Source organism: Metopolophium dirhodum, chromosome 1 (assembly GCF_019925205.1).
Source record: "Metopolophium dirhodum isolate CAU chromosome 1, ASM1992520v1, whole genome shotgun sequence".
Taxonomy (NCBI): Eukaryota; Metazoa; Arthropoda; class Insecta; order Hemiptera; family Aphididae; genus Metopolophium; species Metopolophium dirhodum.
Window position 1 is genome coordinate 4,014,956 of NC_083560.1, and position 72,089 is coordinate 4,087,044.

A 72,089-nucleotide genomic window follows, 5' to 3' on the forward strand; every position below is an offset into this window, starting at 1 on the left:
GGCTTTCGGGGACATAGTAATATGCCTCAGACCAGGCCAAGGGACCGTTTTTTTAGAGAGCTGCGGTACAGGGAAACGTATCGTTTATAATTTTTCTGATCGTGTTCCGGAAATTGTCGACGCATTAAACCTATATATTTGAAAAGCCAGAAAAATTTTCCATAAGTCGATCTTAGATTGAAAGTCTACACGGCTTTCGGTGACATAGTAATATGCGTCAGACCGGGCCAGGGGACCGTTATTTTATAGATCTGCGGTACAGGGAAACGTATCGTTTATAATTTTTCTGACCGTGTGCCGGAAATTGTCGACGCATTAAACCTATATATTTGGAAAGCCAGGAAAATATTCTATAAGTCGATCATAGTTAAAAAGTGTGCACGGCTTTCGGGTACATAGTAATATGCCTCAGACCAGGCCAGGGGACCGTTTTTCTGTAGAGCCGTGGTACAGCAAACCTGCCATTTATAATTTTTCCGACCGTGTTCCGGAAGGTTATGACGCATTAAGCCTATATATTCGGAAAATAAGCAAGTTCCCTTTAAGACGTTCATAGTTCAAAAGTGTACACGGCTTTCGGGGACATAGTAATATGCCTCAGACCAGTCCAGGGGACCGTTATTTTATAGATCTGCGGTACAGGGAAACGTATCGTTTATAATTTTTCTGACCGTGTGCCGGAAATTGTCGACGCATTAAACCTATATATTTGGAAAGCCAGAAAAATTCTCTATATGTCGATCATAGTTAAAAAGTGTACACGGCTTTCGTTTACATAGTAATATGCCGCAGACCATCCCAGGGGACCGTTTTTTTTGTAGAGCCGCGATACAGGCAAACGTGCCATTTATAATTTTTCCGACCGTGTTCCGGAAAATGGCGACGCACCAAACCTATATATTCGAAAAGCCAGGAAAATTCTCCATATGTCGTTCATAATTCAAAAGTGTACACGGCTTTCGGAGACATAGTAATATGCCTCAGACCAGGCCAGAGGACCGTTTTTTCGTAGATCCTCTTGTACAGACAAACGTGCCATTTATAATTATTCCAACCGTGTTCCGGAAGGTTGTGACGCATTAAGCCTATATATTCGAAAAATAAGCAAGTTCTCTATAAGACGTTCATAGTTCAAAAGTGTTCACGGCTTTCGGGTACATAGTAATATACCCCAGACCAGGCAAGGGGACCGTTTTTTTGTAGAGCCGCGATACAGGCAAACGTGCTATTTATAAATTTTACGACCGTGTTCCGGAAAATGGCGACGCATCAAACCTATATATTTGGAAAGCCATGAAAATTCTCCATAAGTCGTTCATGTTCAAAAGTGTCCATGGCTTTCGGGTACATAGTAATATGCCTCGGACCAGGCCAGGGGACCGTTTTTTTTGTAGAGCTGCGGTACAGGCAAAAGTATCGTCCATACTTTTTGCCGATCGTGTGCCGGAAGATGGCGACACATTAAACATATATATTTGGAAAGCCAGGAAAATTCTCCATAAGTTGTTCATAGTTCAGGAGTGTACACGGCCTTCGGGGACATAGTAATATGCCTCAGACCAGGCCAGGGGACCGTTATTTTATAGATCTGCGGTACAGGGAAACGTATCGTTTATAATTTTTCTGACCGTGTGCCGGAAATTGTCGACGCATTAAAACTATATAATTGGAAAGCCAGAAAAATTCTCTATAAGTCGATCATAGGTAAAAAGTGTACACGGCTTTCGTTTACATAGTAATATGCCGCAGACCAAGGCCAGGGGACCGTTTTTTTTGTAGAGCCGCGATACAGGCAAACGTGCCATTTATAATTATTCCAACCGTGTTCCGGAAGGTTGTGACGCATTAAGCCTATATATTCGGAAAATAAGCAAGTTCTCTATAAGACGTTCATAGTTCAAAAGTGTTCACGGCTTTCGGGTACATAGTAATATACCCCAGACCAGGGAAGAGGACAGTTTTTTTGTAGAACCGCGATACAGGCAAACGTGCTATTTATAAATTTTCCGACCGTGTTCCGGAAAATGGCGACGCATCAAACCTATATATTTGGAAAGCCAGGAAAATTCTCCATAAGTCGTTCATGTTCAAAATTGTTCATGGCTTTCGGGTACATAGTAATATGCCTCGGACCAGGCCAGGGGACCGTTTTTTTTGTAGAGCTGCGGTACAGGCAAAAGTATCGTCCATACTTTTTGCCGATCGTTTGCCGGAAGGTGGCGACATATTAAACATATATATTTAGAAAACCAGGAAAATTCTCCATAAGTCTTTCATGTTCAAAAGTTTACACGGCTTTCGGGTACATAGTAATATGCCTCAGACCAGGCCAGGGGACCGTTTTTTTGTAGAGCCGCGGTACAGGCAAACGTATTGTTTATCATTTTTCCGACCGTGTTCTGGAAGGTGGCGACACATTAAACATATATATTCGGAAAGCTAAGAAAGTTCTCCATAAGTCGTTCATAGTTCAGAAGTGTACACGGCTTTCGGGTACATAGTAATATGCCTCAGACCAGTCCAGGGGACCGTTATTTTATAGATCTGCGGTACAGGGAAACGTATCGTTTATAATTTTTCTGACCGTGTGCCGGAAATTGTCGACGCATTAAACCTATATATTTGGAAAGCCAGAAAAATTCTCTATAAGTCGATCATAGTTAAAAAGTGTACACGGCTTTCGTTTACATAGTAATATGCCTCAGACCAGGCCAGGGGACCGTTATTTTATAGATCTGCGGTACAGGGAAACGTTTTATTTATAATTTTTCTGACCGTGTGCCGGAAATTGTCGACGCACTAAACCTATATTTTCGAAAAGCCAGGAAAATTCTCCATATGTCGTTCATAATTCAAAAGTGTACACGGCTTTCGGAGACATAGTTATATGCCTCAGACCAGGCCAGGCGACCGTTTTTTCGTAGATCCTCTTGTACAGACAAACGTGCCATTTATAATTATTCCAACCGTGTTCCGGAAGGTTGTGACGCATTAAGCCTATATATTCGGAAAATAAGCAAGTTCTCCATAAGTCGTTCATAGTTTAAAAGTGTACTCGGCTTTCGGAGACATAGTAATATGCCTCAGACCATGCCAGGGGACCATTTTTTTATAGAGCTGCGGTACAGGGAAACGTGTCGTCTATCATTTTTCCGACCATGTTCCGGAAGGTAGCGACGCATTAAACATATATATTCAGAAAGTAAAGAAAATTCTCCATAAGTTGTTCATAGTTCAGGAGTGTACACGGCCTTCGGGGACATAGTAATATGCCTCAGACCAGGCCAGGGAACCGTTATTTTATAGATCTGCGGTACAGGGAAACGTATCGTTTATAATTTTTCTGACCGTGTGCCGGAAATTGTCGACGCATTAAACCTATATATTTGGAAAGCCAGAAAAATTTTCTATAAGTTGATCATAGTTAAAAAGTGTACATGGCTTTCGGGGTACATATTAATATGCCTCATACCAGGCCAGGGGACCGTTTTTTCGTAGATCCACGGATAAGGCAAACGTGCCATTTATAATTTTTCCGACCGTGTTCCGGAAGGTGGCAACGCATCAAACCTATATATTTGGAAAGCCAGGAAAATACTCTATAAGTCGATCATAGTTAAAAAGTGTGCACGGCTTTCGGGTACATAGTAATATGCCTCAGACCAGGCCAGGGGACCGTTTTTCTGTAGAGCCGTGGTACAGCAAACCTGCCATTTATAATTTTTCCGACCGTGTTCCGGAAGGTGGCGACGCACTAAATCTATATATTTAGAAAGCCAGGAAAATTCTCTATTTGTCGATCATAGTTCAAAAGTGTACACGGTTTTCGGGTACATAGTAATAGGCCTCAGACCAGGCCAGGGGACCGTTTTTTCGTAGATCCGCTGATAAGGCAAACGTATTGTCCATACTTTTTGCCGATCGTGTGCAAAAAAGTGGTGACACATTAAACCTATATATTTGGAATGCCAGGAAAATTCTCCATAAGTCGTTCATGTTCAAAAGTGTTCACGGCTTTCGGGTACATAGTAATATGCCTCACACCAGGCCAGGGGACCGTTTTTTTGTAGAGCCGCAGTACAGGCAAACGTATCGTCCATACTTTTTGCCGATCGTGTGCCGGAAAGTGGCGACGCATTAAACCTATATATTTGGAAAGCCAGGAAATTTCTCCATAAGTCAATCATAGTTCGAAAGTGTACACGGCTTTCGGGTACATAGTAATATGCCTCATACCAGGCCAGGGGACCTTTTTTTCGTAGATCCGCGGATAAGGCAAACGTGCCATTTATAATTTTTCCGACCGTGTTCCGGAAAGTGGCGACGCATTTAATCTATATATTTGGAAATCCAGGAAAATTCTCTATATGTCGATCATAGTTCAAAAGGGTACACGGTTTTCGGGTACATAGTAATAGGCCTCAGACCAGGCCATGGGATCGTTTTTTTTGTAGAGCCGAATTACAGGCAAACGTATCGTCCATACTTTTTCCCGATCGTGTGCCGGAAAGTGGTGTTGCATTAAACCTATATATTTGGAAAGCCAGAATTTTTCTCTATAAGCCGATCATAGTTCAATAGTGTACAAGGCTATCGGTGGCATAGTAATATGCGTCAGACCAGGCCAGGGGACCGTTTTTTTGTAGAGCCGTGGTACAGGCAAACGTGCCATTTATAATTTTCCGACCGTTTTCCGGAAGGTGGCGACGCACTAAATCTATATATTTAGAAAGCCAGGAAAATTCTCTATAAGTCGATCATAGTTCAAAAGTGTACACGGCTTTCGGGTACATAGTCATATGCCTCATACCAGGCCAGGGGACCGTTTTTTCGTAGATCCGCGGATAAGGCAAACGTGCAATTTATGATTTTTCCGACCGTGTTCCGGAAGGTGGCGACGCACTAAATCTATATATTTAGAAAGCCAGGAAAATTCTCTATAAGTCGATCATAGTTCAAAAGTGTACACGGCTTTCGGGTACATAGTAATAGGCCTCAGACCAGGCCATGGGACCGTTTTTTTGTAGAGCCGAATTACAGGCAAACGTATCGTCCATACTTTTTCCCGATCGTGTGCCGGAAAGTGGTGACGCATTAAACCTATATATTTGGAAAGCCAGAATATTTCTCTATAAGCCGATCATAGTGCAATAGTGTACAAGACTTTCGGTGGCATAGTAATATGCGTCAGACCAGGCCAGGGGACCGTTTTTTCGTAGATCTGCGGATAAGGCAAACGTATCGTCCATACTTTTTCCCGATCGTGTGCCGGAAAGTGGTGACGCATTAAACCTATATATTTGGAAAGCCAGAATTTTTCTCTATAAGCCGATCATAGTTCAATAGTGTACAAGGCTTTCGGTGGCATAGTAATATGCGTCAGACCAGGCCAGGGGACCGTTTTTTCGTAGATCTGCGGATAAGGCAAACGTATCGTCCATACTTTTTCCCGATCGTGTGCCGGAAAGTGGTGACGCATTAAACCTATATATTTGGAAAGCCAGAATTTTTCTCTATAAGCCGATCATAGTTCAATAGTGTACAAGGCTATCGGTGGCATAGTAATATGCGTCAGACCAGGCAAGGGGACCGTTTTTTTTGTAGAGCCGTGGTACAGGCAAACGTGCCATTTATAATTTTTCCGACCGTGTTCCGGAAGGTGGCGACGCATCAAACCTATATATTTAGAAAGCCAGAAAAATTCTCCATAAGTCGTTCATAGTTAAAAAGTGTGCACGGCTTTCGAGTACATAGTAATATACCTCAGACCAGGCCAGGGGACCGTTTTTTTGTAGAGCTGCAGTACAGGCAAATGTATCGTCCATACTTTTTGCCGATCGTGTGCAAAAAAGTGGTGACACATTAAACCTATATATTTGGAAAGCCAGGAAAATTCTCTATAAGTCGATCATAGTTAAAAAGTGTGTACGGCTTTCGGGTACATAGTAATATGCCTGAGACCAGGCCAGGCGACCGTTTTTTTTGTAGAGCTGTGGTACTGGCAAACCTGCCATTTATAATTTTTCCGACCGTGTTCCGGAAGGTGGCTACGCACTAAATCTATATATTTAGAAAGCCAGGAAAATTCTCTATAAGTCGATCATAGTTCGAAAGTGTACACGGCTTTCGGGTACATAGTAATATGCCTCATACCAGGCCAGGGGACCGTTTTTTCGTAGATCCGCGGATAAGGCAAACGTGCCATTTATAATTTTTCCGACCGTGTTCCAGAAAGTGGCGACGCATTTAATCTATATATTTGGAAAGCCAGGAAAATTCTCTATATGTCGATCATAGTTCAAAAGGGTACACGGTTTTCGGGGTACATAGTAATAGGCCTCAGACCAGGCCATGGGATCGTTTTTTTGTAGAGCCGAATTACAGGCAAACGTATCGTCCATACTTTTTGCCGATCGTGTGCCGGAAAGTGGTGACGCATTAAACCTATATATTTGGAAAGCCAGAATTTTTCTCTATAAGCCGATCATAGTTCAATAGTGTACAAGGCTTTCGGTGGCATAGTAATATGCGTCAGACCAGGCCAGGGGACCGTTTTTTTGTAGAGCCGTGGTACAGGCAAACGTGCCATTTATAATTTTTCCGACCGTTTTCCGGAAGGTGGCGACGCACTAAATCTATATATTTAGAAAGCCAGGAAAATTCTCTATAAGTCGATCATAGTTCAAAAGTGTACACGGCTTTCGGGTACATAGTCATATGCCTCATACCAGGCCAGGGGACCGTTTTTTCGTAGATCCGCGGATAAGGCAAACGTGCAATTTATAATTTTTCCGACCGTGTTCCGGAAGGTGGCGACGCACTAAATCTATATATTTAGAAAGCCAGGAAAATTCTCTATAAATCGGTCATAGTTCAAAAGTGTACACGGCTTTCGGGTACATAGTAATAGGCCTCAGACCAGGCCATGGGACCGTTTTTTTGTAGAGCCGAATTACAGGCAAACGTATCGTCCATACTTTTTCCCGATCGTGTGCCGGAAAGTGGTGACGCATTAAACCTATATATTTGGAAAGCCAGAATTTTTCTCTATAAGCCAATCATTGTTCAATAGTGTACAAGGCTTTCGGTGGCATAGTAATATGCGTCAGACCAGGCCAGGGGACCGTTTTTTCGTAGATCCGCGGATAAGGCAAACGTGTCATTTATAATTTTTCCGACCGTGTTCCGGAAGGTGGCGACGCATCAAACCTATATATTTAGAAAGCCAGAAAAATTATCCATAAGTCGTTCATAGTTAAAAAGTGTGCACGGCTTTCGAGTACATAGTAATATACCTCAGACCAGGCCAGGGGACCGTTTTTTTGTAGAGCTGCAGTACAGGCAAACGTATCGTCCATACTTTTTCCCGATCGTGTGCCGGAAAGTGGTGACGCATTAAACCTATATATTTGGAAAGCCAGAATTTTTCTCTATAAGCCGATCATAGTTCAATAGTGTACAAGGCTATCGGTGGCATAGTAATATGCGTCAGACCAGGCAAGGGGACCGTTTTTTTGTAGAGCCGTGGTACAGGCAAACGTGCCATTTATAATTTTTCCGACCGTGTTCCGGAAGGTGGTGACGCACTAAATCTATATATTTAGAAAGCCAGAAAAATGCTCTATAAGTCGATCATAATTCAAAAGTGTACACGGCTTTCGGGTACATAGTAATATGCCTCATACCAGGCCAGGGGACCGTTTTTTCATAGATCCGCGGATAAGGCAAACGTGCAATTTATAATTTTTCCGACCGTGTTCCGGAAGGTGGCGACGCACTAAATCTATATATTTAGAAAGCCAGGAAAATTCTCTATAAGTCGATCATAGTTCAAAAGTGTCCACGGCTTTCGGGTACATAGTAATAGGCCTCAGACCAGGCCATGGGACCGTTTTTTTGTAGAGCCGAATTACAGGCAAACGTATCGTCCATACTTTTTCCCGATCGTGTGCCGGAAAGTGGTGACGCATTAAACCTATATATTTGGAAAGCCAGAATTTTTCTCTATAAGCCGATCATAGTTCAATAGTGTACAAGGCTTTCGGTGGCATAGTAATATGCGTCAGACCAGGCCAGGGGACCGTTTTTTCGTAGATCTGCGGATAAGGCAAACGTATCGTCCATACTTTTTCCCGATCGTGTGCCGGAAAGTGGTGACGCATTAAACCTATATATTTGGAAAGCCAGAATTTTTCTCTATAAGCCGATCATAGTTCAATAGTGTACAAGGCTTTCGGTGGCATAGTAATATGCGTCAGACCAGGCCAGGGGACCGTTTTTTCGTAGATCTGCGGATAAGGCAAACATATCGTCCATACTTTTTCCCGATCGTGTGCCGGAAAGTGGTGACGCATTAAACCTATATATTTGGAAAGCCAGAATTTTTCTCTATAAGCCGATCATAGTTCAATAGTGTACAAGGCTTTCGGTGGCATAGTAATATGCGTCAGACCAGGCCAGGGGACCTTTTTTTTGTAGAGTCGTGGTACAGGCAAACGTGCCATTTATAATTTTTCCGACCGTGTTCCGGAAGGTGGCGACGCATCAAACCTATATATTTAGAAAGCCAGAAAAATTCTCCATAAGTCGTTCATAGTTAAAAAGTGTGCACGGCTTTCAAGTACATAGTAATATACCTCAGACCAGGCCAGGGGACCGTTTTTTTGTAGAGCTGCAGTACGGGCAAATGTATCGTCCATACTTTTTGCCGATCGTGTGAAAAAAAGTGGTGACACATTAAACCTATATATTTGGAAAGCCAGGAAAATTCTCTATAAGTCGATCATAGTTAAAAAGTTTGTACGGCTTTCGGGTACATAGTAATATGCCTGAGACCAGGCCAGGCGACCGTTTTTTTGTAGAGCTGTGGTACTGGCAAACCTGCCATTTATAATTTTTCCGACCGTGTTCCGGAAGGTGGCGACGCACTAAATCTATATATTTAGAAAGCCAGGAAAATTCTCTATAAGTCGATCATAGTTCGAAAGTGTACACGGCTTTCGGGTACATAGTAATATGCCTCATACCAGGCCAGGGGACCGTTTTTTTGTAGATCCGCGGATAAGGCAAACGTGCCATTTATAATTTTTCCGACCGTGTTCCGGAAGGTGGCGACGCACTAAATCTATATATTTAGAAAGCCAGGAAAATTCTCTATAAGTCGATCATAGTTCAAAAGTGTACACGGCTTTCGGGTACATAGTAATAGGCCTCAGACCAGGCCATGGGACCGTTTTTTTGTAGAGCCGAATTACAGGCAAACGTATCGTCCATACTTTTTCCCGATCGTGTGCCGGAAAGTGGTGACGCATTAAACCTATATATTTGGAAAGCCAGAATTTTTCTCTATAAGCCGATCATAGTTCAATAGTGTACAAGGCTTTCGGTGGCATAGTAATATGCGTCAGACCAGGCCAGGGGACCGTTTTTTCGTAGATCTGCGGATAAGGCAAACGTATCGTCCATACTTTTTCCCGATCGTGTGCCGGAAAGTGGTGACGCATTAAACCTATATATTTGGAAAGCCAGAATTTTTCTCTATAAGCCGATCATAGTTCAATAGTATACAAGGCTTTCGGTGGCATAGTAATATGCGTCAGACCAGGCCAGGGGACCTTTTTTTTGTAGAGTCGTGGTACAGGCAAACGTGCCATTTATAATTTTTCCGACCGTGTTTCGGAAGGTGGCGACGCATCAAACCTATATATTTAGAAAGCCAGAAAAATTCTCCATAAGTGGTTCATAGGTTAAAAGTGTGCACGGCTTTCGAGTATATAGTAATATACCTCAGACCAGGCCAGGGGACCGTTTTTTTGTAGAGCTGCAGTACAGGCAAATGTATCGTCCATACTTTTTGCCGATCGTGTGCAAAAAAGTGGTGACACATTAAGCCTATATATTTGGAAAGCCAGGAAAATTCTCTATAAGTCGATCATAGTTAAAAAGTGTGTACGGCTTTCGGGTACATAGTAATATGCCTGAGACCAGGCCAGGCGACCGTTTTTTTGTAGAGCTGTGGTACTGGCAAACCTGCCATTTATAATTTTTCCGACCGTGTTCCGGAAGGTGGCGACGCACTAAATCTATATATTTAGAAAGCCAGGAAAATTCTCTATAAGTCGATCATAGTTCGAAAGTGTACACGGCTTTCGGGTACATAGTAATATGCCTCATACCAGGCCAGGGGACCGTTTTTTTGTAGATCCGCGGATAAGGCAAACGTGCCATTTATAATTTTTCCGACCGTGTTCCGGAAGGTGGCGACGCACTAAATCTATATATTTAGAAAGCCAGGAAAATTCTCTATAAGTCGATCATAGTTCAAAAGTGTACACGGCTTTCGGGTACATAGTAATAGGCCTCAGACCAGGCCATGGGACCGTTTTTTTGTAGAGCCGAATTACAGGCAAACGTATCGTCCATACTTTTTCCCGATCGTGTGCCGGAAAGTGGTGACGCATTAAACCTATATATTTGGAAAGCCAGAATTTTTCTCTATAAGCCGATCATAGTTCAATAGTATACAAGGCTTTCGGTGGCATAGTTATATGCGTCAGACCAGGCCAGGGGACCTTTTTTTTGTAGAGTCGTGGTACAGGCAAACGTGCCATTTATAATTTTTCCGACCGTGTTCCGGAAGGTGGCGACGCATCAAACCTATATATTTAGAAAGCCAGAAAAATTCTCCATAAGTCGTTCATAGGTTAAAAGTGTGCACGGATTTCGAGTATATAGTAATATACCTCAGACCAGGCCAGGGGACCGTTTTTTTGTAGAGCTGCAGTACAGGCAAATGTATCGTCCATACTTTTTGCCGATCGTGTGCAAAAAAGTGGTGACACATTAAACCTATATATTTGGAAAGCCAGGAAAAATCTCTATAAGTCGATCATAGTTAAAAAGTGTGTACGGCTTTCGGGTACATAGTAATATGCCTGAGACCAGGCCAGGCGACCGTTTTTTTGTAGAGCTGTGGTACTGGCAAACCTGCCATTTATAATTTTTCCGACCGTGTTCCGGAAAGTGGCGACGCACTAAATCTATATATTTAGAAAGCCAGGAAAATTCTCTATAAGTCGATCATAGTTCAAAAGTGTACACGGCTTTCGGGTACATAGTAATATGCCTCATACCAGGCCAGGGGACCGTTTTTTCGTAGATCCGCGGATAAGGCAAACGTGCCATTTTTAATTTTTCCGACCGTGTTCCGGAAAGTGGCGATGCATTTAATCTATATATTTGGAAAGCCAGGAAAATTCTCTATATGTCGATCATAGTTCAAAAGGGTACACGGTTTTCGGGTACATAGTAATAGGCCTCAGACCAGGCCATGGGATCGTTTTTTTGTAGAGCCGAATTACAGGCAAACGTATCGTCCATTCTTTTTGCCGATCGTGTGCCGGAAAGTGGCGACGCATTAAACCTATATATTTGGAAAGCCAGGAAAATTCTCTATAAGCCGATCATAGTTCAATAGTGTACAAGGCTTTCGGTGGCATAGTAATATGCGTCAGACCAGGCCAGGGGACCTTTTTTTTGTAGAGCCGTGGTACAGGCAAACGTGCCATTTATAATTTATCCGACCGTGTTCCGGAAGGTGGCGACGCATCAAACCTATATATTTGGAAAGCCAGAAAAATTCTCCATAAGTCGTTCATAGTTCAAAAGTGTACACGGCTTTCGGGTACATAGTAATATGTCTCAGACCAGGCCAGGGGACCGTTTTTTCGTAGATCCGCGGATAAGGCAAACGTATCGTCCATACTTTTTCCCGATCGTGTGCCGGAAAGTGGTGACGCATTAAACCTATATATTTGGAAAGCCAGAATTTTTCTCTATAAGCCGATCATAGTTCAATAGTGTACAAGGCTTTCGGTGGCATAGTAATATGCGTCAGACCAGGCCAGGGGACCGTTTTTTCGTAGATCCGCGGATAAGGCAAACGTATCGTCCATACTTTTTCCCGATCGTGTGCCGGAAAGTGGTGACGCATTAAACCTATATATTTGGAAAGCCAGAATTTTTCTCTATAAGCCGATCATAGTTCAATAGTGTACAAGGCTATCGGTGGCATAGTAATATGCGTCAGACCAGGCCAGGGGACCGTTTTTTCGTAGATCCGCGGATAAGGCAAACGTGCCATTTATAATTTTTCCGACCGTGTTCCGGAAGGTGGCGACGCACTAAATCTATATATTTAGAAAGCCAGGAAAATTCTCTATAAGTCGATCATAGTTCAAAAGTGTACACGGCTTTCGGGTAAATAGTAATATGCCTCAGACCAGGCCAGGGGACCGTTTTTTCGTAGATCCGCGGATAAGGCAAACGTATCGTCCATACTTTTTCCCGATCGTGTGCCGGAAAGTGGTGACGCATTAAACCTATATATTTGGAAAGCCAGAATTTTTCTCTATAAGCCGATCATAGTTCAATAGTGTACAAGGCTATCGGTGGCATAGTAATATGCGTCAGACCAGGCCAGGGGACCGTTTTTTCGTAGATCTGCGGGTAAGGCAAACGTATCGTCCATACTTTTTTCCGATCGTGTGCCGGAAAGTGGTGACGCATTAAACCTATATATTTGGAAAGCCAGAATTTTTCTCTATAAGCCGATCATAGTTCAATAGTATACAAGGCTTTCGGTGGCATAGTAATATGCGTCAGACCAGGCCAGGGGACCTTTTTTTTGTAGAGTCGTGGTACAGGCAAACGTGCCATTTATAATTTTTCCGACCGTGTTTCGGAAGGTGGCGACGCATCAAACCTATATATTTAGAAAGCCAGAAAAATTCTCCATAAGTGGTTCATAGGTTAAAAGTGTGCACGGCTTTCGAGTATATAGTAATATACCTCAGACCAGGCCAGGGGACCGTTTTTTTGTAGAGCTGCAGTACAGGCAAATGTATCGTCCATACTTTTTGCCGATCGTGTGCAAAAAAGTGGTGACACATTAAGCCTATATATTTGGAAAGCCAGGAAAATTCTCTATAAGTCGATCATAGTTAAAAAGTGTGTACGGCTTTCGGGTACATAGTAATATGCCTGAGACCAGGCCAGGCGACCGTTTTTTTGTAGAGCTGTGGTACTGGCAAACCTGCCATTTATAATTTTTCCGACCGTGTTCCGGAAGGTGGCGACGCACTAAATCTATATATTTAGAAAGCCAGGAAAATTCTCTATAAGTCGATCATAGTTCGAAAGTGTACACGGCTTTCGGGTACATAGTAATATGCCTCATACCAGGCCAGGGGACCGTTTTTTTGTAGATCCGCGGATAAGGCAAACGTGCCATTTATAATTTTTCCGACCGTGTTCCGGAAGGTGGCGACGCACTAAATCTATATATTTAGAAAGCCAGGAAAATTCTCTATAAGTCGATCATAGTTCAAAAGTGTACACGGCTTTCGGGTACATAGTAATAGGCCTCAGACCAGGCCATGGGACCGTTTTTTTGTAGAGCCGAATTACAGGCAAACGTATCGTCCATACTTTTTCCCGATCGTGTGCCGGAAAGTGGTGACGCATTAAACCTATATATTTGGAAAGCCAGAATTTTTCTCTATAAGCCGATCATAGTTCAATAGTATACAAGGCTTTCGGTGGCATAGTTATATGCGTCAGACCAGGCCAGGGGACCTTTTTTTTGTAGAGTCGTGGTACAGGCAAACGTGCCATTTATAATTTTTCCGACCGTGTTCCGGAAGGTGGCGACGCATCAAACCTATATATTTAGAAAGCCAGAAAAATTCTCCATAAGTCGTTCATAGGTTAAAAGTGTGCACGGATTTCGAGTATATAGTAATATACCTCAGACCAGGCCAGGGGACCGTTTTTTTGTAGAGCTGCAGTACAGGCAAATGTATCGTCCATACTTTTTGCCGATCGTGTGCAAAAAAGTGGTGACACATTAAACCTATATATTTGGAAAGCCAGGAAAAATCTCTATAAGTCGATCATAGTTAAAAAGTGTGTACGGCTTTCGGGTACATAGTAATATGCCTGAGACCAGGCCAGGCGACCGTTTTTTTGTAGAGCTGTGGTACTGGCAAACCTGCCATTTATAATTTTTCCGACCGTGTTCCGGAAAGTGGCGACGCACTAAATCTATATATTTAGAAAGCCAGGAAAATTCTCTATAAGTCGATCATAGTTCAAAAGTGTACACGGCTTTCGGGTACATAGTAATATGCCTCATACCAGGCCAGGGGACCGTTTTTTCGTAGATCCGCGGATAAGGCAAACGTGCCATTTTTAATTTTTCCGACCGTGTTCCGGAAAGTGGCGATGCATTTAATCTATATATTTGGAAAGCCAGGAAAATTCTCTATATGTCGATCATAGTTCAAAAGGGTACACGGTTTTCGGGTACATAGTAATAGGCCTCAGACCAGGCCATGGGATCGTTTTTTTGTAGAGCCGAATTACAGGCAAACGTATCGTCCATTCTTTTTGCCGATCGTGTGCCGGAAAGTGGCGACGCATTAAACCTATATATTTGGAAAGCCAGGAAAATTCTCTATAAGCCGATCATAGTTCAATAGTGTACAAGGCTTTCGGTGGCATAGTAATATGCGTCAGACCAGGCCAGGGGACCTTTTTTTTGTAGAGCCGTGGTACAGGCAAACGTGCCATTTATAATTTATCCGACCGTGTTCCGGAAGGTGGCGACGCATCAAACCTATATATTTGGAAAGCCAGAAAAATTCTCCATAAGTCGTTCATAGTTCAAAAGTGTACACGGCTTTCGGGTACATAGTAATATGTCTCAGACCAGGCCAGGGGACCGTTTTTTCGTAGATCCGCGGATAAGGCAAACGTATCGTCCATACTTTTTCCCGATCGTGTGCCGGAAAGTGGTGACGCATTAAACCTATATATTTGGAAAGCCAGAATTTTTCTCTATAAGCCGATCATAGTTCAATAGTGTACAAGGCTTTCGGTGGCATAGTAATATGCGTCAGACCAGGCCAGGGGACCGTTTTTTCGTAGATCCGCGGATAAGGCAAACGTATCGTCCATACTTTTTCCCGATCGTGTGCCGGAAAGTGGTGACGCATTAAACCTATATATTTGGAAAGCCAGAATTTTTCTCTATAAGCCGATCATAGTTCAATAGTGTACAAGGCTATCGGTGGCATAGTAATATGCGTCAGACCAGGCCAGGGGACCGTTTTTTCGTAGATCCGCGGATAAGGCAAACGTGCCATTTATAATTTTTCCGACCGTGTTCCGGAAGGTGGCGACGCACTAAATCTATATATTTAGAAAGCCAGGAAAATTCTCTATAAGTCGATCATAGTTCAAAAGTGTACACGGCTTTCGGGTAAATAGTAATATGCCTCAGACCAGGCCAGGGGACCGTTTTTTCGTAGATCCGCGGATAAGGCAAACGTATCGTCCATACTTTTTCCCGATCGTGTGCCGGAAAGTGGTGACGCATTAAACCTATATATTTGGAAAGCCAGAATTTTTCTCTATAAGCCGATCATAGTTCAATAGTGTACAAGGCTATCGGTGGCATAGTAATATGCGTCAGACCAGGCCAGGGGACCGTTTTTTCGTAGATCTGCGGGTAAGGCAAACGTATCGTCCATACTTTTTTCCGATCGTGTGCCGGAAAGTGGTGACGCATTAAACCTATATATTTGGAAAGCCAGAATTTTTCTCTATAAGCCGATCATAGTTCAATAGTATACAAGGCTTTCGGTGGCATAGTAATATGCGTCAGACCAGGCCAGGGGACCTTTTTTTTGTAGAGTCGTGGTACAGGCAAACGTGCCATTTATAATTTTTCCGACCGTGTTTCGGAAGGTGGCGACGCATCAAACCTATATATTTAGAAAGCCAGAAAAATTCTCCATAAGTGGTTCATAGGTTAAAAGTGTGCACGGCTTTCGAGTATATAGTAATATACCTCAGACCAGGCCAGGGGACCGTTTTTTTGTAGAGCTGCAGTACAGGCAAATGTATCGTCCATACTTTTTGCCGATCGTGTGCAAAAAAGTGGTGACACATTAAGCCTATATATTTGGAAAGCCAGGAAAATTCTCTATAAGTCGATCATAGTTAAAAAGTGTGTACGGCTTTCGGGTACATAGTAATATGCCTGAGACCAGGCCAGGCGACCGTTTTTTTGTAGAGCTGTGGTACTGGCAAACCTGCCATTTATAATTTTTCCGACCGTGTTCCGGAAGGTGGCGACGCACTAAATCTATATATTTAGAAAGCCAGGAAAATTCTCTATAAGTCGATCATAGTTCGAAAGTGTACACGGCTTTCGAGTACATAGTAATATGCCTCATACCAGGCCAGGGGACCGTTTTTTTGTAGATCCGCGGATAAGGCAAACGTGCCATTTATAATTTTTCCGACCGTGTTCCGGAAGGTGGCGACGCACTAAATCTATATATTTAGAAAGCCAGGAAAATTCTCTATAAGTCGATCATAGTTCAAAAGTGTACACGGCTTTCGGGTACATAGTAATAGGCCTCAGACCAGGCCATGGGACCGTTTTTTTGTAGAGCCGAATTACAGGCAAACGTATCGTCCATACTTTTTCCCGATCGTGTGCCGGAAAGTGGTGACGCATTAAACCTATATATTTGGAAAGCCAGAATTTTTCTCTATAAGCCGATCATAGTTCAATAGTATACAAGGCTTTCGGTGGCATAGTTATATGCGTCAGACCAGGCCAGGGGACCTTTTTTTTGTAGAGTCGTGGTACAGGCAAACGTGCCATTTATAATTTTTCCGACCGTGTTCCGGAAGGTGGCGACGCATCAAACCTATATATTTAGAAAGCCAGAAAAATTCTCCATAAGTCGTTCATAGGTTAAAAGTGTGCACGGATTTCGAGTATATAGTAATATACCTCAGACCAGGCCAGGGGACCGTTTTTTTGTAGAGCTGCAGTACAGGCAAATGTATCGTCCATACTTTTTGCCGATCGTGTGCAAAAAAGTGGTGACACATTAAACCTATATATTTGGAAAGCCAGGAAAAATCTCTATAAGTCGATCATAGTTAAAAAGTGTGTACGGCTTTCGGGTACATAGTAATATGCCTGAGACCAGGCCAGGCGACCGTTTTTTTGTAGAGCTGTGGTACTGGCAAACCTGCCATTTATAATTTTTCCGACCGTGTTCCGGAAAGTGGCGACGCACTAAATCTATATATTTAGAAAGCCAGGAAAATTCTCTATAAGTCGATCATAGTTCAAAAGTGTACACGGCTTTCGGGTACATAGTAATATGCCTCATACCAGGCCAGGGGACCGTTTTTTCGTAGATCCGCGGATAAGGCAAACGTGCCATTTTTAATTTTTCCGACCGTGTTCCGGAAAGTGGCGATGCATTTAATCTATATATTTGGAAAGCCAGGAAAATTCTCTATATGTCGATCATAGTTCAAAAGGGTACACGGTTTTCGGGTACATAGTAATAGGCCTCAGACCAGGCCATGGGATCGTTTTTTTGTAGAGCCGAATTACAGGCAAACGTATCGTCCATTCTTTTTGCCGATCGTGTGCCGGAAAGTGGCGACGCATTAAACCTATATATTTGGAAAGCCAGGAAAATTCTCTATAAGCCGATCATAGTTCAATAGTGTACAAGGCTTTCGGTGGCATAGTAATATGCGTCAGACCAGGCCAGGGGACCTTTTTTTTGTAGAGCCGTGGTACAGGCAAACGTGCCATTTATAATTTATCCGACCGTGTTCCGGAAGGTGGCGACGCATCAAACCTATATATTTAGAAAGCCAGAAAAATTCTCCATAAGTCGTTCATAGTTCAAAAGTGTACACGGCTTTCGGGTACATAGTAATATGTCTCAGACCAGGCCAGGGGACCGTTTTTTCGTAGATCCGCGGATAAGGCAAACGTATCGTCCATACTTTTTCCCGATCGTGTGCCGGAAAGTGGTGACGCATTAAACCTATATATTTGGAAAGCCAGAATTTTTCTCTATAAGCCGATCATAGTTCAATAGTGTACAAGGCTTTCGGTGGCATAGTAATATGCGTCAGACCAGGCCAGGGGACCGTTTTTTCGTAGATCCGCGGATAAGGCAAACGTATCGTCCATACTTTTTCCCGATCGTGTGCCGGAAAGTGGTGACGCATTAAACCTATATATTTGGAAAGCCAGAATTTTTCTCTATAAGCCGATCATAGTTCAATAGTGTACAAGGCTATCGGTGGCATAGTAATATGCGTCAGACCAGGCCAGGGGACCGTTTTTTCGTAGATCCGCGGATAAGGCAAACGTGCCATTTATAATTTTTCCGACCGTGTTCCGGAATGTGGCGACGCACTAAATCTATATATTTAGAAAGCCAGGAAAATTCTCTATAAGTCGATCATAGTTCAAAAGTGTACACGGCTTTCGGGTACACAGTAATATGCCTCATACCAGGTCAGGGGACCGTTTTTTCGTAGATCCGCGGATAAGGCAAACGTGCCATTTGTAATTTTTCCGACCGTGTTCCGGAAGGTGGCGACGCACTAAATCTATATATATAGAAAGCCAGGAAAATTCTCTATAAGTCAATCATAGTTCAAAAGTGTACACGGCTTTCGGGTAAATAGTAATATGCCTCAGACCAGGCCAGGGGACCGTTTTTTCGTAGATCCGCGGATAAGGCAAACGTATCGTCCATACTTTTTCCCGATCGTGTGCCGGAAAGTGGTGACGCATTAAACCTATATATTTGGAAAGCCAGAATTTTTCTCTATAAGCCGATCATAGTTCAATAGTGTACAAGGCTATCGGTGGCATAGTAATATGCGTCAGACCAGGCCAGGGGACCGTTTTTTTGTAGAGTCGTGGTACAGGCAATCATGCCATTTATAATTTTTCCGACCGTGTTCCGGAAGGTGCTGACGCACTAAATCTATATATTTAGAAAGCCAGGAAAATTCTCTATAAGTCGATCATAATTCAAAAGTGTACACGGCTTTCGGGTACATAGTAATATGCCTCATACCAGGCCAGGGGACCGTTTTTTCGTAGATCCGCGGATAAGGCAAACGTGCAATTTATAATTTTTCCGACCGTGTTCCGGAAGGTGAAGACGCACTAAATCTATATATTTAGAAAGCCAGGAAAATTCTCTATAAGTCGATCATAGTTCAAAAGTGTACACGGCTTTCGGGTACATAGTAATATGTCTCAGACCAGGCCAGGGGACCGTTTTTTCGTAGATCCGCGGATAAGGCAAACGTATCGTCCATACTTTTTCCCGATCGTGTGCCGGAAAGTGGTGACGCATTAAACCTATATATTTAGAAAGCCAGGAAAATTCTCTATATGTCGATCATAGTTCAAAAGTGTACACGGTTTTCGGGTACATAGTAATAGGCCTCAGACCAGGCCAGGGGACTGTTTTTTCGTAGATCCGCGGATAAGGCAAACGTATCGTCCATACTTTTTGCCGATCGTGTGCAAAAAAGTGGTGACACATTAAACCTATATATTTGGAAAGCCAGGAAAATTCTCTATAAGTCGATCATAGTTAAAAAGTTTGTACGGCTTTCGGGTACATAGTAATATGCCTGAGACCAGGCCAGGCGACCGTTTTTTTGTAGAGCTGTGGTACTGGCAAACCTGCCATTTATAATTTTTCCGACCGTGTTCCGGAAGGTGGCGACGCACTAAATCTATATATTTAGAAAGCCAGGAAAATTCTCTATAAGTCGATCATAGTTCGAAAGTGTACACGGCTTTCGGGTACATAGTAATATGCCTCATACCAGGCCAGGGGACCGTTTTTTTGTAGATCCGCGGATAAGGCAAACGTGCCATTTATAATTTTTCCGACCGTGTTCCGGAAGGTGGCGACGCACTAAATCTATATATTTAGAAAGCCAGGAAAATTCTCTATAAGTCGATCATAGTTCAAAAGTGTACACGGCTTTCGGGTACATAGTAATAGGCCTCAGACCAGGCCATGGGACCGTTTTTTTGTAGAGCCGAATTACAGGCAAACGTATCGTCCATACTTTTTCCCGATCGTGTGCCGGAAAGTGGTGACGCATTAAACCTATATATTTGGAAAGCCAGAATTTTTCTCTATAAGCCGATCATAATTCAATAGTATACAAGGCTTTCGGTGGCATAGTAATATGCGTCAGACCAGGCCAGGGGACCTTTTTTTTGTAGAGTCGTGGTACAGGCAAACGTGCCATTTATAATTTTTCCGACCGTGTTCCGGAAGGTGGCGACGCATCAAACCTATATATTTAGAAAGCCAGAAAAATTCTCCATAAGTCGTTCATAGGTTAAAAGTGTGCACGGATTTCGAGTATATAGTAATATACCTCAGACCAGGCCAGGGGACCGTTTTTTTGTAGAGCTGCAGTACAGGCAAATGTATCGTCCATACTTTTTGCCGATCGTGTGCAAAAAAGCGGTGACACATTAAACCTATATATTTGGAAAGCCAGGAAAAATCTCTATAAGTCGATCATAGTTAAAAAGTGTGTACGGCTTTCGGGTACATAGTAATATGCCTGAGACCAGGCCAGGCGACCGTTTTTTTGTAGAGCTGTGGTACTGGCAAACCTGCCATTTATAATTTTTCCGACCGTGTTCCGGAAAGTGGCGACGCACTAAATCTATATATTTAGAAAGCCAGGAAAATTCTCTATAAGTCGATCATAGTTCAAAAGTGTACACGGCTTTCGGGTACATAGTAATATGCCTCATACCAGGCCAGGGGACCGTTTTTTCGTAGATCCGCGGATAAGGCAAACGTGCCATTTTTAATTTTTCCGACCGTGTTCCAGAAAGTGGCGACGCATTTAATCTATATATTTGGAAAGCCAGGAAAATTCTCTATATGTCGATCATAGTTCAAAAGGGTACACGGTTTTCGGGTACATAGTAATAGGCCTCAGACCAGGCCATGGGATCGTTTTTTTGTAGAGCCGAATTACAGGCAAACGTATCGTCCATTCTTTTTGCCGATCGTGTGCCGGAAAGTGGCGACGCATTAAACCTATATATTTGGAAAGCCAGGAAAATTCTCTATAAGCCGATCATAGTTCAATAGTGTACAAGACTTTCGGTGGCATAGTAATATGCGTCAGACCAGGCCAGGGGACCTTTTTTTTGTAGAGCCGTGGTACAGGCAAACGTGCCATTTATAATTTATCCGACCGTGTTCCGGAAGGTGGCGACGCATCAAACCTATATATTTAGAAAGCCAGAAAAATTCTCCATAAGTCGTTCATAGTTCAAAAGTGTACACGGCTTTCGGGTACATAGTAATATGTCTCAGACCAGGCCAGGGGACCGTTTTTTCGTAGATCCGCGGATAAGGCAAACGTATCGTCCATACTTTTTCCCGATCGTGTGCCGGAAAGTGGTGACGCATTAAACCTATATATTTGGAAAGCCAGAATTTTTCTCTATAAGCCGATCATAGTTCAATAGTGTACAAGGCTTTCGGTGGCATAGTAATATGCGTCAGACCAGGCCAGGGGACCGTTTTTTCGTAGATCCGCGGATAAGGCAAACGTATCGTCCATACTTTTTCCCGATCGTGTGCCGGAAAGTGGTGACGCATTAAACCTATATATTTGGAAAGCCAGAATTTTTCTCTATAAGCCGATCATAGTTCAATAGTGTACAAGGCTATCGGTGGCATAGTAATATGCGTCAGACCAGGCCAGGGGACCGTTTTTTTGTAGAGCCGTGGTACAGGAAAACGTATCGTTTATCATTTCTCCGACCGTGTTCTGGAAGGTGGTGACGCATCAAACCTATATATTTGGAACGCCAGAAAACTTCTCCATAAGTCGATCATAGTTAAAAAGTGTACACGGCTTTCGGGTACATAGTAATATGCCTCAGACCAGGCCAGGGGACCGTTTTTTTGTAAAGCCGCGGTACAGGCAAACGTGCCTTTTATAATTTTTCCGACCGTGTGCCGGAAATTGGCAACTCATTAAACCTATATATTTGGAAAGCCAGATATTTTCTCTATAAGCCGATCATAGTTCAATATTGTACAAGGCTTTCGGTGGCATAGTAATATGCGTCAGACCAGGCCAGGGGACCGTTTTTTTGTAGAGCCACGGTACAAAGAAACGTGCCATTTAAAATTTTTCCGACGGTGTTCCGGATGGTGGCGACGCATCAAACCTATATATTTGGAAAGCTAGAAAAATTCTCCATAAGTGGATCATAGTTAAAAAGTGTACACGGCTTTCGGGTACATAGTAATATGCCTCATACCAGGCCAGGGGACCATTTTTCCGTAGATCTGCGGATAAGGCAAACGTGCCATTTATAATTTTTCCGACCATGTTCCGGAAGGTTGCGACTCATTAAACCTATATATATGGAAAGCGAAATATTTTCTCTATAAGTCGATCATAGTTAAAAAGTGTAAACGGCTTTCGGGTACATAGTAATATGCCTCAGACCAGGCCAGGGGATCGTTTTTTTGTAGAGCCGTGGTACAGGAAAACGTATCGTTTATCATTTTTCCGACCGTGTTCCGGAAGGTGGCGACGCATCAAACCTATATATTTGGAAAGCCAGAAAAATTCTCCATAAGTCGTTCATGTTTAAAAGTGTTCACGGCTTTCGGGTACATAGTAATATGTCTCAGACCAGGCCAGGGGACCGTTTTTTTGTAGAGCCGCGGTACAGGCAAATGTGCCTTTTATAATTTTTCCGACCGTGTTCCGGAAGGTGGCGACGCATCAAACCTATATATTTGGAAAGCCAGGAAAATTCTCTATAAGTCGATCATAGTTAAAAAGTGTACACGGCTTTAAGGTACATAGTAATATGCGTCAGACCAGGCCAGGGGACCGTTTTTTCGTAGATCCGCGGAACAGGAAAACGTATAGTCCATATTTTTAGCCGATCGTGTGCCGGAAAGTGGCGACGCAATAAATCTATATATTTGGAAAGCCAGGAAAATTCTCTATATGTCGATCATAGGTCAAAAGTGTTCACGGCTTTCGGGTACATAGTAATATGCGTCAGACCAGGCCAGGGGACCGTTTTTTCGTAGATTCGCGGGTCAGGCAAACGTATCGTCCATACTATTTGCCGATCGTGTGCCGGAAAATGGCGACTCATTAAACCTATATATTTGGAAATCCTTTTTTTTTCTCTATAAGCCGATCATAGTTCAATAGTGTACAAGGCTTTCGGTGGCATAGTAATATGCGTCAGACCAGGCCAGGGGACCGTTTTTTTGTAGAGCCGCGGTACAGTCAAACGTGTTATTTATAATTTTTCCGACCGTGTTCCGGAATGTGGCGACGCATCAAACCTATATATTTGGAAAGCCAGGAAAATTCTCTATATGTCGATCATAGTTAAAAAGTGTACACGGCTTTCGGGTACATAGTAATATGCCTCATACCAGGCCAGGGGACCATTTTTTCGTAGATCTGCGGATAAGGCAAACGTGCCATTTATAATTTTTCCGACCGTGTTCCGGAAGGTGGCGACGCATCAAACCTATATATTTGGAAAGCCAGAAAAATTCTCCATAAGTCGTTCATGTTCAAAAGTGTTCACGGCTTTCGGGTACATAGTAATATGCCTCAGACCAGGCCAGGGGACCGTTTTTTTGTAGAGCCGTGGTACAGGAAAACGTATCGTTTATCATTTCTCCGACCGTGTTCTGGAAGGTGGTGACGCATCAAACCTATATATTTGGAACGCCAGAAAACTTCTCCATAAGTCGATCATAGTTAAAAAGTGTACACGGCTTTCGGGTACATAGTAATATGCCTCAGACCAGGCCAGGGGACCGTTTTTTTGTAGAGCCGCGGTACAGGCAAACGTGCCTTTTATAATTTTTCCGACCGTGTGCCGGAAATTGGCGACTCATTAAACCTATATATTTGGAAAGCCAGATATTTTCTTTATAAGCCGATCATAGTTCAATATTGTACAAGGCTTTCGATGGCATAGTAATATGCGTCAGACCAGGCCAGGGGACCGTTTTTTTGTAGAGCCACGGTACAAAGAAACGTGCCATTTAAAATTTTTCCGACGGTGTTCCGGATGGTGGCGACGCATCAATCCTATATATTTGGAAAGCTAGAAAAATTCTCCATAAGTGGATCATAGTTAAAAAGTGTACACGGCTTTCGGGTACATAGTAATATGCGTCAGACCAGGCCAGGGGACCGTTTTTTTGTAGAGCCGCGGTACATGCAAACGTGCCTTCTATAATTTTTCCGACCGTGTTCTGGAAGGTGGCGACACATTAAACATATATATTCGGAAAGATAAGAAAATTATCCATAAGTCGTTCATACTTCAGAAGTGTACACGGCTTTAGTAATATGCGTCAGACCTGGCCAGGGGACCGTTTTTTCGTAGATTCGCGGGTCAGGCAAACGTATCGTCCATACTTTTTGCCGATCGTGTGTCGGAAAGTGGCGACTCATTAAACCTATATATTTGGAAATCCTTTTTTTTTCTCTATAAGCCATCATAGTTCAATAGTTTACAAGGCTTTCGGTGGCATAGTAATATGCGTCAGACCAGGCCAGGGGACCGTTTTTTTGTAGAGCCGCGGTACAGTCAAACGTATTATTTATAATTTTTCCGACCGTGTTCCGGAATGTGGCGACGCATCAAACCTATATATTTGGAAAGCCAGGAAAATTCTCTATATGTCGATCATAGTTAAAAAGTGTACACGGCTTTCGTTACATAGTAATATGCCTCAGACCAGGCCAGGGGACCGTTTTTTTGTAGAGCCGTGGTACAGGCAAACCTGCCATTTATAATTTTTCCCACCGTGTTCCGGAAGGTGGCGACGCACTAAATCTCTATATTTAGAAAGCCAGGAAAATTCTCTATAAGTCGATCATAGTTCAAAAGTGTACACGGCTTTCGGGTACATAGTAATATGCCTCATACCAGGCCAGGGGACCATTTTTTCGTAGATCTGCGGATAAGGCAAACGTGCCATTTATAATTTATCCGACCGTGTTCCGGATAGTGGCGACTCATTAAACCTATATATTTGGAAAGCGAAATATTTTCTCTATAAGTCGATCATAGTTAAAAAGTGTAAACGGCTTTCGGGTACATAGTAATATGCCTCAGACCAGGCCAGGGGATCGTTTTTTTGTAGAGCCGTGGTACAGGAAAACGTATCGTTTATCATTTTTCCGACCGTGTTCCGGAAGGTGGCGACGCATCAAACCTATATATTTGGAAAGCCAGAAAAATTCTCCATAAGTCGTTCATGTTTAAAAGTGTTCGCGGCTTTCGGGTACATAGTAATATGTCTCAGACCAGGCCAGGGGACCGTTTTTTCGTAGAGCCGCGGTACAGGGAAACGTATCGTCCATACTTTTAGCCGATCGTGTGCCGGAAAGTGGCGACGCAATAAATCTATATATTTGGAAAGCCAGGACAATTCTCTATATGTCGATCATAGTTCAAAAGTGTACACGGTTTTCGAGTACATAGTAATATGCCTCAGACCAGGCCAGGGTACCGTTTTTTTGTAGAGCCGCGGTACAGGCAAATGTGCCTTTTATAATTTTTCCGACCGTGTTCCGGAAGGTGGCGACGCATCAAACATATATATTTGGAAAGCCAGGAAAATTCTCTATAAGTCGATCATAGTTAAAAAGTGTACACGGCTTTAAGGTACATAGTAATATGCGTCAGACCAGGCCAGGGGACCGTTTTTTCGTAGATCCGCGGAACAGGAAAACGTATCGTCCATATTTTTAGCCGATCGTGTGCCGGAAAGTGGCGACGCAATAAATCTATATATTTGCAGAGCCAGGAAAATTCTCTATATGTCGATCATAGGTCAAAAGTGTACACGGCTTTCGGGTACATAGTAATATGCGTCAGACCAGGCCAGGGGACCGTTTTTTCGTAGATTCGCGGGTCAGGCAAACGTATCGTCCATACTTTTTGCCGATCGTGTGCCGGAAAGTGGCGACTCATTAAGCCTATATATTTGGAAATCCTTTTTTTTTCTCTATAAGCCGATCATAGTTCAATAGTGTACAAGGCTTTCGGTGGCACAGTAATATGCGTCAGACCAGGCCAGGGGACCGTTTTTTTGTAGAGCCGCGGTACAGTCAAACGTGTTATTTATAATTTTTCCGACCGTGTTCCGGAATGTGGCGACGCATCAAACCTATATATTTGGAAAGCCAGGAAAATTCTCTATATGTCGATCATAGTTAAAAAGTGTACAAGGCTTTCGGGTACATAGTAATATGCCTCATACCAGGCCAGGGGACCATTTTTTCGTAGATCTGCGGATAAGGCAAACGTGCCATTTATAATTTATCCGACCGTGTTCCGGATAGTGGCGACTCATTAAACCTATATATTTGGAAAGCGAAATATTTTCTCTATAAGTCGATCATAGTTAAAAAGTGTAAACGGCTTTCGGGTACATAGTAATATGCCTCAGACCAGGCCAGGGGATCGTTTTTTTGTAGAGCCGTGGTACAGGAAAACGTATCGTTTATCATTTTTCCGACCGTGTTCCGGAAGGTGGCGACGCATCAAACCTATATATTTGGAAAGCCAGAAAAATTCTCCATAAGTCGTTCATGTTTAAAAGTGTTCGCGGCTTTCGGGTACATAGTAATATGTCTCAGACCAGGCCAGGGGACCGTTTTTTCGTAGAGCCGCGGTACAGGGAAACGTATCGTCCATACTTTTAGCCGATCGTGTGCCGGAAAGTGGCGACGCAATAAATCTATATATTTGGAAAGCCAGGACAATTCTCTATATGTCGATCATAGTTCAAAAGTGTACACGGTTTTCGAGTACATAGTAATATGCCTCAGACCAGGCCAGGGTACCGTTTTTTTGTAGAGCCGCGGTACAGGCAAATGTGCCTTTTATAATTTTTCCGACCGTGTTCCGGAAGGTGGCGACGCATCAAACATATATATTTGGAAAGCCAGGAAAATTCTCTATAAGTCGATCATAGTTAAAAAGTGTACACGGCTTTAAGGTACATAGTAATATGCGTCAGACCAGGCCAGGGGACCGTTTTTTTGTAGAGCCGCGGTACAGTCAAACGTGTTATTTATAATTTTTCCGACCGTGTTCCGGAATGTGGCGACGCATCAAACCTATATATTTGGAAAGCCAGGAAAATTCTCTATATGTCGATCATAGTTAAAAAGTGTACAAGGCTTTCGGGTACATAGTAATATGCCTCAGACCAGGCCAGGGGACCGTTTTTTTGTAGAGCCGTGGTACAGGCAAACCTGCCATTTATAATTTTTCCCACCGTGTTCCGGAAGGTGGCGACGCACTAAATCTCTATATTTAGAAAGCCAGGAAAATTCTCTATAAGTCGATCATAGTTCAAAAGTGTACACGGCTTTCGGGTACATAGTAATATGCCTCATACCAGGCCAGGGGACCATTTATTCGTAGATCTGCGGATAAGGCAAACGTGCCATTTATAATTTTTCCGACCGTGTTCCGGAAGGTGGCGACGCATCAAACCTATATATTTGGAAAGCCAGAAAAATTCTCCATAAGTCGTTCATGTTCAAAAGTGTTCACGGCTTTCGGGTACATAGTAATATGCCTCGGACCAGGCCAGGGGACCAATTTTTTGTAGAGCCGCGGTACAGGGAAACGTATCGTCCATACTTTTAGCCGATCGTGTGCCGGAAAGTGACGACGCATTAAATCTATATATTTGGAAAGCCAGGAAAATTCTCTTTATGTCGATCATAGTTAAAAAGTGTACACGGTTTTCGGGTACATAGTAATATGCCTCAGACCAGGCCAGGGTACTGTTTTTTTGTAGAGCCGCGGTACAGGCAAATGTGCCTTTTATAATTTTTCCGACCGTGTTCCGGAAGGTGGCGACGCATCAAACCTATATATTTGGAAAGCCAGGAAAATTCTCTATAAGTCGATCATAGTTCAAAAGTGTACACGGCTTTAAGGTACATAGTATTATGCGTCAGACCAGGCCAGGGGACCGTTTTTTCGTAGATCCGCGGAACAGGAAAACGTATCGTCCATATTTTTAGCCGATCGTGTGCCGGAAAGTGGCGACGCAATAAATCTATATATTTGCAGAGCCAGGAAAATTCTCTATATGTCGATCATAGGTCAAAAGTGTACACAGCTTTCGGGTACATAGTAATATGCGTCAGACCAGGCCAGGGGACCGTTTTTTCGTAGATTCGCGGGTCAGGCAAACGTATCGTCCATACTTTTTGCCGATCGTGTGCCGGAAAGTGGCGACTCATTAAGCCTATATATTTGGAAATCCTTTTTTTTTCTCTATAAGCCGATCATAGTTCAATAGTGTACAAGGCTTTCGGTGGCATAGTAATATGCGTCAGACCAGGCCAGGGGACCGTTTTTTTGTAGAGCCGCGGTACCGTCAAACGTGTTATTTATAATTTTTCCGACCGTGTTCCGGAATGTGGCGACGCATCAAACCTATATATTTGGAAAGCCAGGAAAATTCTCTATATGTCGATCATAGTTAAAAAGTGTACACGGCTTTCGGGTACATAGTAATATGCCTCAGACCAGGCCAGGGGACCGTTTTTTTGTAGAGACGTGGTACAGGCAAACCTGCCATTTATAATTTTTCCCACCGTGTTCCGGAAGGTGGCGACGCACTAAATCTCTATATTTAGAAAGCCAGGAAAATTCTCTATAAGTCGATCATAGTTCAAAAGTGTACACGGCTTTCGGGTACATAGTAATATGCCTCATACCAGGCCAGGGGACCATTTTTTCGTAGATCTGCGGATAAGGCAAACGTGCCATTTATAATTTTTCCGACCGTGTTCCGGAAGGTGGCGACGCATCAAACCTATATATTTGGAAAGCCAGAAAAATTCTCCATAAGTCGTTCATGTTCAAAAGTGTTCACGGCTTTCGGGTACATAGTAATATGCCTCGGACCAGGCCAGGGGACCAATTTTTTGTAGAGCCGCGGTACAGGGAAACGTATCGTCCATACTTTTAGCCGATCGTGTGCCGGAAAGTGACGACGCATTAAATCTATATATTTGGAAAGCCAGGAAAATTCTCTTTATGTCGATCATAGTTCAAAAGTGTACACGGTTTTCGGGTACATAGTAATATGCCTCAGACCAGGCCAGGGTACCGTTTTTTTGTAGAGCCGCGGTACAGGCAAAAGTGCCTTTTATAATTTTTCCGACCGTGTTCCGGAAGGTGGCGACTCATTAAACCTATATATTTGGAAAGCGAAATATTTTCTCTATAAGTCAATCATAGTTAAAAACTGTAAACGGCTTTCGGGTACATAGTAATATGCCTCAGACCAGGCCAGGGGACCGTTTTTTTGTAGAGCCGTGGTACAGGAAAACGTATCGTTTATCATTTTTCCGACCGTGTTCCGGAAGGTGGCGACGCATCAAACCTATATATTTGGAAAGCCAGAAAAATTCTCCATAAGTCGTTCATGTTTAAAAGTGTTCACGGCTTTCGGGTACATAGTAATATGTCTCAGACCAGGCCAGGGGACCGTTTTTTCGTAGATCCGCGGATAAGGCAAACGTATCGTCTATACTTTTTCCCGATCGTGTGCCGGAAAGTGGTGACGCATTAAACCTATATATTTGGAAAGGCAGAATTTTTCTCTATAAGCCGATCATAGTTCAATAGTGTACAAGGCTTTCGGTGGCATAGTAATATGCGTCAGACCAGGCCAGGGGACCATTTTTTTGTAGAGCTGCAGTACAGGCAAACCTGCCATTTATAATTTTTCCGACCGTGTTCCGGAAGGTGGCGACGCATCAAACCTATATATTTGTAAAGCCAGAAAAATTTTCCATAAGTCGTTCATGTTCAAAAGTATTCACGGCTTTCGGGTACATAGTAATATGCCTCGGACCAGGCCAGGGGACCAATTTTTTGTAGAGCCGCGGTACAGGGAAACGTATCGTCCATACTTTTAGCCTGTTAGCGCTCGAGTCGCTTTATCGTACACTGTCGCGATTGTCATTATTTATCTTATATTATTTTGTGATTAGTCGAGTTAGTCGCTTATCGAAGTTTGTACCGAGCACAGCGAGCGGCTCCACAATTATTATTATTATATTATAAATAAAAGCATACAGTCCACTTAAATTCTACGTTTTCCTTTATTAAAGGTCTTAGTCCTACATCAAACATGGTCCATTCGAACCGGACGGAAACCGTATAATATAGTAATTATAGTTGTGTTTATTTTGAGTGCGTCGGTTAAAAGTCACGTGCGTGCGGTTAAATAGGCGTAATAAAAAAAAATTATAGCCTTGTCGAAAAAGATTCGCACGTGAACGTCGTTTTCGTTAAAATATTAAGAATAATATAGTCGTATATAAAATAATAAAATATTATCTTAGTTATATTAAACCAAAGTATATTCGCGCGTGCAGTTTCTCGTGATTTGAAGAGTATAATATTAAAATTTATATCTATCGAAAGAATATACGTTGGAATATATTCTTGTGCGTATGAAACGTAAAAAGTATAGTATTGTGGTCCAGTTAATATTATATTTCACGTGTACCCGTTCGAGAAGCTCGAAGAAGATCGTTTCCCGTGCCAAGGTCATCTTGATGAAGACAAATGTAAGGTAAGAGAATCTCAATTCCCTAGTATTTTTAAAATACGTTCATAAAAATTCCCGATATTCCTATCCCGACATCGAGTGTAATCAGCCGCGTTATGTACAGTACAACAGTCAACTCGTAAAATAAATGCGATAATTGTTGGAGATACGAACGATTACGATATTATTTCAGCGTAGAAAACGAACGATCAAAACGTTCAAAAGCGCATACCTAGTCAAATTCTTATCGCTAAAATTCTGCCGTCGTTATAGTATAATCTCTTTACGAATTGGTAAATAGACCGCTAGTTAGGTATAATTACGTCTTATTACGCTATAGCCTATATATTTCTTAACCCTCTATATACCGTAAATTATCAGTTGCCAGCTGTCACATATTTATTATATTAATTTATATCGGCAAAATGGTAAACACTCTAAAAGCGCGGCGAGGACAAATTAGAGGCAATTTAACACGATTTTGGACGTATGTGTCTACTCCGGACAATGATCCTAAGCAAATAAGTATACGACGACCAAAGATTGAAGAAGCATGGGAAGAGTTTCAACAGGTACAGTCGGAGATTCGGGATGAGGAAGATGCAAATGAACATGAAGAATATCAAGTAGATTTCGAAGAGTTATATTTCAAGGCAATGGCCAAAGCGGAAGAGAGACTTCAACAATCAGAAATAAAAGAAAACTTGTCCATCGACACACAAGTAGGAAAAGAAAAAAACGGTGTAAGAGAGATAAGTAATGCCGTACCATCGATAAAATTAGCTGCGTTACAAATACCCGTGTTCTCAGGTGTATACTCCGAATGGGCTCCGTTCTATGATATATACACCGCACTGGTTCACAATAACAAACACCTGACAACAATAGAAAAATTTATTCATTTACGTGCGTCACTATCTGACGATGCGGCGAACTGTGTCAAGAACCTAGAGACCACAGTTAATAATTATGAACACGTTTGGAACAGTTTGGTTACGAGATACAATAATAAAAAATTATTAGTACAAACACACGTAAAAGGTATTTGTGATTTACCTACAGTCAAAGCGAGTTCGTCCACGGGCTTGCGACAATTTTCAGATGGTTTACGTGGTCATATATCGGCCTTAAGAGCATTGGATCAACAACCGTCAGAGTGGGGACCGTTGTTAACACATATTATATGTACTAAATTAGACGCAGTCACTATAAGCGATTGGGAAACGAAGTGCGGGAGAGACGAAATCAAAAAGGTCGACGAATTAATCGAATTTTTAGAAGCACGTTTCCACGTATTAGAAGCTGTTGAATCGTCTAAAAAAATATGCAGTGTTTCGAAAAATGTTAACGAAAATAATAATTACACAGGTAAAAAAGGCACAAAAAATACCACATCATCTACTTCATTTGTCAACACCTCGGAAATAAAATGTTACGTATGTCAACTATCGCACACTATATACAAGTGTCCCAAGTTTATCGCACTATCAGCGATCGACCGAATTAAAAAGGTAAACGACCTTAATTTGTGCAACATTTGCCTCCGGCGTCACGACAAAAGGAAATGTCTTGGGCGAAATTGTCTAAGGTGTTCCAAGCCACATAATACAATGTTACACATAAACAATTACAAACACCAACCAAATTCAACGAGTGAAACATCAGAAGCAAACAGTAAAACTGAGGGAGAAACACCTGCCTTAAGCACGGTGACCGCCCACGCATTCGCGTCGGGTGAACAGGTGTTATTAGCTACGGTAGTAGCCCTAGCTGTGAGTCCCTACACGAAAACGACAACATGTCGTGCTTTATTAGACTCCGGGTCTCAGAAAAATTTTATAACGGAAGAGATGGTGCAGACACTACGTTTAAAAAGAAATAAAATTAAACACGTAATCAGCGGTATCGGTGAAATAGTACAACATGCGTCGTCGTCAGTATGGTTAAAAATAAAATCCCGCGTAAGTGATTACGCGGTATTTCTACCAATGATAGTAGTACCAAAGATCACGGGTCAATTACCTCCGCGAAATATAACAACAACATGTAACGTTCCCGATAACATTAAATTGGCCGATCCACATTTTAGTACGCCCCAAAAAATCGACATATTATTAGGCGCAACGCATTTTTATCAATTTTTATGTGATGGACAAATACGTCCCTCGACGACTGGGCCGTTATTCCAAGAAACAGTATTTGGATGGGTGGCCGCTGGAGCAATATCGGAAAATAGTTTATCAAAGGCATCGACTTCGAACACGTTTTTTAGCGCAACCGATAGTGAATCCACGCTAGAGAACGCATTACAACGATTTTGGCTGATTGAAGACGTAAGCGATACACCACCTTATACGATCGAGGAGCGTACTTGTCAAGAATATTTTAATAAGACCGTTATTAGAAATGACGAGGGACGTTTTGTCGTACACCTACCGTTTCGGGTCGATTTAATAAAACTAGGAAAGTCGTACGAAATCGCAAAACGTCGCTTCTTAGCAATAGAACGTAAGTTCCAAAAAGATAAGGAATTAAAGAAAGAATATTTTTCTTTTATGAAAGAGTATGAGTCATTAAACCATATGGAACGGGTAGATGAGAGCGAACTCGAAAAAGAAGATCAAACGTGTTACTTGCCCCACCACGCCGTTAGAAAAGACAGTAGCACGTCTACAAAGTTGCGGGTAGTGTTCGACGCATCTTGCAAAACAGATAACGGTATTAGTCTTAATGACGTGTTATTAAAGGGCCCGGTTATCCAAGACGATTTATTATACATTATTTCACGATTTCGAACTCATAATTACGTTTTAACGGCCGACATAGTTAAAATGTACCGGCAAATATTAATGACTGATAAACATCGCGATTATCAAAGAATATTATGGCGCACGGACCCTAATCAACCTATACAAATATATTGACTGAACACGGTCACATATGGCACAGTACCCGCATCATATTTAGCGACAGGTTGTTTACAAGTACTAGCCGAAACGGTACACGAACAATACCCATACATCACGCCTATTATCAATCGAGATTTTTACATGGACGACATATTGACCGGAGCCGACACGAAACAGGAAGTAATTAAAATACGCGACGGCTTGATTATGGTTATGAACAGTGCCGGTCTAAAGTTACGAAAATGGTCATCAAACGACGCGAGTTTAATAACATCAAGTCTACCTAGCGAAGATATAGAAATATCAAATAAACACGAACTTAATTATTCTGTAAAAAAGGTATTAGGTTTATTCTGGGACGCTTCGTCGGATATATTAAAATATAACGTGCGTACGCGTAAGAATAATAATATTAAATTAACAGGTTTGCTACAACCAGAAGAGTTGGAAAAAGCAACTTTGAAATTAATAAAATATACGCAAAATATCGGTTTTGTTGACGAACTGCGGGAACTATCGAACGGTAAGGCTGTCTCGACCCACAGTAAACTTTTTCGTCTTCGACCATTTATCGATAGTAATGGCGTCATTCGCGTTGGCGGCAGATTGAAAAACGCCGCGACAATCGACATTTTTCAACGTCACCCCATCGCATTACCCGCGAACTGTTTATTTGCGAAAATGTTATTTAATGAACAGCACATGCTTCTAATGCACGGTGGACCCCAGGCTTTATTATCAACTATTCGGTTAAAATACTGGCCAATTAACGGTAGAAATTTAGCGCGTAATACGGTTCACAAATGCATAAAATGTTTCCGTAATAAACCTATTTTCGTGCAACCTATTATGGGTGACTTGCCCAGTGACCGCGTGCAACCAGGACGGGCATTTTTAAAATGTGGCATAGATTTCGCCGGTCCGTGCTTAATAAAATCTAGTTCGTTACGTAAATCACCGATTATAAAAACATACGCATGTATTTTTGTGTGTTTATCGACCAAGGCCGTTCATATCGAGGCAGTTAGCGATTTAACGACAAAAGCATTCTTGAACGCGTTAAACCGTTTTTTCGACCGTCGTGGTAAGAGCATTGTCATATATAGCGATAATGCAACAAATTTCGTTGGTGCCAATAATAAATTAAAAGAAATATATCAACTATTCCAGTCAAAACAATCGCATGAAGATTTGCAAAGAAATTTCACAAATATTGGTGTCAAGTGGCAGTTCATCCCTCCTCGTTCCCCACATTTCGGTGGACTGTGGGAGGCGGCGGTAAAATCTATGAAAATACTGTTAGGAAGGGTATTAGGCGAACCTCATCTAACATATGAAGAATTATGTACTGTACTAACGCGCGCTGAAGCCTGCTTAAACTCGCGTCCCTTAACCACCTTATCTACTGATCCTTCTGATCCCAGCCCCCTCACTCCTGGGCACTTCCTTATAGGAGATTCTCTCACTGCGGTACCAGAGGATGACGTAACCGCTATACCAGTTAATCGACTAACACGATGGCGTAGAGTTACTCAATATTCACAACAGTTATGGCGCCGTTGGAGTAAAGAGTACTTATGCCAACTTCAAGAGAGGTCCAAATGGTCTAAGGAGAAAGGTCCGAAGCTGAATGTGGGAACAGTAGTCCTAGTGAAGGAGGACAATCTACCCCCATTGCAATGGCGATTGGGACTAGTTGAACAAATCTATCGAGGATCCGACGGAGTCATTCGATCAGCAGAGGTTACGTCAGCAGGTCGTAAGTTGAAAAGGGCAGTTCGAACGTTGTGCCCACTTCCTTTCGAGAGTAATATTGATTAAAAGGGTATAAAAAAAAATTTTTTTTTTAATCTATGAAATTCCTAATTATTACACAATATGAAATTAAATAATGTCAGATTATAGTATGTAACGTTTCATTGTTACTTTGTCTTTATTTATAAATTATATTGTATATTATGCATATGTTTTTTGTTCGCGCTTTTATATTTTATTAGCCATTTATTTTTCTATTTATTTGTTTTGATACTATTTACGTGTTTATTGAATATGTTTGTTCGCTGAGTTTGAAACTAATTTATTTGTATTACTATTGTAATTATTTATATATTTTTTTTTTTATTATTCATTTATATGCCTACGATATATGTATAATTAGTATCTTGGGCTAAAATTATTATTATTTTATGTTTATGTTGAAAATTAACATTTTCAATGCCGGGAGTATGTTAGCGCTCGAGTCGCTTTATCGTACACTGTCGCGATTGTCATTATTTATCTTATATTATTTTGTGATTAGTCGAGTTAGTCGCTTATCGAAGTTTGTACCGAGCACAGCGAGCGGCTCCACAATTATTATTATTATATTATAAATAAAAGCATACAGTCCACTTAAATTCTACGTTTTCCTTTATTAAAGGTCTTAGTCCTACATCAAACATAGCCGATCGTGTGCCGGAAAGTGGCGACGCAATAAATCTATATATTTGGAAAGCCAGGACAATTCTCTATATGTCGATCATAGTTCAAAAGTGTACACGGTTTTCGGGTACATAGTAATATGCCTCAGACCAGGCCAGGGGACCGTTTTTTTGTAGAGCCGTGGTACAGGCAAACCTGCCATTTATAATTTTTCCCACCGTGTTCCGGAAGGTGGCGACGCACTAAATCTCTATATTTAGAAAGCCAGGAAAATTCTCTATAAGTCGATCATAGTTCAAAAGTGTACACGGCTTTCGGGTACATAGTAATATGCCTCATACCTGGCCAGGGGACCATTTTTTCGTAGATCTGCGGATAAGGCAAACGTGCCATTTATAATTTTTCCGACCGTGTTCCGGAAGGTGGCGACGCATCAAACCTATATATTTGGAAAGCCAGGAAAATTCTCTATAAGTCGATCATAGTTAAAAAGTGTACACGGCTTTGAGGTACATAGTAATATGAGTCAGACCAGGCCAGGGGACCGTTTTTTCGTAGATCCGCGGGTCAGGCTAACGTATCGTCCAAATTTTTAGCCGATCGTGTGCCAGAAAGTGGCGACGCAATAAATCTATATATTTAGAAAGCCAGGAAAATTCTCTATATGTCGATCATAGTTCAAAAGTGTACACGGTTTTCGGGTACATAGTAATATGCCTCAGACCAGGCCAGGGTACCGTTTTTTTGTAGAGCCGCGGTACAGGCAAATGTGCCTTTTATAATTTTTCCGACCGTGTTCCGGAAGGTGGCGACGCATCAAACCTATATATTTGGAAAGCCAGAAAAATTCTCCATAAGTCGTTCATGTTCAAAAGTGTTCATGGCTTTCGGGTACATAGTAATATGCCTCGGACCAGGCCAGGGGACCAATTTTTTGTAGAGCCGCGGTACAGGGAAACGTATCGTCCATACTTTTAGCCGATCGTGTGCCGGAAAGTGGCGACGCATTAAATCTATATATTTGGAAAGCCAGGAAAATTCTCTTTATGTCGATCATAGTTCAAAAGTGTACACGGTTTTCGGGTACATAGTAATATGCCTCAGACCAGGCCAGGGTACCGTTTTTTTGTAGAGCCGCGGTACAGGCAAATGTGCCTTTTATAATTTTTCCGACCGTGTTCCGGAAGGTGGCGACGCATCAAACCTATATATTTGGAAAGCCAGGAAAATTCTCCATAAGTCGATCATAGTTAAAAAGTGTACACGGCTTTCGGGTACATAGTAATATGCCTCACATCAGGCCAGGGTACCGTTTTTTTGTAGAGCCGCGGTACAGGCAAATGTGCCTTTTATAATTTTTCCGACCGTGTTCCGGAAGGTGGTGACGCATCAAACCTATATATTTGGAAAGCCAGAAAAATTCTCCATAAGTCGTTCATGTTCAAAAGTATTCACGGCTTTCGGGTACATAAAAATATGCCTCGGACCAGGCCAGGGGACCAATTTTTTGTAGAGCCGCGGTACAGGGAAACGTATCGTCCATACTTTTAGCCGATCGTATGCCGGAAAGTGGCGACGCATTAAATCTATATATTTGGAAAGCCAGGAAAATTCTCTTTATGTCGATCATAGTTCAAAAGTGTACACGGTTTTCGGGTACATATTAATATGCCTCAGACCAGGCCAGGGTACCGTTTTTTTGTAGAGCCGCGGTACAGGCAAATGTGCCTTTTATAATTTTTCCGACCGTGTTCCGGAAGGTGCCAACGCATCAAACCTATATATTTGGAAAGCCAGGAAAATTCTCTATAAGTCGATCATAGTTAAAAAGTGTACACGGCTTTGAGGTACATAGTAATATGCGTCAGACCAGGCCAGGGGACCGTTTTTTCGTAGAACCGCGGGTCAGGCAAACGTATCGTCCATATTTTTAGCCGATCGTGTGCCGGAAAGTGGCGACGCAATAAATCTATATATTTGGAAAGCCAGGAAAATTCTCTATATGTCGATCATAGTTCAAAAGTGTACACGGCTTTTGGGTACATAGTAATATGCCTCAGACCAGGCCATGGGACTGTTGTTTTTATAAAGCTGCGGTACAGGGAAACGTATCGTTTATAATTTTTCTGACCGTGTTCCGGAAGGTGGCGACTCATTAAACCTATATATTTGGAAAGCGAGATATTTTCTCTATAAGCCGATCATAGTTCAATAGTGTACAAGGCTTTCGTTGGCATAGTAATATGCGTCAGACCAGGCCAGGGGACCGTTTTTTTGTAGAGCCGCGGTACAGATAAACGTGCCATTTATAATTTTTCCTACCGTGTTCCGGAAGGTGGCGACGCATCAAACCTATATATTTGGAAAGCCAGGAAAATTCTCCATAAGTCGATCATAGTTAAAAAGTGTACACGGCTTTCGGGTACATAGTAATATGCCTCACATCAGGCCAGGGTACCGTTTTTTTGTAGAGCCGCGGTACAGGCAAATGTGCCTTTTATAATTTTTCCGACCGTGTTCCGGAAGGTGGTGACGCATCAAACCTATATATTTGGAAAGCCAGAAAAATTCTCCATAAGTCGTTCATGTTCAAAAGTATTCACGGCTTTCGGGTACATAAAAATATGCCTCGGACCAGGCCAGGGGACCAATTTTTTGTAGAGCCGCGGTACAGGGAAACGTATCGTCCATACTTTTAGCCGATCGTATGCCGGAAAGTGGCGACGCATTAAATCTATATATTTGGAAAGCCAGGAAAATTCTCTTTATGTCGATCATAGTTCAAAAGTGTACACGGTTTTCGGGTACATATTAATATGCCTCAGACCAGGCCAGGGTACCGTTTTTTTGTAGAGCCGCGGTACAGGCAAATGTGCCTTTTATAATTTTTCCGACCGTGTTCCGGAAGGTGGCGACGCACTAAATCTCTATATTTAGAAAGCCAGGAAAATTCTCTATAAGTCGATCATAGTTCAAAAGTGTACACGGCTTTCGGGTACATAGTAATATGCCTCATACCTGGCCAGGGGACCATTTTTTCGTAGATCTGCGGATAAGGCAAACGTATCGTCCAAATTTTTAGCCGATCGTGTGCCAGAAAGTGGCGACGCAATAAATCTATATATTTAGAAAGCCAGGAAAATTCTCTATATGTCGATCATAGTTCAAAAGTGTACACGGTTTTCGGGTACATAGTAATATGCCTCAGACCAGGCCAGGGTACCGTTTTTTTGTAGAGCCGCGGTACAGGCAAATGTGCCTTTTATAATTTTTCCGACCGTGTTCCGGAAGGTGGCGACGCATCAAACCTATATATTTGGAAAGCCAGAAAAATTCTCCATAAGTCATTCATGTTCAAAAGTGTTAATGGCTTTCGGGTACATAGTAATATGCCTCGGACCAGGCCAGGGGACCAATTTTTTGTAGAGCCGCGGTACAGGGAAACGTATCGTCCATACTTTTAGCCGATCGTGTGCCGGAAAGTGGCGACGCATTAAATCTATATATTTGGAAAGCCAGGAAAATTCTCTTTATGTCGATCATAGTTCAAAAGTGTACACGGTTTTCGGGTACATAGTAATATGCCTCAGACCAGGCCAGGGTACCGTTTTTTTTGTAGAGCCGCGGTACAGGCAAATGTGCCTTTTATAATTTTTCCGACCGTGTTCCGGAAGGTGGCGACGCATCAAACCTATATATTTGGAAAGCCAGGAAAATTCTCCATAAGTCGATCATAGTTAAAAAGTGTACACGGCTTTCGGGTACATAGTAATATGCCTCACATCAGGCCAGGGTACCGTTTTTTTGTAGAGCCGCGGTACAGGCAAATGTGCCTTTTATAATTTTTCCGACCGTTTTCCGGAAGGTGGTGACGCATCAAACCTATATATTTGGAAAGCCAGAAAAATTCTCCATAAGTCGTTCATGTTCAAAAGTATTCACGGCTTTCGGGTACATAAAAATATGCCTCGGACCAGGCCAGGGGACCAATTTTTTGTAGAGCCGCGGTACAGGGAAACGTATCGTCCATACTTTTAGCCGATCGTATGCCGGAAAGTGGCGACGCATTAAATCTATATATTTGGAAAGCCAGGAAAATTCTCTTTATGTCGATCATAGTTCAAAAGTGTACACGGTTTTCGGGTACATATTAATATGCCTCAGACCAGGCCAGGGTACCGTTTTTTTGTAGAGCCGCGGTACAGGCAAATGTGCCTTTTATAATTTTTCCGACCGTGTTCCGGAAGGTGCCAACGCATCAAACCTATATATTTGGAAAGCCAGGAAAATTCTCTATAAGTCGATCATAGTTAAAAAGTGTACACGGCTTTGAGGTACATAGTAATATGCGTCAGACCAGGCCAGGGGACCGTTTTTTCGTAGAACCGCGGGTCAGGCAAACGTATCGTCCATATTTTTAGCCGATCGTGTGCCGGAAAGTGGCGACGCAATAAATCTATATATTTGGAAAGCCAGGAAAATTCTCTATATGTCGATCATAGTTCAAAAGTGTACACGGCTTTTGGGTACATAGTAATATGCCTCAGACCAGGCCATGGGACTGTTGTTTTTATAAAGCTGCGGTACAGGGAAACGTATCGTTTATAATTTTTCTGACCGTGTTCCGGAAGGTGGCGACTCATTAAACCTATATATTTGGAAAGCGAGATATTTTCTCTATAAGCCGATCATAGTTCAATAGTGTACAAGGCTTTCGTTGGCATAGTAATATGCGTCAGACCAGGCCAGGGGACCGTTTTTTTGTAGAGCCGCGGTACAGATAAACGTGCCATTTATAATTTTTCCTACCGTGTTCCGGAAGGTGGCGACGCATCAAACCTATATATTTGGAAAGCCAAAAAAATTCTCCATAAGTCGTTCATGTTCAAAAGTGTTCACGGCTTTCGGGTACATAGTAATATGCCTCGGACCAGGCCAGGGGACCAATTTTTTGTAGAGCCGCGGTACAGGGAAACGTATCGTCCATACTTTTAGCCGATCGTGTGCCGGAAAGTGGCGACGCATTAAATCTATATATTTGGAAAGCCAGGAAAATTCTCTTTATGTCGATCATAGTTCAAAAGTGTACACGGTTTTCGGGTACATAGTAATATGCCTCAGACCAGGCCAGGGTACCGTTTTTTTGTAGAGCCGCGGTACAGGCAAATGTGCCTTTTATAATTTTTCCGACCGTGTTCCGGAAGGTGGCGACGCATCAAACCTATATATTTGGAAAGCCAGGAAAATTCTCCATAAGTCGATCATAGTTAAAAAGTGTACACGGCTTTCGGGTACATAGTAATATGCCTCACATCAGGCCAGGGTACCGTTTTTTTGTAGAGCCGCGGTATAGGCAAATGTGCCTTTTATAATTTTTCCGACCGTGTTCCGGAAGGTGGTGACGCATCAAACCTATATATTTGGAAAGCCAGAAAAATTCTCCATAAGTCGTTCATGTTCAAAAGTATTCACGGCTTTCGGGTACATAAAAATATGCCTCGGACCAGGCCAGGGGACCAATTTTTTGTAGAGCTGCAGTACAGGGAAACGTATCGTTTATAGTTTTTCTGACCGTGTTCCGGAAGGTGGCGACGCACTAAATCTCTACATTTAGAAAGCCAGGAAAATTCTCTATAAGTCGATCATAGTTAAAAAGTCTACACTGCTTTGAGGTACATAGTAATATGCGTCAGACCAGGCCAGGGGACCGTTTTTTCGTAGATCCGCGGGTCAGGCAAACGTATCGTCCATATTTTTAGCCGATCGTGTTCCGGAAGGTGGCGACGCATCAAACCTATATATTTGGAAAGCCAGAAAAATTTTCCATAAGTCATTCATGTTCAAAAGTGTTCACGGCTTTCGGGTACATAGTAATATGCCTCAGACCAGGCCAGGGGACCGTTTTTTTGTAGAGCCGTGGTACAGGAAAACGTATCGTTTATCATTTTTCCGACCGTGTTCCGGAAGGTGACGACGCATCAAACCTATATATTTGGAAAGCCAGGAAAATTCTCTATAAGTCGATCATAGTACATTATTGTACAAGGCTTTCAGTGGCATAGTAATATGCGTCAGACCAGGCCAGGGGACCGTTTTTTTGTAGAGCCGCGGTACAGATAAACGTGCCATTTATAATTTTTCCTACCGTGTTCCGGAAGGTGGCGACGCATCAAACCTATATATTTGGAAAGCCAGAAAAATTCTCCATAAGTCGTTCATGTTCAAAAGTGTTCATGGCTTTCGGGTACATAGTAATATGCCTCGGACCAGGCCAGGGGACCAATTTTTTGTAGAGCCGCGGTACAGGGAAACGTATCGTCCATACTTTTAGCCGATCGTGTGCCGGAAAGTGGCGACGTATTAAATCTATATATTTGGAAAGCCAGGAAAATTTTCTTTATGTCGATCATAGTTCAAAAGTGTACACGGTTTTCGGGTACATAGTAATATGCCTCAGACCAGGCCAGGGTACCGTTTTTTTGTAGAGCCGCGGTACAGGCAAATGTGCCTTTTATAATTTTTCCGACCGTGTTCCGGAAGGTGGCGACGCATCAAACCTATATATTTGGAAAGCCAGGAAAATTCTCCATAAGTCGATCATAGTTAAAAAGTGTACACGGCTTTGAGGTACATAGTAATATGCGTCAGACCAGGCCAGGGGACCGTTTTTTCGTAGAACCGCGGGTCAGGCAAACGTATCGTCCATATTTTTAGCCGATCGTGTGCCGGAAAGTGGCGACGCAATAAATCTATATATTTGGAAAGCCAGGAAAATTCTCTATATGTCGATCATAGTTCAAAAGTGTACACGGCTTTTGGGTACATAGTAATATGCCTCAGACCAGGCCATGGGACTGTTGTTTTTATAGAGCTGCAGTACAGGGAAACGTATCGTTTATAATTTTTCTGACCGTGTTCCGGAACGTGGCGACTCATTAAACCTATATATTTGGAAAGCGAGATATTTTCTCTATAAGCCGATCATAGTTCAATAGTGTACAAGGCTTTCGTTGGCATAGTAATATGCGTCAGACCAGGCCAGGGGACCGTTTTTTTGTAGAGCCGCGGTACAGATAAACGTGCCATTTATAATTTTTCCTACCGTGTTCCGGAAGGTGGCGACGCATCAAACCTATATATTTGGAAAGCCAAAAAAATTCTCCATAAGTCGTTCATGTTCAAAAGTGTTCACGGCTTTCGGGTACATAGTAATATGCCTCGGACCAGGCCAGGGGACCAATTTTTTGTAGAGCCGCGGTACAGGGAAACGTATCGTCCATACTTTTAGCCGATCGTGTGCCGGAAAGTGGCGACGCATTAAATCTATATATTTGGAAAGCCAGGAAAATTCTCTTTATGTCGATCATAGTTAAAAAGTGTACACGGTTTTCGGGTACATAGTAATATGCCTCAGACCAGGCCAGGGTACCGTTTTTTTGTAGAGCCGCGGTACAGGCAAATGTGCCTTTTATAATTTTTCCGACCGTGTTCCGGAAGGTGGCGACGCATCAAACCTATATATTTGGAAAGCCAGGAAAATTCTCCATAAGTCGATCATAGTTAAAAAGTGTACACGGCTTTCGGGTACATAGTAATATGCCTCACATCAGGCCAGGGTACCGTTTTTTTGTAGAGCCGCGGTACAGGCAAATGTGCCTTTTATAATTTTTCCGACCGTGTTCCGGAAGGTGGTGACGCATCAAACCTATATATTTGGAAAGCCAGAAAAATTCTCCATAAGTCGTTCATGTTCAAAAGTATTCACGGCTTTCGGGTACATAAAAATATGCCTCGGACCAGGCCAGGGGACCAATTTTTTGTAGAGCCGCGGTACAGGGAAACGTATCGTCCATACTTTTAGCCGATCGTATGCCGGAAAGTGGCGACGCATTAAATCTATATATTTGGAAAGCCAGGAAAATTCTCTTTATGTCGATCATAGTTCAAAAGTGTACACGGTTTTCGGGTACATATTAATATGCCTCAGACCAGGCCAGGGTACCGTTTTTTTGTAGAGCCGCGGTACAGGCAAATGTGCCTTTTATAATTTTTCCGACCGTGTTCCGGAAGGTGCCAACGCATCAAACCTATATATTTGGAAAGCCAGGAAAATTCTCTATAAGTCGATCATAGTTAAAAAGTGTACACGGCTTTGAGGTACATAGTAATATGCGTCAGACCAGGCCAGGGGACCGTTTTTTCGTAGAACCGCGGGTCAGGCAAACGTATCGTCCATATTTTTAGCCGATCGTGTGCCGGAAAGTGGCGACGCAATAAATCTATATATTTGGAAAGCCAGGAAAATTCTCTATATGTCGATCATAGTTCAAAAGTGTACACGGCTTTTGGGTACATAGTAATATGCCTCAGACCAGGCCATGGGACTGTTGTTTTTATAGAGCTGCGGTACAGGGAAACGTATCGTTTATAATTTTTCTGACCGTGTTCCGGAAGGTGGCGACTCATTAAACCTATATATTTGGAAAGCGAGATATTTTCTCTATAAGCCGATCATAGTTCAATAGTGTACAAGGCTTTCGTTGGCATAGTAATATGCGTCAGACCAGGCCAGGGGACCGTTTTTTTGTAGAGCCGCGGTACAGGCAAACGTGCAATTTATAATTTTTCCGACCGTGTTCCGGAAGGTGGCGACGCATCATACCTATATATTTGGAAAGCCAGAAAAATTCTCCATAAGTCGTTCATGTTCAAAAGTCTACACGGCTTTGAGGTACATAGTAATATGCGTCGGACCAGGCCAGGGGACCGTTTTTTCGTAGATCCGCGGGTCAGGCAAACGAATCGTCCATATTTTTAGCCGATCGTGTTCCGGAAGGAGGCGACGCACTAAATCTCTATATTTAGAAAGCCAGGAAAATTCTCTATAAGTCGTTCATGTTCAAAAGTCTACACGGCTTTGAGGTACATAGTAATATGCGTCGGACCAGGCCAGGGGACCGTTTTTTCGTAGATCCGCGGGTCAGGCAAACGAATCGTCCATATTTTTAGCCGATCGTGTTCCGGAAGGTGGCGACGCACTAAATCTCTATATTTAGAAAGCCAGGAAAATTCTCTATAAGTCGATCATAGTTAAAAAGTCTACACTGCTTTGAGGTACATAGTAATATGCGTCAGACCAGGCCAGGGGACCGTTTTTTCGTAGATCCGCAGGTCAGGCAAACGTATCGTCCATATTTTTAGCCGATCGTGTTCCGGAAGGTGGCGACGCATCAAACCTATATATTTGGAAAGCCAGGAAAATTCTCTATAAGTCGATCATAGTTCAAAAGTGTACACGGCTTTCGGGTACATAGTAATATGCCTCATACTAGGCCAGGGGACCGTTTTTTCGTAGATCTGCGGTACAGGCAAACCTGCCATTTATAATTTTTCCCACCGTGTTCCAGAAGGTGGCGACGCATCAAACCTATATATTTGGAAAGCCAGAAAAATTCTTCATAAGTCGTTCATGTTCAAAAGTGTTCACGGCTTTCGGGTACATAGTAATATGCCTCGGACTAGGCCAGGGGACCAATTTTTTGTAGAGCCGCGGTACAGGGAAACGTATCGTCCATACTTTTAGCCGATCGTGTGCCGGAAAGTGGCGACGCATTAAATCTATATATTTGGAAAGCCAGGAAAATTCTCTATATGTCGATCATAGTTCAATAGTGTACAAGGCTTTCGGTGGCATAGTAATATGCGTCAGACCAGACCAGGGGACCGTTTTTTTGTAGAGCCGCGGTACAGTCAAACGTGTTATTTTTAATTTATCCGACTGTGTTCCGGAATGTGGCGACGCATCAATCCTATATATTTGGAAAGCCAGGAAAATTCTCTATATGTCGATCATAGTTAAAAAGTGTACACGGCTTTCGGGTACATCGTAATATGCCTCAGACCAGGCCAGGGGACCGTTTTTTTGTAGAGCCGTGGTACAGGCAAACCTGCCATTTATAATTTTTCCCACCGTGTTCCGGAAGGTGGCGACGCACTAAATCTCTATATTTAGAAAGCCAGGAAAATTCTCTATAAGTCGATCATAGTTAAAAAGTCTACACTGCTTTGAGGTACATAGTAATATGCGTCAGACCAGGCCAGGGGACCGTTTTTTCGTAGATCCGCAGGTCAGGCAAACGTATCGTCCATATTTTTAGCCGATCGTGTTCCGGAAGATGGCGACGCATCAAACCTATATATTTGGAAAGCCAGGAAAATTCTCTATATGTCGATCATAGTTCAAAAGTGTACACGGCTTTTGGGTACATAGTAATATGCCTCAGACCAGGCCATGGGACTGTTGTTTTTATAGAGCTGCGGTACAGGGAAACGTATCGTTTATAATTTTTCTGACCGTGTTCCGGAAGGTGGCGACTCATTAAACCTATATATTTGGAAAGCGAGATATTTTCTCTATAAGCCGATCATAGTTCAATAGTGTACAAGGCTTTCGTTGGCATAGTTATATGCGTCAGACCAGGCCAGGGGACCGTTTTTTTGTAGAGCCGCGGTACAGGCAAACGTGCAATTTATAATTTTTCCGACCGTGTTCCGGAAGGTGGCGACGCATCATACCTATATATTTGGAAAGCCAGAAAAATTCTCCATAAGTCGTTCATGTTCAAAAGTCTACACGGCTTTGAGGTACATAGTAATATGCGTCGGACCAGGCCAGGGGACCGTTTTTTCGTAGATCCGCGGGTCAGGCAAACGAATCGTCCATATTTTTAGCCGATCGTGTTCCGGAAGGTGGCGACGCATCAAACCTATATATTTGGAAAGCCAGGAAAATTCTCTATAAGTCGATCATAGTTCAAAAGTGTACACGGCTTTCGGGTACATAGTAATATGCCTCATACTAGGCCAGGGGACCGTTTTTTCGTAGATCTGCGGTACAGGCAAACCTGCCATTTATAATTTTTCCCACCGTGTTCCGGAAGGTGGCGACGCATCAAACCTATATATTTGGAAAGCCAGAAAAATTCTCCATAAGTCGTTCATGTTCAAAAGTGTTCACGGCTTTCGGGTACATAGTAATATGCGTCAGACCAGGCCAGGGGACCGTTTTTTCGTAGATTCGCGGGTCAGGCAAACGTATCGTCCATACTTTTTGCCGATCGTGTGCCGGAAAGTGGCGACTCATTAAACCTATATATTTGGAAATCCATATATTTTCTCTATAAGCCGATCATAGTTCAATAGTGTACAAGGCTTTCAATGGCATAATAATATGCGTCAGACCAGGCCAGGGGGACCGTTTTTTTTGTAGAGCCGCGGTACAGTCAAACGTGTTATTTATAATTTTTCCGACCGTGTTCCGGAATGTGGCGAGTTATCAAACCTATATATTTGGAAAGCCAGGAAAATTCTCTATATGTCGATCATAGTTAAAAAGTGTACACAGCTTTCGGGTACATAGTAATATGCCTCAGACCAGGCCAGGGGACCGTTTTTTTGTAGAGCCGTGGTACAGGCAAACCTGCCATTTATAATTTTTCCTACCGTGTTCCGGAAGGTGGCGACGCACTTAATCTCTATATTTAGAAAGCCAGGAAGATTCTCTATAAGTCGATCATAGTTCAAAAGTGTACACGGCTTTCGGGTACATAGTAATATGCCTCATACCAGGCCAGGGGACCGTTTTTTCGTAGATCTGCGGATAAGGCAAACGTGCTATTTATAATTTTTCCGACCATGTTCCGGAAAGTGGCGACGCATCAAACCTATATATTTGGAAAGCCAGAAAAATTGTCCATAAGTCGTTCATGTTCAAAAGTGTTCACGGCTTTCGGGTACATAGTAATATGCCTCACACCGGGCCAGGGGTACCGTTTATTTGTAGAGCTGCGGTACAGGCAAATGTGCCTTTTATAATTTTTCCGACCGTGTTCCGGAAGGTGGCGACGCATCAAACCTATATATTTGGAACGCCAGAAAAATTCTCCATAAGTCGATCATAGTTAAAAAGTATACACGGCTTTGAGGTACATAGTAATATGCGTCAGACCAGGCCAGGGGACCGTTTTTTCGTAGATCCGCGGGTCAGGCAAACGTATCGTCCATATTTTTAGCCGATCGTGTTCCGGAAGGTGGCGACGCATCAAACCTATATATTTGGAGAGCCAGGAAAATTCTCTATATGTCGATCATAGTCAAAAAGTGTACACAGCTTTCAGGTACATAGTAATATGCCTCAGACCAGGCCAGGGGACCGTTTTTTTGTAGAGCCGTGGTACAGGCAAACCTGCCATTTATAATTTTTCCTACCGTGTTCCGGAAGGTGGCGACGCACTAAATCTCTATATTTAGAAAGCCAGGAAAATTCTCTATAAGTCGATCATAGTTCAAAAGTGTACACAGCTTTCGGGTACATAGTAATATGCTTCATACCAGGCCAGGGGACCATTTTTTTGTAGAGCCGCGATACAGGCAAATGTGCCTTTTATAATTTTTCCGACCATGTTCCGGAAGGTGGCGACGCATCAAACCTATATATTTGGAAAGCCACAAAAATTCTCCAAGGGTCGATCATAGTTAAAAAGTGTACACGGCTTTCGGGTACATAGTAATATGCCTCAGACCAGGCCAGGGGACCGTTTTTTCGTAGATCCGCGGGTCAGGCAAATGTATCGTCCATATTTTTAGCCGATCGTGTTCCGGAAGGTGGCGACGCATCAAACCTATATATTTGGAACGCTAGAAAAATGCTCCATAAGTCGATCATAGTTAAAAAGTGTACACGGCTTTCGGGTACATAGTAATATGCCTCAGACCAGACCAGGGTACCGTTTATTTGTGGAGCCGTGGAACAGGAAAACGTATCGTTTATCATTTTTCCAACCGTGTTCTGGAAGGTGGCGACGCATCAAACCTATATATTTGGAAAGCCACAAAAATTCTCCAAGGGTCGATCATAGTTAAAAAGTGTACACGGCTTTCGGGTACATAGTAATATGCCTCAGACCAGGCCAGGGGACCGTTTTTTTGTAGAGCCGTGGTACAGGCAAACCTGCCATTTATAATTTTTCCTACCGTGTTCCGGAAGGTGGCGACGCACTTAATCTCTATATTTAGAAAGCCAGGAAGATTCTCTATAAGTCGATCATAGTTCAAAAGTGTACACGGCTTTCGGGTACATAGTAATATGCCTCATACCAGGCCAGGGGACCGTTTTTTCGTAGATCTGCGGATAAGGCAAACGTGCTATTTATAATTTTTCCGACCATGTTCCGGAAAGTGGCGACGCATCAAACCTATATATTTGGAAAGCCAGAAAAATTGTCCATAAGTCGTTCATGTTCAAAAGTGTTCACGGCTTTCGGGTACATAGTAATATGCCTCACACCGGGCCAGGGTACCGTTTATTTGTAGAGCTGCGGTACAGGCAAATGTGCTTTTATAATTTTTCCGACCGTGTTCCGGAAGGTGGCGACGCATCAAACCTATATATTTGGAACGCCAGAAAAATTCTCCATAAGTCGATCATAGTTAAAAAGTATACACGGCTTTGAGGTACATAGTAATATGCGTCAGACCAGGCCAGGGGACCGTTTTTTCGTAGATCCGCGGGTCAGGCAAACGTATCGTCCATATTTTTAGCCGATCGTGTTCCGGAAGGTGGCGACGCATCAAACCTATATATTTGGAGAGCCAGGAAAATTCTCTATATGTCGATCATAGTCAAAAAGTGTACACAGCTTTCAGGTACATAGTAATATGCCTCAGACCAGGCCAGGGGACCGTTTTTTTGTAGAGCCGTGGTACAGGCAAACCTGCCATTTATAATTTTTCCTACCGTGTTCCGGAAGGTGGCGACGCACTAAATCTCTATATTTAGAAAGCCAGGAAAATTCTCTATAAGTCGATCATAGTTCAAAAGTGTACACAGCTTTCGGGTACATAGTAATATGCTTCATACCAGGCCAGGGGACCATTTTTTTGTAGAGCCGCGATACAGGCAAATGTGCCTTTTATAATTTTTCCGACCATGTTCCGGAAGGTGGCGACGCATCAAACCTATATATTTGGAAAGCCACAAAAATTCTCCAAGGGTCGATCATAGTTAAAAAGTGTACACGGCTTTCGGGTACATAGTAATATGCCTCAGACCAGGCCAGGGGACCGTTTTTTCGTAGATCCGCGGGTCAGGCAAATGTATCGTCCATATTTTTAGCCGATCGTGTTCCGGAAGGTGGCGACGCATCAAACCTATATATTTGGAACGCTAGAAAAATGCTCCATAAGTCGATCATAGTTAAAAAGTGTACACGGCTTTCGGGTACATAGTAATATGCCTCAGACCAGACCAGGGTACCGTTTATTTGTGGAGCCGTGGAACAGGAAAACGTATCGTTTATCATTTTTCCAACCGTGTTCTGGAAGGTGGCGACGCATCAAACCTATATATTTGGAAAGCCACAAAAATTCTCCAAGGGTCGATCATAGTTAAAAAGTGTACACGGCTTTCGGGTACATAGTAATATGCCTCAGACCAGGCCAGGGTACCGTTTTTTTGTAGAGCCGCGGTACAGGCAAACGTGCCATTTATAATTTTTCCGACCGTGTTCTGGAAGGTGGCGACGCATCAAACCTATATATTTGGAAAGCCACAAAAATTCTCCAAGGGTCGATCATAGTTAAAAAGTGTACACGGCTTTCGAGTACATAGTAATATGCCTCGGACCAGGCCAGGGGACCAATTTTTTGTAGAGCCGCGGTACAGGTAAACATATCGTCCATACTTTTAGCCGATCGTGTGCCGGAAAGTGGCACGCATTATATCTATATATTTAGAAAGCCAGGAAAATTCTCTATATGTCGATCATAGTTCAAAAGTGTACACGGTTTTCGGGTACATAGTAATATGCCTCTGACCAGGCCATGGGACTGTTGTTTTTATAGAGCTGCGGTACAGAAAAATGTATCGTTTATAATTATTCTGACCGTGTTCCAGAAGGTGACGACGCATTAGGCCTCTTTATTCGGAGAGCCAGAAATTTTCTCTATAATCCGATCATAGTTCAATAGTGTACAAGGCTTTCGTTGGCATAGTAATATGCGTCAGACCAGGCCAGGGGACCGTTTTTTTTGTAGAGCCGCGGTACAAGCAAACGTGCAATTTATAATTTTTCCGACCGTGTTCCGGAAGGTGGCGACGCATCATACCTATATATTTGGAAAGCCAGAAAAATTCTCCATAAGTCGTTCATGTTCAAAAGTCTACACGGCTTTGAGGTACATAGTAATATGCGTCGGACCAGGCCAGGGGACCGTTTTTTCGTAGATCCGCGGGTCAGGCAAACGAATCGTCCATATTTTTAGCCGATCGTGTTCCGGAAGGTGGCGACGCACTAAATCTCTATATTTAGAAAGCCAGGAAAATTCTCTATAAGTCGATCATAGTTAAAAAGTCTACACTGCTTTGAGGTACATAGTAATATGCGTCAGACCAGGCCAGGGGACCGTTTTTTCGTAGATCCGCAGGTCAGGCAAACGTATCGTCCATATTTTTAGCCGATCGTGTTCCGGAAGGTGGCGACGCATCAAACCTATATATTTGGAAAGCCAGGAAAATTCTCTATATGTCGATCATAGTTCAAAAGTGTACACGGCTTTTGGGTACATAGTAATATGCCTCAGACCAGGCCATGGGACTGTTGTTTTTATAGAGCTGCGGTACAGGGAAACGTATCGTTTATAATTTTTCTGACCGTGTTCCGGAAGGTGGCGACTCATTAAACCTATATATTTGGAAAGCGAGATTTTTTCTCTATAAGCCAATCATAGTTCAATAGTGTACAAGGCTTTCGTTGGCATAGTAATATGCGTCAGACCAGGCCAGGGGACCGTTTTTTTGTAGAGCCGCGGTACAGGCAAACGTGCAATTTATAATTTTTCCGACCGTGTTCCGGAAGGTGGCGACGCATCATACCTATATATTTGGAAAGCCAGAAAAATTCTCCATAAGTCGTTCATGTTCAAAAGTCTACACGGCTTTGAGGTACATAGTAATATGCGTCGGACCAGGCCAGGGGACCGTTTTTTCGTAGATCCGCGGGTCAGGCAAACGAATCGTCCATATTTTTAGCCGATCGTGTTCCGGAAGGTGGCGACGCATCAAACCTATATATTTGGAAAGCCAGGAAAATTCTCTATATGTCGATCATAGTTAAAAAGTGTACACGGCTTTCGGGTACATCGTAATATGCCTCAGACCAGGCCAGGGGACCGTTTTTTTGTAGAGCCGTGGTACAGGCAAACCTGCCTTTTATAATTTTTCCGACCGTGTTCCGGAAGGTGGTGACGCATCAAACCTATATATTTGGAAAGCCAGAAAAATTCTCCATAAGTCGTTCATGTTCAAAAGTATTCACGGCTTTCGGGTACATAAAAATATGCCTCGGACCAGGCCAGGGGACCAATTTTTTGTAGAGCCGCGGTACAGGGAAACGTATCGTCCATACTTTTAGCCGATCGTATGCCGGAAAGTGGCGACGCATTAAATCTATATATTTGGAAAGCCAGGAAAATTCTCTTTATGTCGATCATAGTTCAAAAGTGTACACGGTTTTCGGGTACATATTAATATGCCTCAGACCAGGCCAGGGTACCGTTTTTTTGTAGAGCCGCGGTACAGGCAAATGTGCCTTTTATAATTTTTCCGACCGTGTTCCGGAAGGTGCCAACGCATCAAACCTATATATTTGGAAAGCCAGGAAAATTCTCTATAAGTCGATCATAGTTAAAAAGTGTACACGGCTTTGAGGTACATAGTAATATGCGTCAGACCAGGCCAGGGGACCGTTTTTTCGTAGAACCGCGGGTCAGGCAAACGTATCGTCCATATTTTTAGCCGATCGTGTGCCGGAAAGTGGCGACGCAATAAATCTATATATTTGGAAAGCCAGGAAAATTCTCTATATGTCGATCATAGTTCAAAAGTGTACACGGCTTTTGGGTACATAGTAATATGCCTCAGACCAGGCCATGGGACTGTTGTTTTTATAGAGCTGCGGTACAGGGAAACGTATCGTTTATAATTTTTCTGACCGTGTTCCGGAAGGTGGCGACTCATTAAACCTATATATTTGGAAAGCGAGATATTTTCTCTATAAGCCGATCATAGTTCAATAGTGTACAAGGCTTTCGTTGGCATAGTAATATGCGTCAGACCAGGCCAGGGGACCGTTTTTTTGTAGAGCCGCGGTACAGGCAAACGTGCAATTTATAATTTTTCCGACCGTGTTCCGGAAGGTGGCGACGCATCATACCTATATATTTGGAAAGCCAGAAAAATTCTCCATAAGTCGTTCATGTTCAAAAGTCTACACGGCTTTGAGGTACATAGTAATATGCGTCGGACCAGGCCAGGGGACCGTTTTTTCGTAGATCCGCGGGTCAGGCAAACGAATCGTCCATATTTTTAGCCGATCGTGTTCCGGAAGGTGGCGACGCATCAAACCTATATATTTGGAAAGCCAGGAAAATTCTCTATAAGTCGATCATAGTTCAAAAGTGTACACGGCTTCCGGGTACATAGTAATATGCCTCATACTAGGCCAGGGGACCGTTTTTTCGTAGATCTGCGGTACAGGCAAACCTGCCATTTATAATTTTTCCCACCGTGTTCCGGAAGGTGGCGACGCATCAAACCTATATATTTGGAAAGCCAGAAAAATTCTCCATAAGTCGTTTATGTTCAAAAGTATTCACGGCTTTCGGGTACATAGTAATATGCCTCGGACCAGGCCAGGGGACCAATTTTTTGTAGAGCCGCGGTACAGGGAAACGTATCGTCCATACATTTAGCCGATCGTGTTCCGGAAGGTGGCGACGCATCAAACCTATATATTTGGAAAGCCAGGAAAATTCTCTATAAGTCGATCATAGTTCAAAAGTGTACACGGCTTTCGGGTACATAGTAATATGCCTCATACTAGGCCAGGGGACCGTTTTTTCGTAGATCTGCGGTACAGGCAAACCTGCCATTTATAATTTTTCCCACCGTGTTCCGGAAGGTGGCGACGCATCAAACCTATATATTTGGAAAGCCAGAAAAATTCTTCATAAGTCGTTCATGTTCAAAAGTGTTCACGGCTTTCGGGTACATAGTAATATGCCTCGGACTAGGCCAGGGGACCAATTTTTTGTAGAGCCGCGGTACAGGGAAACGTATCGTCCATACTTTTAGCCGATCGTGTGCCGGAAAGTGGCGACGCATTAAATCTATATATTTGGAAAGCCAGGAAAATTCTCTATATGTCGATCATAGTTCAATAGTGTACAAGGCTTTCGGTGGCATAGTAATATGCGTCAGACCAGACCAGGGGACCGTTTTTTTGTAGAGCCGCGGTACAGTCAAACGTGTTATTTTTAATTTATCCGACTGTGTTCCGGAATGTGGCGACGCATCAAACCTATATATTTGGAAAGCCAGGAAAATTCTCTATATGTCGATCATAGTTAAAAAGTGTACACGGCTTTCGGGTACATCGTAATATGCCTCAGACCAGGCCAGGGGACCGTTTTTTTTGTAGAGCCGTGGTACAGGCAAACCTGCCATTTATAATTTTTCCCACCGTGTTCCGGAAGGTGGCGACGCACTAAATCTCTATATTTAGAAAGCCAGGAAAATTCTCTATAAGTCGATCATAGTTAAAAAGTCTACACTGCTTTGAGGTACATAGTAATATGCGTCAGACCAGGCCAGGGGACCGTTTTTTCGTAGATCCGCAGGTCAGGCAAACGTATCGTCCATATTTTTAGCAGATCGTGTTCCGGAAGGTGGCGACGCATCAAACCTATATATTTGGAAAGCCAGGAAAATTCTCTATATGTCGATCATAGTTCAAAAGTGTACACGGCTTTTGGGTACATAGTAATATGCCTCAGACCAGGCCATGGGACTGTTGTTTTTATAGAGCTGCGGTACAGGGAAACGTATCGTTTATAATTTTTCTGACCGTGTTCCGGAAGGTGGCGACTCATTAAACCTATATATTTGGAAAGCGAGATATTTTCTCTATAAGCCGATCATAGTTCAATAGTGTACAAGGCTTTCAATGGCATAATAATATGCGTCAGACCAGGCCAGGGGGACCGTTTTTTTGTAGAGCCGCGGTACAGTCAAACGTGTTATTTATAATTTTTCCGACCGTGTTCCGGAATGTGGCGAGTTATCAAACCTATATATTTGGAAAGCCAGGAAAATTCTCTATATGTCGATCATAGTTAAAAAGTGTACACAGCTTTCGGGTACATAGTAATATGCCTCAGACCAGGCCAGGGGACCGTTTTTTTGTAGAGCCGTGGTACAGGCAAACCTGCCATTTATAATTTTTCCTACCGTGTTCCGGAAGGTGGCGACGCACTTAATCTCTATATTTAGAAAGCCAGGAAGATTCTCTATAAGTCGATCATAGTTCAAAAGTGTACACAGCTTTCGGGTACATAGTAATATGCTTCATACCAGGCCAGGGGACCATTTTTTTGTAGAGCCGCGATACAGGCAAATGTGCCTTTTATAATTTTTCCGACCATGTTCCGGAAGGTGGCGACGCATCAAACCTATATATTTGGAAAGCCACAAAAATTCTCCAAGGGTCGATCATAGTTAAAAAGTGTACACGGCTTTCGGGTACATAGTAATATGCCTCAGACCAGGCCAGGGGACCGTTTTTTCGTAGATCCGCGGGTCAGGCAAATGTATCGTCCATATTTTTAGCCGATCGTGTTCCGGAAGGTGGCGACGCATCAAACCTATATATTTGGAACGCTAGAAAAATGCTCCATAAGTCGATCATAGTTAAAAAGTGTACACGGCTTTCGGGTACATAGTAATATGCCTCAGACCAGAACAGGGTACCGTTTATTTGTGGAGCCGTGGAACAGGAAAACGTATCGTTTATCATTTTTCCAACCGTGTTCTGGAAGGTGGCGACGCATCAAACCTATATATTTGGAAAGCCACAAAAATTCTCCAAGGGTCGATCATAGTTAAAAAGTGTACACGGCTTTCGGGTACATAGTAATATGCCTCAGACCAGGCCAGGGTACCGTTTTTTTGTAGAGCCGCGGTACAGGCAAACGTGCCATTTATAATTTTTCCGACCGTGTTCTGGAAGGTGGCGACGCATCAAACCTATATATTTGGAAAGCCACAAAAATTCTCCAAGGGTCGATCATAGTTAGAAAGTGTACACGGCTTTCGGGTACATAGTAATATGCCTCGGACCAGGCCAGGGGACCAATTTTTTGTAGAGCCGCGGTACAGGTAAACATATCGTCCATACTTTTAGCCGATCGTGTGCCGGAAAGTGGCACGCATTATATCTATATATTTAGAAAGCCAGGAAAATTCTCTATATGTCTATCATAGTTCAAAAGTGTACACGGTTTTCGGGTACATAGTAATATGCCTCTGACCAGGCCATGGGACTGTTGTTTTTATAGAGCTGCGGTACAGAAAAATGTATCGTTTATAATTATTCTGACCGTGTTCCAGAAGGTGACGACGCATTAGGCCTCTTTATTCGGAGAGCCAGAAATTTTCTCTATAATCCGATCATAGTTCAATAGTGTACAAGGCTTTCGTTGGCATAGTAATATGCGTCAGACCAGGCCATGGGACCGTTTTTTTGTAGAGCCGCGGTACAGGCAAACGTGCCATTTATAATTTTTCCGACCGTGTTCCGGAAGGTGGCGACGCATCAAACCTATATATTTGGAAAGCCAGAAAAATTCTCTATAAGCCGATCATAGTTCAATAGTGTACAAGGCTTTCGGTGGCATAGTAATATGCGTCAGACCAGGCCAGGGGACCGTTTTTTTGTAGAGCCGCGGTACAGTCAAACGTGTTATTTATCATTTTTCCGACCGTGTTCCGGAATGTGGCGAGTTATCAAACCTATAAATTTGGAAAGCCAGGAAAATTCTCTATATGTCGATCATAGTTAAAAAGTGTACACGGCTTTCGGGTACATAGTAATATGCCTCAGACCAGGCCAGGGGAGCGTTTTTTTGTAGAACCGTGGTACAGGCAAATGTGTCATTTATATTTTTTCCGACCGTGTTCTGGAAGGTGGCGACGCATCAAACCTATATATTTGGAACGCCAGAAAAATTCTCTTTAAGTCGATCATAGTTAAAAAGTGTACACGGCTTTGGGGTACATAGTTATATGCCTCAGACCAGGCCAGGGGACTGTTATTTCGTAGATCCGCGGATAAGGTAAACGTATCGTCCATACTTTTTGCCGATCGTGTGCCGGAAAGTGGCGACTCATTAAACCTATATATTTGGAAAGCCAGATATTTTCTCTATAAGCCGATCATAGTTCAATATTGTACAAGGCTTTCGGTGGCATAGTAATATGCGTCAGACCAGGCCAGGGGACCGTTTTTTTGTAGAGCCGCGGTACAGGCAAACGTGCCATTTATAATTTTTCCGACTGTGTTCCGGAAGGTGGCGACGCATCAAACCTATATATTTGGAAAGCCAGAAAAATTCTCCATAAGTCGTTCATGTTCAAAAGTGTTCACGGCTTTCGGGTACATAGTAATATGCCTCGGACCAGGCCAGGGGACCAATTTTTTGTAGAGCCGCGGTACAGGGAAACGTATGGTCCATACTTTTAGCCGATCGTGTGCCGGAAAGTGGCGACGCATTAAATCTATATATTTGGAAAGCCAGGAAAATTCTATATATGTCGATCATAGTTAAAAAGTGTACACGGCTTTCGGGTACAAAGTAATATGCCTCTTACCAGGCCAGGGTACCGTTTTTTTGTAAAGCCGCGGTACAGGCAAATGTGCCTTTTATAATTTTTCCGACCGTGTTCCGGAAGGTGGCCACGCATCAAACCTATATATTTAGAAAGCCAGGAAAATTCTCTATAAGTCGATCATAGTTTAACAGTGTACACGGCTTTGAGGTACATAGTAATATGCGTCAGACCAGGCCAGGGGACCGTTTTTTCGTAGATCCACGGGTCAGGCAAACGTATCGTCCATACTTTTAGCCGATCGTGTGCCGGAAAGTGGCGACGCAATAAATCTATATATTTGGAAAACCAGGAAAATTCTCTATATGTCGATCATAGTTCAAAAGTGTACACGGTTTTCGGGTACATAGTAATATGCCTCAGACCAGGCCATGGGACTGTTGTTTTTATAGAGCTGCGGTACAGGGAAACGTATCATTTATAATTTTTCTGACCGTGTTCCGGAAGGTGGCGACTCATTAAACCTATATATTTGGAAAGCCAGATATTTTCTCTATAAGCCGATCATAGTTCAATAGTGTACAAGGCTTTCGGTGGCATAGTAATATGCGTCAGACAAGGCCAGGGGACCGTTTTTTTGTAGAGCCACGGTACAGAGAAACGTGCCATTTAAAATTTTTCCGAAGGTGTTCCGGAAGGTGGCGACGCATCAAACCTATATATTTGGAAAGCTAGAAAAATTCTCCATAAGAGGATCGTAGTTAAAAAGTGTACACGGCTTTCGGGTACATAGTATTATGCGTCAGACCAGGCCAGGGGACCGTTTTTTTGTAGAGCCGCAATACAGGCAAACGTGCCTTCTATAATTTTTCCGACCATGTTCTGGAAGGGTGGCGACACATTAAATATATATATTCTGAAAGATAAGAAAATTATCCATAAGTCGTTCATACTTCAGAAGTGTACACGGCTTTAGTAATATGCGTCAGACCAGGCCAGGGGACCGTTTTTTTCGTAGATTCGCGGGTCAGGCAAACGTATCGTCCATACTTTTTGCCGATCGTGTGCCGGAAAGTGGCGACTCATTAAACCTATATATTTGGAAATCCATATATTTTCTCTATAAGCCGATCATAGTTCAATAGTGTACAAGGCTTTCAATAACATAATAATATGCGTCAGACCAGGCCAGGGGACCGTTTTTTTTGTAGAGCCGCGGTACAGTCAAACGTGTTATTTATAATTTTTCCGACCGTGTTCCGGAATGTGGCGAGTTATCAAACCTATATATTTGGAAAGCCAGGAAAATTCTATATATGTCGATCATAGTTCAAAAGTGTACACGGTTTTCGGGTACATAGTAATATGCCTCAGACCAGGCCAGGGTACCGTTTTTTTGTAGAGCCGTGGTACAGGCAAATGTGCCTTTTATAATTTTTCAGACCGTGTTCCGGAAGGTGGCGGACGCATCAAACCTATATATTTGGAAAGCCAGGAAAATTCTCCATAAGTCGATCATAGTTAAAAAGTGTACACGGCTTTCGGGTACAAAGTAATATGCCTCTTACCAGGCCAGGGTACCGTTTTTTTGTAAAGCCGCGGTACAGGCAAATTTGCCTTTTATAATTTTTCCGACCGTGTTCCGGAAGGTGGCCACGCATCAAACCTATATATTTAGAAAGCCAGGAAAATTCTCTATAAGTCGATCATAGTTTAACAGTGTACACGGCTTTGAGGTACATAGTAATATGCGTCAGAACAGGCCAGGGGACCGTTTTTTTCGTAGATCCACGGGTCAGGCAAACGTATCGTCCATATTTTTAGCCGATCGTGTGCCGGAAAGTGGCGACGCAATAAATCTATATATTTGGAAAACCAGGAAAATTCTCTATATGTCGATCATAGTTCAATAGTGTACAAGGCTTTCGGTGGCATAGTAATATGCGTCAGACCAGACCAGGGGACCGTTTTTTTGTAGAGCCGCGGTACAGTCAAACGTGTTATTTTTAATTTTTTCTGACCGTGTTCCGGAAGGTGGCGACTCATTAAACCTATATATTTGGAAAGCCAGATATTTTCTCTATAAGCCGATCATAGTTCAATTGTGTACAAGGCTTTCGGTGGCATAGTAATATGCGTCAGACAAGGCCAGGGGACCGTTTTTTTGTAGAGCCACGGTACAGAGTAACGTGCCATTTAAAATTTTTCCGAAGGTGTTCCGGAAGGTGGCGACGCATCAAACCTATATATTTGGAATGCTAGAAAAATTCTCCATAAGTGGATCGTAGTTAAAAAGTGTACACGGCTTTCGGGTACATAGTATTATGCGTCAGACAAGGCCAGGGGACCGTTTTTTTTGTAGAGCCGCAATACAGGCAAACGTGCCTTCTATAATTTTTCCGACCATGTTCTGGAAGGTGGCGACACATTAAACATATATATTCTGAAAGATAAGAAAATTATCCATAAGTCGTTCCATACTTCAGAAGTGTACACGGCTTTAGTAATATGCGTCAGACCAGGCCAGGGGACCGTTTTTTCGTAGATTCGCGGGTCAGGCAAACGTATCGTCCATACTTTTTGCCGATCGTGTGCCGGAAAGTGGCGACTCATTAAACCTATATATTTGGAAATCCATATATTTTCTCTATAAGCCGATCATAGTTCAATAGTGTACAAGGCTTTCAATGGCATAATAATATGCGTCAGACCAGGCCAGGGGACCGTTTTTTTTGTAGAGCCGCGGTACAGTCAAACGTGTTATTTATAATTTTTCCGACCGTGTTCCGGAATGTGGCGAGTTATCAAACCTATATATTTGGAAAGCCAGGAAAATTCTCTATATGTCGATCATAGTTAAAAAGTGTACACAGCTTTCGGGTACATAGTAATATGCCTCAGACCAGGCCAGGGGACCGTTTTTTTGTAGAGCCGTGGTACAGGCAAACCTGCCATTTATAATTTTTCCTACCGTGTTCCGGAAGGTGGCGACGCACTTAATCTCTATATTTAGAAAGCCAGGAAAATTCTCTATAAGTCGATCATAGTTCAAAAGTGTACACGGCTTTCGGGTACATAGTAATATGCCTCATACCAGGCCAGGGGACCGTTTTTTCGTAGATCTGCGGATAAGGCAAACGTGCTATTTATAATTTTTCCGACCATGTTCCGGAAGGTGGCGACGCATCAAACCTATATATTTGGAAAGCCAGAAAAATTCTCCATAAGTCGTTCATGTTCAAAAGTGTTCACGGCTTTCGGGTACATAGTAATATGCCTCAGACCAGGCCAGGGGACTGTTGTTTTTATAGAGCTGCGGTACAGGGAAACGTATCTTTTATAATTTTTCTGACCGTGTTCTGGAAGGTGGCGACCCATTAAACCTATATATTTGGAAAGCCACAAAAATTCTCCAAGGGTCGATCATAGTTAAAAAGTGTACACGGCTTTCGGGTACATAGTAATATGCCTCAGACCAGGCCAGGGGACTGTTGTTTTTATAGAGCTGCGGTACAGGGAAACGTATCTTTTATAATTTTTCAGACCGTGTTCCGGAAGGTGGCGACGCATCAAACCTATATATTTGGAAAGCCAGGAAAATTCTCCATAAGTCGATCATAGTTAAAAAGTGTACACGGCTTTCGGGTACATAGTAATATGCCTCACACCGGGCCAGGGTACCGTTTATTTGTAGAGCTGCGGTACAGGCAAATGTGCCTTTTATAATTTTTCCGACCGTGTTCCGGAAGGTGGCGACGCATCAAACCTATATATTTGGAAAGCCAGGAAAATTCTCCATAAGTCGATCATAGTTAAAAAGTGTACACGGCTTTGAGGTACATAGTAATATGCGTCAGACCAGGCCAGGGGACCGTTTATTCGTAGATCTGCGGATATGGCAAACCTGCCATTTATAATTTTTCCCACCGTGTTCCGGAAGGTGGCGACGCACTTGATCTCTATATTTAGAAAGCCAGGAAAATTCTCTATAAGTCGATCATAGTTCAAAAGTGTACACGGCTTTCGGGTACATAGTAATATGCCTCATACCAGGCCAGGGGACCGTTTTTTCGTAGATCTGCGGATATGGCAAACCTGCCATTTATAATTTTTCCCACCGTGTTCCGGAAGGTGGCGACGCACTTGATCTCTATATTTAGAAAGCCAGGAAAATTCTTTATATGTCGCTCATAGTTCAAAAGTGTACACGGTTTTCGGGTACATAGTAATATGCCTCAGACCAGGCCATGGGACTGTTGTTTTTATAGAGCTGCGGTACAGGGAAACGTATCATTTATAATTTTTCTGACCGTGTTCCGGAAGGTGGCGACTCATTAAACCTATATATTTGGAAAGCCAGGAAAATTCTCCATAAGTCGATCATAGTTAAAAAAAGTACACGGCTTTGAGGTACATAATAATATGCGTCAGACCAGGCCAGGGGACCGTTTTTTCGTAGATCTGCGGATATGGCAAACCTGCCATTTATAATTTTTCCCACCGTGTTCCGGAAGGTGGCGACGCACTTGATCTCTATATTTAGAAAGCCAGGAAAATTCTTTATATGTCGCTCATAGTTCAAAAGTGTACACGGTTTTCGGGTACATAGTAATATGCCTCAGACCAGGCCATGGGACTGTTGTTTTTATAGAGCTGCGGTACAGGGAAACGTATCATTTATAATTTTTCTGACCGTGTTCCGGAAGGTGGCGACTCATTAAACCTATATATTTGGAAAGCCAGGAAAATTCTCCATAAGTCGATCATAGTTAAAAAAAGTACACGGCTTTGAGGTACATAATAATATGCGTCAGACCAGGCCAGGGGACCGTTTTTTCGTAGATCCGCGGGTCAGGCAAACGTATCGTCCATATTTTTAGCCGATCGTGTGCCGGAAAGTGGCGACGCAAAAAATCTATATATTTGGAAAGCCAGGAAAATTCTCTATATGCCAATCATAGTTCAAAAGTGTACACGGTTTTCGGGTACATAGTTATATGCCTCAGACCAGGCCAGGGGACCGTTTTTTTGTAGAGCCGCGGTACAGTCAAACGTGTTATTTATCATTTTTCCGACCGTGTTCCGGAATGTGGCGAGTTATCAAACCTATAAATTTGGAAAGCCAGGAAAATTCTCTATATGTCGATCATAGTTAAAAAGTGTACACGGCTTTCGGGTACATAGTAATATGCCTCAGACCAGGCCAGGGGAGCGTTTTTTTGTAGAACCGTGGTACAGGCAAATGTGTCATTTATATTTTTTCCGACCGTGTTCTGGAAGGTGGCGACGCATCAAACCTATATATTTGGAACGCCAGAAAAATTCTCTTTAAGTCGATCATAGTTAAAAAGTGTACACGGCTTTGGGGGTACATAGTTATATGCCTCAGACCAGGCCAGGGGACTGTTATTTCGTAGATCCGCGGATAAGGTAAACGTATCGTCCATACTTTTTGCCGATCGTGTGCCGGAAAGTGGCGACTCATTAAACCTATATATTTGGAAAGCCAGATATTTTCTCTATAAGCCGATCATAGTTCAATATTGTACAAGGCTTTCGGTGGCATAGTAATATGCGTCAGACCAGGCCAGGGGACCGTTTTTTTGTAGAGCCGCGGTACAGGCAAACGTGCCATTTATAATTTTTCCGACTGTGTTCCGGAAGGTGGCGACGCATCAAACCTATATATTTGGAAAGCCAGAAAAATTCTCCATAAGTCGTTCATGTTCAAAAGTGTTCACGGCTTTCGGGTACATAGTAATATGCCTCGGACCAGGCCAGGGGACCAATTTTTTGTAGAGCCGCGGTACAGGGAAACGTATGGTCCATACTTTTAGCCGATCGTGTGCCGGAAAGTGGCGACGCATTAAATCTATATATTTGGAAAGCCAGGAAAATTCTATATATGTCGATCATAGTTAAAAAGTGTACACGGCTTTCGGGTACAAAGTAATATGCCTCTTACCAGGCCAGGGTACCGTTTTTTTTGTAAAGCCGCGGTACAGGCAAATGTGCCTTTTATAATTTTTCCGACCGTGTTCCGGAAGGTGGCCACGCATCAAACCTATATATTTAGAAAGCCAGGAAAATTCTCTATAAGTCGATCATAGTTTAACAGTGTACACGGCTTTGAGGTACATAGTAATATGCGTCAGACCAGGCCAGGGGACCGTTTTTTTCGTAGATCCACGGGTCAGGCAAACGTATCGTCCATACTTTTAGCCGATCGTGTGCCGGAAAGTGGCGACGCAATAAATCTATATATTTGGAAAACCAGGAAAATTCTCTATATGTCGATCATAGTTCAAAAGTGTACACGGTTTTCGGGTACATAGTAATATGCCTCAGACCAGGCCATGGGACTGTTGTTTTTATAGAGCTGCGGTACAGGGAAACGTATCATTTATAATTTTTCTGACCGTGTTCCGGAAGGTGGCGACTCATTAAACCTATATATTTGGAAAGCCAGATATTTTCTCTATAAGCCGATCATAGTTCAATAGTGTACAAGGCTTTCGGTGGCATAGTAATATGCGTCAGACAAGGCCAGGGGACCGTTTTTTTGTAGAGCCACGGTACAGAGAAACGTGCCATTTAAAATTTTTCCGAAGGTGTTCCGGAAGGTGGCGACGCATCAAACCTATATATTTGGAAAGCTAGAAAAATTCTCCATAAGAGGATCGTAGTTAAAAAGTGTACACGGCTTTCGGGTACATAGTATTATGCGTCAGACCAGGCCAGGGGACCGTTTTTTTGTAGAGCCGCAATACAGGCAAACGTGCCTTCTATAATTTTTCCGACCATGTTCTGGAAGGTGGCGACACATTAAATATATATATTCTGAAAGATAAGAAAATTATCCATAAGTCGTTCATACTTCAGAAGTGTACACGGCTTTAGTAATATGCGTCAGACCAGGCCAGGGGACCGTTTTTTCGTAGATTCGCGGGTCAGGCAAACGTATCGTCCATACTTTTTGCCGATCGTGTGCCGGAAAGTGGCGACTCATTAAACCTATATATTTGGAAATCCATATATTTTCTCTATAAGCCGATCATAGTTCAATAGTGTACAAGGCTTTCAATAACATAATAATATGCGTCAGACCAGGCCAGGGGACCGTTTTTTTGTAGAGCCGCGGTACAGTCAAACGTGTTATTTATAATTTTTCCGACCGTGTTCCGGAATGTGGCGAGTTATCAAACCTATATATTTGGAAAGCCAGGAAAATTCTATATATGTCGATCATAGTTCAAAAGTGTACACGGTTTTCGGGTACATAGTAATATGCCTCAGACCAGGCCAGGGTACCGTTTTTTTGTAGAGCCGTGGTACAGGCAAATGTGCCTTTTATAATTTTTCAGACCGTGTTCCGGAAGGTGGCGACGCATCAAACCTATATATTTGGAAAGCCAGGAAAATTCTCCATAAGTCGATCATAGTTAAAAAGTGTACACGGCTTTCGGGTACAAAGTAATATGCCTCTTACCAGGCCAGGGTACCGTTTTTTTGTAAAGCCGCGGTACAGGCAAATTTGCCTTTTATAATTTTTCCGACCGTGTTCCGGAAGGTGGCCACGCATCAAACCTATATATTTAGAAAGCCAGGAAAATTCTCTATAAGTCGATCATAGTTTAACAGTGTACACGGCTTTGAGGTACATAGTAATATGCGTCAGAACAGGCCAGGGGACCGTTTTTTCGTAGATCCACGGGTCAGGCAAACGTATCGTCCATATTTTTAGCCGATCGTGTGCCGGAAAGTGGCGACGCAATAAATCTATATATTTGGAAAACCAGGAAAATTCTCTATATGTCGATCATAGTTCAATAGTGTACAAGGCTTTCGGTGGCATAGTAATATGCGTCAGACCAGACCAGGGGACCGTTTTTTTTGTAGAGCCGCGGTACAGTCAAACGTGTTATTTTTAATTTTTCTGACCGTGTTCCGGAAGGTGGCGACTCATTAAACCTATATATTTGGAAAGCCAGATATTTTCTCTATAAGCCGATCATAGTTCAATTGTGTACAAGGCTTTCGGTGGCATAGTAATATGCGTCAGACAAGGCCAGGGGACCGTTTTTTTGTAGAGCCACGGTACAGAGTAACGTGCCATTTAAAATTTTTCCGAAGGTGTTCCGGAAGGTGGCGACGCATCAAACCTATATATTTGGAATGCTAGAAAAATTCTCCATAAGTGGATCGTAGTTAAAAAGTGTACACGGCTTTCGGGTACATAGTATTATGCGTCAGACAAGGCCAGGGGACCGTTTTTTTTGTAGAGCCGCAATACAGGCAAACGTGCCTTCTATAATTTTTCCGACCATGTTCTGGAAGGTGGCGACACATTAAACATATATATTCTGAAAGATAAGAAAATTATCCATAAGTCGTTCCATACTTCAGAAGTGTACACGGCTTTAGTAATATGCGTCAGACCAGGCCAGGGGACCGTTTTTTCGTAGATTCGCGGGTCAGGCAAACGTATCGTCCATACTTTTTGCCGATCGTGTGCCGGAAAGTGGCGACTCATTAAACCTATATATTTGGAAATCCATATATTTTCTCTATAAGCCGATCATAGTTCAATAGTGTACAAGGCTTTCAATGGCATAATAATATGCGTCAGACCAGGCCAGGGGACCGTTTTTTTGTAGAGCCGCGGTACAGTCAAACGTGTTATTTATAATTTTTCCGACCGTGTTCCGGAATGTGGCGAGTTATCAAACCTATATATTTGGAAAGCCAGGAAAATTCTCTATATGTCGATCATAGTTAAAAAGTGTACACAGCTTTCGGGTACATAGTAATATGCCTCAGACCAGGCCAGGGGACCGTTTTTTTGTAGAGCCGTGGTACAGGCAAACCTGCCATTTATAATTTTTCCTACCGTGTTCCGGAAGGTGGCGACGCACTTAATCTCTATATTTAGAAAGCCAGGAAAATTCTCTATAAGTCGATCATAGTTCAAAAGTGTACACGGCTTTCGGGTACATAGTAATATGCCTCATACCAGGCCAGGGGACCGTTTTTTCGTAGATCTGCGGATAAGGCAAACGTGCTATTTATAATTTTTCCGACCATGTTCCGGAAGGTGGCGACGCATCAAACCTATATATTTGGAAAGCCAGAAAAATTCTCCATAAGTCGTTCATGTTCAAAAGTGTTCACGGCTTTCGGGTACATAGTAATATGCCTCAGACCAGGCCAGGGGACTGTTGTTTTTATAGAGCTGCGGTACAGGGAAACGTATCTTTTATAATTTTTCTGACCGTGTTCTGGAAGGTGGCGACCCATTAAACCTATATATTTGGAAAGCCACAAAAATTCTCCAAGGGTCGATCATAGTTAAAAAGTGTACACGGCTTTCGGGTACATAGTAATATGCCTCAGACCAGGCCAGGGGACTGTTGTTTTTATAGAGCTGCGGTACAGGGAAACGTATCTTTTATAATTTTTCAGACCGTGTTCCGGAAGGTGGCGACGCATCAAACCTATATATTTGGAAAGCCAGGAAAATTCTCCATAAGTCGATCATAGTTAAAAAGTGTACACGGCTTTCGGGTACATAGTAATATGCCTCACACCGGGCCAGGGTACCGTTTATTTGTAGAGCTGCGGTACAGGCAAATGTGCCTTTTATAATTTTTCCGACCGTGTTCCGGAAGGTGGCGACGCATCAAACCTATATATTTGGAAAGCCAGGAAAATTCTCCATAAGTCGATCATAGTTAAAAAGTGTACACGGCTTTGAGGTACATAGTAATATGCGTCAGACCAGGCCAGGGGACCGTTTATTCGTAGATCTGCGGATATGGCAAACCTGCCATTTATAATTTTTCCCACCGTGTTCCGGAAGGTGGCGACGCACTTGATCTCTATATTTAGAAAGCCAGGAAAATTCTCTATAAGTCGATCATAGTTCAAAAGTGTACACGGCTTTCGGGTACATAGTAATATGCCTCATACCAGGCCAGGGGACCGTTTTTTCGTAGATCTGCGGATATGGCAAACCTGCCATTTATAATTTTTCCCACCGTGTTCCGGAAGGTGGCGACGCACTTGATCTCTATATTTAGAAAGCCAGGAAAATTCTTTATATGTCGCTCATAGTTCAAAAGTGTACACGGTTTTCGGGTACATAGTAATATGCCTCAGACCAGGCCATGGGACTGTTGTTTTTATAGAGCTGCGGTACAGGGAAACGTATCATTTATAATTTTTCTGACCGTGTTCCGGAAGGTGGCGACTCATTAAACCTATATATTTGGAAAGCCAGGAAAATTCTCCATAAGTCGATCATAGTTAAAAAAAGTACACGGCTTTGAGGTACATAATAATATGCGTCAGACCAGGCCAGGGGACCGTTTTTTCGTAGATCTGCGGATATGGCAAACCTGCCATTTATAATTTTTCCCACCGTGTTCCGGAAGGTGGCGACGCACTTGATCTCTATATTTAGAAAGCCAGGAAAATTCTTTATATGTCGCTCATAGTTCAAAAGTGTACACGGTTTTCGGGTACATAGTAATATGCCTCAGACCAGGCCATGGGACTGTTGTTTTTATAGAGCTGCGGTACAGGGAAACGTATCATTTATAATTTTTCTGACCGTGTTCCGGAAGGTGGCGACTCATTAAACCTATATATTTGGAAAGCCAGGAAAATTCTCCATAAGTCGATCATAGTTAAAAAAAGTACACGGCTTTGAGGTACATAATAATATGCGTCAGACCAGGCCAGGGGACCGTTTTTTCGTAGATCCGCGGGTCAGGCAAACGTATCGTCCATATTTTTAGCCGATCGTGTGCCGGAAAGTGGCGACGCAAAAAATCTATATATTTGGAAAGCCAGGAAAATTCTCTATATGCCAATCATAGTTCAAAAGTGTACACGGTTTTCGGGTACATAGTTATATGCCTCAGACCAGGCCATGGGACTGTTGTTATTATAGAGCTGCGGTACAGGGAAACGTATCGTTTATAATTTTTCTGACCGTGTTCTGGAAGGTGGCGACGCATCAAACCTATATATTTGGAAATCCAGATATTTTCTCTATAAGCCGATCATAGTTCAATAGTGTACAAGGCTTTCGGTGGCATAGTAATATGCGTCAGACCAGGCCAGGGGACCGTTTTTTTGTAGAGCCGTGGTACAGGCAAAACTGCCATTTATAATTTTTCCCACCGTGTTCCGGAAGGTGGCGACGCATCAAACCTATATATTTGGAAAGCCAGAAAAATTCTCCATAAGTCGTTCATGTTAAAAAGTCTACACGGCTTTGAGGTACATAGAAATATGCGTCAGACCAGGCCAGGGGACCGTTTATTCGTAGATCTGCGGATATGGCAAACCTGCCATTTATAATTTTTCCCACCGTGTTCCGGTAGGTGGCAACGCACTTGATCTCTATATTTAGAAAGCCAGGAAAATTCTCTATAAGTCGATCATAGTTAAAAAGTGTACACGGCTTTGGGGTACATAGTAATATGCCTCAGACCAGGCCAGGGTACCGTTTTTTTGTAGAGCCGCGGTACAGGCAAATGTGCTTTTTATGGTTTTTCAGACCGTGTTCCGGAAGGTGGCGTCGCATCAAACCTATATATCTGGAAAGCCAGGAAAATTCTCCATAAGTCGATCATAGTTAAAAATTGTACACGGCTTTGAGGTACATAGTAATATGCGTCAGACCAGGCCAGGGGACCGTTTTTTCGTAGATCCGCGGGTCATGCAAACGTATCGTCCATATTTTTAGCCGATCGTGTGCCGGAAAGTGGCGACGCAAAAAATCTATATATTTGGAAAGCCAGGAAAATTCTCTATATGCCAATCATAGTTCAAAAGTGTACACGGTTTTCGGGTACATAGTTATATGCCTCAGACCAGGCCATGGGACTGTTGTTTTTATAGAGCTGCGGTACAGGGAAACGTATCGTTTATAATTTTTCTGACCGTGTTCTGGAAGGTGGCGACGCATCAAACCTATATATTTGGAAATCCAGATATTTTTTCTATAAGCCGATCATAGTTCAATAGTGTACAAGGCTTTCGGTGGCATAGTAATATGCGTCAGACCAGGCCAGGGGACCGTTTTTTTGTAGAGCCGTGGTACAGGCAAACCTGCCATTTATAATTTTTCCCACCGTGTTCCGGAAGGTGGCGACGCATCGAACCTATATATTTGGAAAGCCAGAAAAATTCTCCATAAGTCGTTCATGTTAAAAAGTCTACACGGCTTTGAGGTACATAGTAATATGCGTCAGACCAGGCCAGGGGACCGTTTATTCGTAGATCTGCGGATATGGCAAACCTGTCATTTATAATTTTTCCCACCGTGTTCCGGAAGGTGGCGACGCACTTGATCTCTATATTTAGAAAGCCAGGAAAATTCTCTATAAGTCGATCATAGTTCAAAAGTGTACACGGCTTTCGGGTACATAGTAATACGCCTCATACCAGGCCAGGGGACCGTTTTTTCGTAGATCTGCGGATATGGCAAACGTGCCATTTATAATTTTTCCGACCGTGTTCCGGAAGGTGGCGCCGCATCAAACCTATATATTTGGAAAGCCAGAAAAATTCTCCATAAGTCGTTCATGTTAAAAAGTCTACACGGCTTTGAGGTACATAGTAATATGCGTCACACCAGGCCAGGGGACCGTTTTTTCGTAGATCCGCGGGTCAGGCAAACGTATCGTCCATATTTTTAGCCGATCGTGTTCCGGAAGGTGGCGACGCATCAAACCTATATATTTGGAAAGCCAGGAAGATTCTCTATAAGTCGATCATAGTTAAAAAGTGTACACGGCTTTGGGGTACATAGTAATATGCCTCAGACCAGGCCAGGGTACCGTTTTTTTGTAGAGCCGCGGTACAGGCAAATGTGCTTTTTATGATTTTTCAGACCGTGTTCCGGAAGGTGGCGACGCATCAAACCTATATATTTGGAAAGCCAGGAAAATTCTCCATAAGTCGATCATAGTTAAAAAGTGTACACGGCTTTCGGGTACATAGTAATATGCCTCACACCGGGCCAGGGTACCGTTTATTTGTAGATTCACGGTACAGGCAAATGTGCCGTTTATAATTTTTCCGACCGTGTTCCGGAAGGTGGCGACGCATCAAACCTATATATTTGGAAAGCTAGGAAAATTCTCCATAAGTCGATCATAGTTAAAAATTGTACACGGCTTTGAGGTACATAGTAATATGCGTCACACCAGGCCAGGGGACCGTTTTTTCGTAGATCCGCGGGTCAGGCAAACGTATCGTCCATATTTTTAGCCGATCGTGTTCCGGAAGGTGGCGACGCATCAAACCTATATATTTGGAAAGCTAGAAAAATTCTCCATAAGTGGATCATAGTTGAAAAGTGTACACGGCTTTCGGGTACATAGTAATATGCGTCAGACCAGGCCAGGGGACCGTTTATTCGTAGATCTGCGGATATGGCAAACCTGCCATTTATAATTTTTCCCACCGTGTTCCGGAAGGTGGCGACGCATCAAACCTATATATTTGGAACGCCAGAAAAATTCTCCATAAGTCGATCATAGTTAAAAAGTGTACACGGCTTTGAGGTACATAGTAATATGCCTCAGACCAGGCCATGGGACTCTTGTTTTTATAGAGCTGCGGTACAGGGAAACGTATCGTTTATAATTTTTCTGACCGTGTTCCGGAAGGTGGCGACTCATTAAACCTATATATTTGGAAAGCGAGATATTTTCTCTATAAGCCGATCATAGTTCAATAGTGTACAAGGCTTTGGTTGGCATAGTAATATGCGTCAGACCAGGCCAGGGGACCGTTTTTTTGTAGAGCCGCGGTACAGGCAAACGTGCCATTTATAATTTTTCCGACCGTGTTCCGGAAGGTGGCGACGCATCAAACCTATATATTTGGAAAGCCAGAAAAATACTCCATAAGTCGTTCATGTTTAAAAGTGTTCACGGCTTTCGGGTACATAGTAATATGCCTCACACCAGGCCAGGGTACCGTTTTTTGTGGAGCCGTGGAACAGGAAAACGTATCGTTTATCATTTTTCCGACCGTGTTCTGGAAGGTGGCGACGCATCAAACCTATATATTTGGAAAGCCAGGAAAATTCTCTATAAGTCGATCATAGTTAAAAAGTCTACACGGCTTTGAGGTACATAGTAATATGCGTCAGACCAGGCCAGTGGACCGTTTTTTCGTAGATCCGCGGGTCAGGCAAACGTATCGTCCATATTTTTAGCCGATCTTGTTCCGGAAGGTGGCGACGCATCAAACCTACATATTTGGAAACCTAGAAAAATTCTCCATAAGTCGATCATAGTTAAAAAGTGTACACGGCTTTCGGGTACATAGTAATATGCCTCAGACCAGCCCAGGGGACCGTTTTTTTGTAGAGCCGCGGTACAGGCAAACGTGCCTTCTATAATTTTTTCGACCGTGTGCTGGAAGGTGGCGACACATTAAACA

At 42.8% G+C, this 72,089-nt stretch overlaps 1 protein-coding gene across 1 annotated transcript; it reads left to right on the forward strand.

Moving 5' to 3' along the window:
* Positions 1-30,997: 30,997 nt before the first annotated feature.
* Positions 30,998-33,496, forward strand: LOC132936645 (uncharacterized). The gene is made up of 2 exons (XM_061003438.1): positions 30,998-31,856; positions 31,941-33,496. Exons 1-2 carry the CDS (start codon positions 30,998-31,000, stop codon positions 33,494-33,496), a joined length of 2,415 nt encoding a protein of 804 aa, XP_060859421.1.
* Positions 33,497-72,089: the final 38,593 nt, after the last annotated feature.

Excerpts from the sequence above, each read along its gene's own strand:
- LOC132936645 (XM_061003438.1), top strand. The coding sequence starts at position 30,998 with ATGGTAAACACTCTAAAAGCGCGGCGAGGACAAATTAGAGGCAATTTA. Across the intron at positions 31,857-31,940 it reads AATCGAATTTTTAGAAGCAC|GTAAAAAAGGCACAAAAAAT; the intron begins GTTTCCACGTAT and ends ATAATTACACAG.